This window comes from Artibeus jamaicensis, unplaced genomic scaffold, assembly GCF_021234435.1.
Source record: "Artibeus jamaicensis isolate MK-2021 breed Jamaican fruit bat unplaced genomic scaffold, CSHL_Jam_final contig_786, whole genome shotgun sequence".
Classification (NCBI taxonomy): Eukaryota; Metazoa; Chordata; class Mammalia; order Chiroptera; family Phyllostomidae; genus Artibeus; species Artibeus jamaicensis.
In genome coordinates, this window is record NW_026521971.1 from 3,212,813 (window position 1) to 3,283,126 (window position 70,314).

The 70,314-nt window shown below is 52.9% G+C and overlaps 2 protein-coding genes and 1 long non-coding RNA gene across 4 annotated transcripts in view; 1 reads left to right on the top strand and 2 right to left on the bottom strand.

Annotated features, from left to right (window-relative positions):
* The window catches only part of CUNH5orf15 (chromosome unknown C5orf15 homolog), a 17,420-nt gene extending 10,712 nt beyond the window's left edge, over positions 1–6,708 (bottom strand). The window contains exon 1 of the mRNA XM_037129914.2: positions 6,535–6,708. Coding sequence (XP_036985809.2) covers positions 6,535–6,673 — 139 coding nt within the window. The 5' untranslated portion in view covers positions 6,674–6,708. The remainder of the gene's footprint in view (positions 1–6,534) is intronic.
* A 2,808-nt stretch (positions 6,709–9,516) lies between these two features.
* Positions 9,517–33,659, bottom strand: VDAC1 (voltage dependent anion channel 1). 2 transcript variants are annotated; one of them, XM_037129874.2, is made up of 9 exons: positions 33,550–33,659; positions 23,606–23,675; positions 23,043–23,092; positions 21,981–22,133; positions 21,839–21,891; positions 16,522–16,749; positions 13,326–13,476; positions 11,584–11,641; positions 9,517–10,463 (listed from the first exon to the last, which is right to left on the bottom strand). In XM_037129874.2, exons 2-9 carry the CDS (start codon positions 23,670–23,672, stop codon positions 10,372–10,374), a joined length of 852 nt encoding a protein of 283 aa, XP_036985769.1. In that variant the 5' UTR covers positions 23,673–23,675; positions 33,550–33,659; the 3' UTR covers positions 9,517–10,371. The 2 variants fall into 2 exon arrangements, with proteins under 2 accessions (XP_036985769.1, XP_036985768.1); XM_037129873.2 differs by having other exon boundaries at positions 23,606–23,678.
* A 1,237-nt stretch (positions 33,660–34,896) lies between these two features.
* On the top strand, positions 34,897–36,667 carry LOC119037709 (uncharacterized). Its single transcript, XR_008392902.1, has 3 exons — positions 34,897–36,106; positions 36,200–36,339; positions 36,448–36,667. It is a non-coding gene; the product is annotated as an uncharacterized LOC119037709 (long non-coding RNA).
* Positions 36,668–70,314: the final 33,647 nt, after the last annotated feature.

Below are 70,314 nucleotides of genomic sequence, written 5' to 3' on the forward strand. Positions count from 1 at the left end.
GCTGGTGAAGCTGGGTGGAGGGCACACAGGTCCTCTGCACTATTTCTGGCAACTGCAAGTGAATCTACGGTCAAAATAAAAAGTTTCGTTTTATTTTTTAAATATTTTTTTACTTTTAGAGAGAGAGAGGAAGAGAAACATCAATGTGTGGTTGCCTCTCACTTGCCCCCTACTAGGGATCTGGCCTGCAACCCAGGCATGTGCCCTGACTGGGTATCAAACTAGCGACCCTTTGGTTCGCAGGCCCATGCTCAATCCACTGAGCTACTCTGGCCATGGCAAAAGTTTCATTTGAAAATGCATTTTTACTTCCCACTGAAAAAAAAAAACTTGTTCTACCTACTATCTCTCTCTCAGTTAACAGCAACTTCATTTTTCTATTCACACCAGAAACCTTGGCGTCATCACGTTCTTAACACCCCAAATCCAATCTGTGAACCTAACTTGGAAATACATGCACAATTTGCAGGCCTGCCACCCTCCAGTGCCGCTGCCTTGCCCCAGCCATCATCTCACCCACATACCAGGGCAGCCTTCTCAACAATCCACCTGCTTCCACAGTAAGCCCCACTGTCCGCTCTCCAGGACAGTCAGAGTCGTCCTGTAGTCCTGTAAAAACTAAGTTAGACGGCGTTCCTCCTCTGTTTATAACCCCCTGGGAACTCTCCAAGTGCCGGGTGTACAGCACAGGGCACAGTCAATGACACTGTAGTAATCAGGTATGGCACCGCCTAGGCGCTGGAACTGTCAGGAGAAGGCTCTGTAAAGTATATGACTGCCTGACCACTGTGCTGTACACCTGACACTAACACAAAGTAACATAGAATGTCGACTGTATTCGAAAAACATTAAACCCTCTGGGAGCTCCCCATTTCTCTCAAAAACGAAATGCCAAGTCCTCGTAACAGCCTACGAGACCCTGCCTGGCCAGGCCCCCTCGACTTCACTCCCATGTGTCCCTGAGAGCGTTCCTGACCCTCTCTCGCCGCACCACGGCCCAAGCTGCACCTTCACACCTACTGCGCCCTGGGAAAAGGCACTCCCAGAGTTTCCGGCCCAACAAAATCCACTCATTCTCCTAAGACATCCCCATTTTCACTCTGTGTGTTGTGGTAACTCCGATACATAGCACCAAGTGGGAGGAGAACTAGTTAGTGTTAGTACTGTCCAAAAATTGAAACTTAGAAGTAACAGACAGGAAGACAAACTAAAAATTCATCTAAAACATTTGATGCAAACTAGATCAATCTCCTGGACCTCCACTCCTTTAAAACAGAGAAGTGGATCCTGTCAGATAAGAAGAACAAAGTGATAACGCTGACTTTATGGATTTGATTGCTGAACTTCTAAAAATATATTACTTTAGACTTCTAAATGTTCCATTTCTACCCTTTCTTAGTAGGTATTACCTCTCTACTTAAAATTTAACATTTAAAAAATAAAAACTTCCTAAATTTAATTATCTTTAAAAAAAAAAAAAACCACCCACTGCCTTAAGCCCTGGCTGGTATGGCTCAGTGGAATGAGTGCCAGACTGTGAATCAAAGGGTCGTAAGTTCGATTCCCAGTCTAGGGTGCATGCCTGGGTTGTGGGCCAGGTTCCCAGTAGGGGACGTGCAAGAGGCAAGCACAGGTGGGTGTTTCTCTCCCTCCCTCTCCCTTCCCCTCTCGAAAAATAACTAAAATCTTAAAAAAAAAACAAAAAAAAAACCCACTGCCTTAACATAACTACAGCAATTTTTCCCAAATGAGAATGCAGGGAACCCTAAGAATTAATTCACACACTGGACTGGGAAACATTACCATAAAAATAAGAAATTAAACACTTTTTTTCAGATTCTTACTTATTACTTTATTGAGAAAATATAAATCCATGAACTATTAATACAAATAAAATATTTTGATGAAAATATTTTCCAAAACAATTACTAAAGAGTTGCATTGTTTTACATTTTTACAATTTAATATTTGACTTAACAGAACCCACCCAGAACATCATACCTACTTTTTAAAATACATATATTTTATTGATTATGCCATTACAGTTGTCCTATTTCCCCCCTTCATTCCCCTCCACCCTCCCCCACCATTCCCCCCCTTTAGTTTATGTCCACGGGTCTCAAAGTTCTTTAGAGTCTATATTTTCCATACTATTCTTGCCCTCCCCTATCTATTTTCTACCTACCGTCTATGCTACTTATTCTCTGTACCTTCTCCCCCTCCCACTCCCCTGTTGCTAACCCTCCATATGATCTCCATTTCTATGGTTCTGCTCCTGATCTAGCTGTCTGCTTAGTTTGCTTTTGTTTTAGGTGTGGTTGTTAATAACTGTGAGTTTGCTTTCCTTTCACTGTTCATCTTTTTTATCTTCTTTTTCTTAGGTAAGTCCCTTTAACATTTCATATAATAAGGGCTTGGTGATGATGAACTCCTTGAATTTGATCTTATCTGAGAAGCACTTTATCTGTCCTTCCATTCTAAATGAAAGCTTTGCTGGACAGAGCAATCTTGGTTATAGATCTTTGGATTTCATGACTTGGAATACTTCTTTCCAGCCCCTTCTTGCCTGTAAGGTTTCTTTTGAGAAATCTGCTGACAGTCTGATGGGAACTCCTTTGTAGGTGACTGTCCCCTTAGCTCTTGCTGCTTCTAGGATTCTCTCCTTCATTTTAATCTTGGCTAATGTAATGATGATGTGCCTTGGTGTGTTCCTCCTTGGGTCCAACTTCTTTGGGACTCTCTGAGCTTCCTGGATTTCCTGGAAGTCTATTTCCTTTGCCAGATTGGGGAAGTTCTCCTTTATTATTTGTTCAAATAAATTTTCCACTCATGGTTATTCCTCTTCCCCTTCTGGTACCCCTATAATTCGGATGTTGGAATGTTTAAAGATGTCCTGAAGGTTCCTAAGCCTCTCCTCATTTTTTTGAATTCTTGTTTCTTTATCCTTTTCTGTTTGGTCATTTTCTTCTTCCTTCTGGTCCACTCCCTTGATCTGAGTCCCAATTTCCTTTCCATCACTACTGGTTCCCTGTGCATTTCCCTTCATTTCAATTAGTTTAGCCTTCATTTGTTCCTCTAATTTGTGACTAAAATCAACCAGTTTTATGAGCATCCTGATCACCAGTGTTTTGAACTGTGCATCTGATAGGTTGGCTATTTCTTGGTCACTTAGAGTTATTGGCTCTAGAGCTTTGATTTCTTCTTGAGCCGTAATGATTTGGTCTGTTCACCCCTGTTATGTATGAGCGGCAGAGCCCTAGGTGTTCACCAGGGCGGGGCCACCCAGGTTGCTGGGTTGTGACACTGTATGTGGGGGCAGGGTCAAAGAGGGGCAATAGCGGGCCCCTCTGCTGCTTCCCACTGCTGGGGCCTGCGAGGTCCATCTCACTGCTCACTCCTTTGCCTGGTTTATCTGAGCACGAATGTGTGACCGCGTCAGCCTGCCGCCTTGTGCCCTCAGTGGGTCCACCCATCGAAACCCCACGCCAGTGACGCCGGTGATGGGCCAACCACTGCCCTCCTGTGCAACCCCGTTCTGCCAGTTGCTGGCTCTGCCCCTCTTACTGGTCTGGCTGAGTGGTTCGTTGTCAAACTTCCGTATAGTTCAATTTTCTGTGTTTTGGTTGCATGGTTTTTTTTTACTAAAATTTTGTTGTCTTTAAACTTGGTTGTGCAAGGAGGCACAGCGTTTCCACCTACACCTACACCTCAAAATTAAACACATTACGCATTAAATTAGGTGATCGCTTTGGAGCAAATATGTGGGCAAATGTAAAAAAGCAGACACTTTTGAAATGGCATGGCAAGATTTGGTCATAAGGTGACCATCCAGCGATCCAAAATAATGCTTTTATTAATTTTTTAGACCTTATAAAAACAAAAACATAAAACTTAAAAATTCTTGCAGATTGCCAAGAATATACAGAAGCACAGAAATTTTAAGAAACCTAATAAGGAATAAGTTTAAATAAATCTGAGGTTGTAACTTTCTAACTTCATGTGCTTACTGAAGTTTGGAATGGAACACAGTCAATCTAGCCTTTAATTTTCTGATTACAAGAGTAATACTTTGAGATCATAAGGCATGCTTATAAAAACACTCATATTAGCCAATGCTTTATAAATGCTACACTATATTGCAATTAAGTCACTTCCCTATTAAAAGCATATATGTTAGTTTAAAGTTATTTTCAGTAGAGAATGATGTGAACTATATATATCTATGTATGTATATACATGTGTGTGTGTATATATATATATATATATATGAATGACTGAAAAAGAAAAAGAATTCCTGAGATGCCCCACTCTAGTTGGGCAATATTTCTGGGGCTCTAACAAATAAAAAGCTATACAAGAGGACACCTTAATACTCCACACTCCCCCTCCCTTACCCTGCCCCAATCAAAGGATTTTCAACCATCTCTTAGGGGGGAAGTAACTTCTGAAACTACAGTTACTAGCCATATATTCCCCAAACCATATATCTTACACATTCCAGCAAGAAATGTAAATGTTTAAATGTCAGTTTTTTCTTAGATGATTAAATGACCCAAACAATGATACCTCTTAAGTGCTTTAGGAACACAACTACCTGCACCAGCCAGGGAAAGCCTCCTTATATTTTACTAATGAGGGAAGGGCCTCGGGAAAATGGACCACAGTCCTTCTCCACAAACTTGCAAACACTTCCAGGGTGGGGTGGGGGGAGGGGGCACTCGCCCCACCCTCGGCAACCACAGCACTTTCATAGGAGAATGTATGTCTAGACGGCCCCTGTTGGCAATAAGAAAATGATATCCCTTTCACTGTTTTCCATCCAAAAACTCCAAAAAGGGAGAAAAGCAGGACTGTGTCTTGGCCTGAAGGAAAAAAGGGACTACTAAATAAAATACTGCTTAACCACTGTAAGTTCTTATAAATAGATTTGTTCCCCCTAAGCCTCAGGCCCTGGTTTATAGATTTCCTCATTTCTCAGTGAAGCCCTTCAATGTCTTGATTCACAATGTAACATTTCTAAGCAAAGTGATACTTAACCATGCAGCATCATTTACAACACTCAAGATATGGAAACGACCCAAGTGCCCGTCAGTGGACCAATGACTAAGGAAGATCTTGGATATATAACTGTGGAATATTACTCAGCCATAAAAAAGTGGAATCTTGCCATTTGGGACAACAGGGGTGGACTTCGAGGGCATTACACAGAGAAAGATAAATACCATTCATTTATATGTGCAACCTTAAAAAAAAAAAACAATACAAGACAAACAAAAAGGGCCAAGCTCACAGACACAGAGAACAGAATGGCAGTTTATGAAGGGGTAGGGAGGAGCATTGGTAAGGACAGTCAGAAAACACAAACTTTCAGTTATAAAATAAGTCAGGGGATTTAATGTGCCACATGGTGACTACAGTTAACAATGCTGTATTGCATCTGTGAAAGTTATGTGAGAAAATCTTAATTAAAAGTTCTTATTATAAGAAAAACCTGTAACTATGTATGAGAACATATGGTAAGTAGACTTACTCCAGGGATCAGTATGCCGTGTATACAAATATCAAATTATTATGTATGTTGTACACCTGAAACTAATACAAAGCTCTATGTCAATGATACCTCAATTAAAAAATTATAAATATTTTAAAAAGGAAATACTTAAGTCCTATACAGCCATTAAAAATGAAGCAGGGTTGCCCCCAGCGGGGTGGCTCTGTTGGTTAGGCCACCGTCCCCATAATGACGATGAGGTCAGGGCACGTACGAGAATCAACCAATACAACTATAAATAAGTAAAACAACAAATTCATGTCTCTCTCTACTCCCCCACCCCAAATCAATAAATAAAAATTTTAGAGAAAGAAATGGAGCAAGACCGACTGGTTCACCCATGACACAGTGAAGGGGGACCACGTCTACAAGGAGTCTCCCTCAGCCTGGAATCCCCTCCTCCCCGCGAGCCCCTGCAGGCTGGCTCCTCACCGAACACCAGATCCAGAGCTCAGAGACGCTAGCATTCAAAGAATGCTTTTCCCCTCCACTACTGCTTTCCAAAGTACTGCGCTAGCTCCGCCCGGACACCGCTCCTGCCCACCGTAGTCGCGCCGTGCCCGAGTGCCCTCCCTTTGGGGCCCTTTGCCCGCACCGCAACCCCTAACCCCGGCCGCCTCCTCCGCACCTACCTCCCCCGCCTCCCCCTCTACGCCGTCCGACCACCCGCTCCTAGGGGCTCCGGAGACGCCCCCCAGCGCCACTCCGCGCCGCAGCCCCTTGGGAAGCCCGGGCCACACACCCCGCCCCCTGCACGCCGCGCTCGCCGCTCCTGGGTCCCTGCCCCTCTCCGCCCCTCTCCTCGGGCGTCTTAGAGCCCTGCGTCCTCGGACCCCTTCGGACAGCCACCCAGGGCCGATAGCGACCCTGCCCCGTCTAGCGGCGCCGTCCGCTCAGGACACTCGGAAGCGCCCCTTCCCCGGCTCTGCGTGTCCCGGTCCCCTGGGCTCCCCGCAGCCGCCCCGCCGCCGCGCCCCCTTTACCACTGGACACGGTGGCGGACGCGAGCAGGAGCGCCAGGACCAGCGGCCGCTCCAAGCCTCCAGGGACCTGGGTGCCCGGCCTGGGCGGCAGCTTTGCTCGCAAAGCCCCACTCATCCTCCTCACAGCGACAGCGGCCATAACGGACTCTGCCCGGAACCTGGGCTGTTGCTAGGCTCTACGTCATGACGTCAGGCATTGCGTCAGGTTTTACGGCCCTTGGCCCTTACGTTCGGGCGTGATGACGTCGCGTCCAGGAGCGGGGCTCCGGGAAGAGAAATACCGAGGAAAGGAGGTGGGAGTTGGGGCCGAGGGGATCCTCGCAGGTCGGCTGCGGTTAAGGATGTGCGGTGCTTGGTGTAAAGAGGGTCCGAGCGAGCCCGTCCCTGTCTCCCGCACTGCGGGACACCTCGCAGTCGACTAAAGTGCTTTCAAATGTCTTTGAGCGGAAGAGCTGACTGTTTAATCCCCCGATCCCTAAAGTCCTCGGGGAAACGAATGTTAACAATGGCGAAGGCCGGGTGGTGGGATTATAAGCAAATGTTTTATTTATTTTTTATCTTTACCCATAGTCTTCAGCAAATATTTAGCACTTCTCCATGTTTCGGCATACAGCAGTGAAGAAGACAAACCCCTACTTGTGTGGAGTTTACTTTCCTGGAAGGGACTCTGTGGTGTAAAATGAACACCACATACAGTAGAAAACGTGTTATGGAGGAAAAAGCCGGGAAGCTGGCTAGGAAACAGAGGTGCAAAGAGCTTCCACGTTTTCTGTAATTTCTATCACTTTTTAAATTTTTTAACTTTAGAAGTCCCCATATATGAAAATTCTAATTTAGAAACGTTCAGGGAGTTCCCCTGATTAAGGCCCCACAGCACAGTGTTTTGGTCTGTATGTTCTGTGAATGTTTCCTTAATAACCATCTGTAGGCTTCAAATAATAAAAGTTCCATTGGTTCAATTTGCAGGAAAATCAGCACGTCACAAAGTAAGACCTTTCCTGCACCGACAGCTTCGCCACTCCGGGCTCCACGAGCCCCTCGGAAGATTGCCGCCATCCCCCCCCCCCCCCCCCAGATGCAGCTGAGCAGCCTCTGAAGAGAGGCCTGTGTTCTCCTGGATTTGGTTTCCCTTACCATTCGTCTGGCCCAGGTGACAGCTCTGAAACACACAAACTCCACGTTGTGAAGAAAACTGAGAAGCCATTCATCTGTTCATTCCCCTCAGCCCACCACAAGCCTAGACGCTGAATGGTGCCCTTATTGCAAAGCTGCCGGGGTAGCTAGGGCCCCAGCGTCCCTCCCGTGAGCACAGAAACCACCACTCAGTTTAACGAATTAGCTTCTAAATTCTAGTTTCTGCTTGTTGGGAGACTCAGATTTAAACAGGCCTTTTTCTGTAATAAACACTCCTCTCCTTTGTCCCCAGATTGTTTCAATTCTCTTTCTGGTGAGCTATGGTGAACTTGGCATTTTACACGATATTCTGACATGCTGCATGGAACAGGCAGGTGTTCGTACTTGGCACCTGACTGGAGGTGCCCAGTACTCATTATGTGCGAAAATCTCTGGACGGATTCAACCAAGTTCACTTTGAAATAGCTGCACATCATCATGAACCTGATGAAGATAGTATGACAGATACTGAGGCCAGCAGGTCTAGGGTGGTCAGTTACACAAAATACTAGAAATAAATCTGATACCTATCTGGAATTGTCACTTCCAGATATCCATAAAAAGTCATTCTGCCTAAAAATGTGTCTTGAATAGAAAAAAAAAGGTTCCTATTTGTTGCAACTGGGTAATGTATATGCAGATACTATTCTACTTTGTGAATGTTTGAAATTAAATCTTCACCTGAGGATATGTTTATTGATTTTAAGAAGGGAGAAACATCTGTGAGAAACATTGATTGTTTCCCATATGCTCAAACCTGGGATCAAACCAACAACGTAGGTACGTACCCTGACCGAGAATCAAACCCACAACCTTTTCATGTACGGGATGCTCCGACCAAGCCACCCAGCCAGGCTTCACCGTGTTATTTTTTAAATCGTAACTATATGGCAGAATTCTAAAACCCCCAGTGATCCATGCCTTCATCTGACCTCCTGCCCTTGAGTGTGGGAGGGGCCTGTAAACACATCACTCCTCTGATTAGGATGCTGTAGGGCACCGGTGACTGAGAGACCCTCCTCAGGGGGCCTGACCTAATCAGGTGAGGCCTTGAAAGGGTCAGGGCAAGATATGGGGGTGTAATGTACAACACGGTGACTATAATTAATGAGGTTGAGTTGTATATTTGATCATTGCTAAGAATAGATCTTAAAAGTTCTTATTAGAAAAAATTGTAACTGTATATGGTGATAGATGTTAACTAGACTTATTGTGATTTTCACATATACATTGAATCATGTTGTATACCTAAAACTAATATAATGTGAGTTACACCTCAATAAAAATAAATAAAATAACCTTTACAGGGGGTGGGGCTATTCCTGAAGATTTGAAGTGTGAGAGGGATCTGACCATAAGTTTTTCTGTCCCTGCTTTGAAGATGGGGGGGGGACCGTGTGGCAAGTGTGCAGGTGACCTCCGTTTGATGAGAGTGGCCCCTTGCTGATGGCCAGCAAGGAAACAGGGACCACTATTCTACAACCAAAAGGAACCAAATTCTGCCACAACCTTGTGCGCCTGGAAGATGACCCCAAGCTCCAGATGAGAACACAGCCTGGCTGACATCCTAATTTCCACATCCTGAGAAACTTAACAGAGAGCCCAGCCACACCAAGCTTGGATTTCTGACCTGTAGACCTGTGAGATGAGTGTTGTTTTCAAGCCACTAAATTTGTGGTAGTTTGTTAGGCAACAATAGAAAACTAAAAATATCACACAGACACATACGCCCAGAGAACAAAGGGTCAAAGAAAAAGGCCGGATGCCCATTTACTTACACTTTTACTAACGAAGACAACAGAAGAAGGATGAGGTTTCAATATTTTATTCAAGTTTTATTTTAAGTGATGTTAATTACAGCATTTGAAAGGGGTGATCTAATTCCACACAATGGAAGACTCTACAATGTACCCATTAAACTGCTAAAAAATAAACTGAGTGGCGAGGATTCAACAGAAGTCTAACTTAGGTTCTGAGTGTTATTACCATGTGATTACAGTCATAGAGACTCTTCCCAGCTCGCAGCTGGAGCTCTTAGAAGCTATTTCATACTCTGGTGCATGGGCAAAAAAAACCACAACAGGAGAGGGAGTACGTCCTGAATGATTGGCTCCATCGCACCCACCTGCTCCACCCCGCAATGGCACAAAAGAAACCACCACCACACCCTGCAGACTACTTTTGGTGTAAAAGAGGTGACGGGCCAGGGTGGAAACAGGTCACGGGACCTGTCTAAGACAGTCCCCTGGGTGAGTTTGCACGCACCGTCGTACAGGGAGCCCCTCTCTCTCTCAGGGCAGGAAATCAAGGTTAATTCTCTGGAAGTCACGAGTTCACTCGTTGAAGCAATACAAATTTACAAAGTGCTTACAAACCATCGGCTCCCACTTGCAGCCGCTTCTAGATGAAAAAGAAACCTGACATCTCGAGAGGGGTTGCCAAGTCCCCCCAAGTCTACAGCTGAAGGACCTTGTGTGGAATCGGGTTTCTTCTGTTCTTCTGAAAGGGTAACGCCTTAAAGCTGAGTCATCTTCACACCTGGAGGTCTAACCTGATACTGAGCAATGCTTGCATCCCAGACAGACAACATTGAAAGGTACACTAAATTCTGAAGGTAGCTATGCTGCAAAATAGTTTAAAATGAAACGATTGTACAGTCTTCACTTATGCTTGAAATTCCAGTCCTAGACCAAGCTTGTGGCCACCTGCGTTGACATTCTTGCCATCCAGCAGTGCTGACAGCGTCAGTTTGATACCTGCGGGGGGGGGGGAATTAGGACGAGGAAAGGGGGAGGTATGAAGAAAAGAGAAGAAAAGTTAAGCACACTGGCAAAACCACGCCAAATCCAAAAACGGCTCCAGCTGTGTGACCAGGGGCAAAACCACGTGGCCCTTCAGGCCCTGACTCACTGCCATCTGACTACTTAATAGGAAGCCTAGAATGAGCTTACACGTCAATCAGCATTACTCCGCCGCCCACCCAAACCCACTCCAGGGACTCCGCATGCCTTTTCCCTTTTATCGTCTCCTGCCACCACACATCTCTCCACCAGAGGTAGTGCGCAGTGAGCTTCTTCAGCAATAGCCCCTTGAAATGAAACCCCAGTCGTAAATGAGACACCAACATCTTACACTCACATTTACAGTGCACACATGCACCCACACACAACTGATATTTTCCCTAGAATCACTTGAATCTGACATCATGTACTCTTAGATTTCCAGGGTTCAAAGGCCCAGCTTATCCAAAGTAACCCCAAGGTGGTATCAGCTCCTTGCAGCTCTAACACACCAGGGACTGTCCTGGCCGACTGCAGGGGAAACCTGCAAACCAGTTTCACCGTGAGGATGACTTACAGGCTAGTTTTAAGAACCTGCTGGACATTAGTTAGCAAGCATTATGCACACTGGGGGAAAGAAAAGAACTAAAAATGTAACAAGTTAGCTTTGATCTTCTCTCCTAATTACTGCTTCTCCTGCTCTCTGAATGTTTTATAATGGCTGCACACCTTTATAAACACTTCGTTATAAAACTTAAAGACACTCATTTACAATGTACTACATAGGCATTTTATAAGCAGTAACGTAAAGCAGCAAACAAGAACCACAATTTTTTTTAAGACAAAGAACTAGCCCTAACTGGTGTGGCTCAGTGGATTGAGGGCTGGCCTGCAAACCAAAGGGTCACTGGTTCAATTCCCAGGCAGGGCACAAGCCTGGGTTGTGGGCCAGGTCCCAGTAGGAGGATGCGCGAGAGGCAGCAAAACATTGATGTATCTCTCCCTCTTTCTCCCTCCCTCCCTCTTTGTCTAAAAACAAATAAGATCTTAAAAGAAAAAAGACAAAGAACTAATTTCACACACAGCCAACACATACCTGGCTTTAGTGTCTGAGTGTATCCGAGCCCGATCAGACTGGAGTTGTTCACTTTAGCCTGGAAAAGGAAAACAGACGGCATGAAAATGCTTAGAACGCCACACTTCCGTCGCTGAAATCAGTCAGACGTCTTAAATAAACCAACTCTGAACTTCAGAACCAAACTGTCTTTTTTCATGACTACTTTGTTTATGGGATTTAGTAAATTCACTATGAAACATACCAAATTTGGGAGACTGGTATCTGAAGGGAAAGTCAACACAAGTTTCAATTAAAACCAAGTTATCATTTACCTTTGATTCCTGAAGGCATGAATGCCCAGGTTCATTTATACTGAGTAGGTCTGTATTCGAGGTATAACGGGTAGGGGACACTTCCATTTATGGGCAGAGAGAGAAAAGGCTCTCTTGGATGGAAGATTTCTTTAAGACTTATTTGTTGGGGAGCAGGGAAAACACAGCAAAAGTGTAGACAGGGTTTTGAGGCTTTTTTTCAAAGGCAGAGAATACTATTAGAATTCTCTCTCGATGGAAAAAAGAAGCCAAAATCACACTGACGTGACAATTCAGCACTGACAAGCCCAAGTTTAACATGGACGTTGGAGCAAGAGAATGACCTAGCCAATCGCTTCCACTTTAGCACTCAGTGAATAAATTCAGTTGGGGAAAGCAGCTGAGTCCAAAATAATTTTGCCCTCATTCCTCTGCCTGAGTTGTAGGGACTGTGCCTCTCCCTGGCCCCATTCTGGCCCAATGAGGAGGCACTGGGAGCAGAGGACGCTCAGGCCACGAGGACACCATGCCCCGGTGAAAGTGGGGCTGCCAAGATGCGTGTTTTCCAGCTCAAATGCTCTTTTCAGACCTGATCGCTCCCACCAGCCAGAGCAGAGCAGGGGAAGGAAGGCCGGCGGTCAGTGCCCTGTCTCGCCGTTCCTTGTTGCCCATAGCATGCAAATAGCAAAACCCCTTTTCCTTCAGTTTTTAAAAAGGGAGCCCAAATGCAGTTTCTCTTTCAGGAGACTTAAAATGGGCTGTCTGTAAGTTACACAAACCAGCCCCAAACCCATCTTGCAACATGAGATTTCCTCATTCCACCCCGAATGGGGTGCAGCCGGCAGTTCCCTGTGACAAGGGACTGAGCTCGACAGAACTTAATGCAAAAACTGTGCAGCAGCCCAAGGGCCGGTGAGCAACGCAACAGGCACTGCAAACTAAGGGGCCAACTGCCAGGCCCCCAGGGCCTGCGTTCTTAATGTGCAGCGCAGAGGCTGGGTAAAAGACTGATAAATGGGGGGGACCGACACTTAGCACCTTAGCATTCCAGGGGGCCCCCTTCCCGGTCTGCAGCAGGAGCAGCAACTGCTTAGAGGCACTTTCCGGGGCCAGGCTGGGTCACGTCCAGGCCTCGGCGCTCACCAAATGTCTGCCCCTGGGCAAGTTACTCAACTTCTCTAAGCTTCCAGTTCCTCATTTGTGGTAACAGAAATGGAATGATTTGAAAAAGAAAAAAAAAAGGCACCTACTTCACATGGGCTGTGTAAGAAATACAGTAATCCACATATAATTGACTCCACACAGCGCCTGGCTCCCACAGAAAGTAGTATTACTCCTAAGAGTTTCCTTATTTCGACCTCTTTTCACAGTGAGAAAATATCTAGCCCAAACATGGAACCCCAGCCATCGGGAATGATTCCACCCCGGGTCAGTGGGGCCCAGGCGACGCCTGACTCTGCGGGTACCCACCGAGAAGCAGGCGTCGGGGTCGATCTGATACTTGGCTGCTATTCCAAAGCGAGTGTTACTGTTTCCTGCTGTCCAGGCGAGATTGACGGCTGTCTCCAACTTCTTGTTCACCTTCTGATAAATGGAGCCACCAAACTCTGTGCCGTCGTTTCTGCAAACAAGCACAGCACAGATGCCCAGCCGCCCAGGAAGGCAGGCAGGAGCAGGGCAGAGCTGCCCAAGACAGAGAGAGGGCAGGGAGGCTGTAAGGGGATGGACCTGATCACAAAACAGGAACAGACACCAGAGCTGGGGGGGTTCAGAGGAAAGGAAGACCGCAAGGCAGCTCCATCAACCACCCAGGCTGCACTGAACTTAAAGCTGGCTTCCAAAACATTCTTTAAAAATAGATGCAGCAACAGGTGACTGGGATTCTGGATTCAGAGTGATTGCTCTCTCCTGCAGCTAATGTTATTACTTTGGTAAATGCTCCTATCGTAAAAATGGTAAGGGAGGGGCAGCAAATGAGATAAGAACACAGCCAGAACCGGAAAGTAAGGCTGGAATGGTGATCCTCAGGTGGCATGGGACAGCCGTTAGTTAGCACCACCAGCTACAGCCACAGCCAAGCCAACCCCTTGGAGAGGAGAGGCCATGACCACAGAGCTTCACCTGCGATTCAAACTGGCCCACCCGTGCACACTGCTGGTCCACGCAGCAATGTCTACAGTCCTGGCAGGGTATGAAAAAGAGCTACTTACTATCTACAAAATGTTTCTGGTCTTTCCAAATGGAGTGAAACCCAGCTGGCCAGACTCCTTCCTCTCTTCCAAACACACCACTTCGACTCCAGCCTCAGGAGTAGTCCCTTCCCCTCCCTGACATGCTCAACACAAACACTGTCACAGTTCTGCCTCATCATTTTGGTGGTTTCCAGCGGAAATGGCACTGGGAACCGTGAAGGCAGAGCCCGTGTGCTTTGGAATCCAGAGCTCAGAACTCACTAACCCAAGAACAAATGCACTGCAAAGTCCGTCTCTTACCCATACAACCTCCATAAAGTAGATGCTCATTAAATACATTCTAGATTCCTACACTCTGCCCTGAAATGCAGCCAGACAGACATTGTACTCCCAGGAACTACAAGTGCCATCTGGCTCACAGGCAACCCTGACTTCTTCGGGAAGTCTGAACAGGCCACACAACAGCCGTTTGCCAAATACAGTAGATGCGAGGCCTGACTGGCGTGGTTCAGTCTGGTGGGGCATTGCCTCACAAAGTGAAAGTTTGCCAGTTCAATTCCTGGTCAGGGCCCAGGCCTGGGTTGTGGGTTCGGTCCCCAGTTGGGGCACGTACGAGAGGCAACGGATCGATGTTTCTCTCCCTCTCTTTCTCCCTACCCTTCCCCTCTCTCTAAAAATAAATAAATAAAATCTTTTGAAAAAGGAAAAAGGAAAAATTTTGAGTGGCTCAAATGGGGATGTTTTCTCGGGCTTAGGTGTGTTTTCTAAAAAGTCAGATTTTTCTACGTACTCTAAAACAACCAACGCAGCCTCCCTGTACTGGGGTCTGAAAACCATAAAGAGAGGGGACTCGTTCAAATTCCTCCCCCTGGAGCACAAAGAGCCTCAGTTAGGCATCTGGGCCCCGCAGGCAACCCGCAGGGCTGCGGGTTAGCTGCGTCAGCGTCAGCGTCAGCGGATCCCATGCCAGGTTCCGGAACAGGCCACGCCCATTTCTTAAGCATCAGGAAGCTCCGGTACAACGGGGAAAACAACAACCAACCTTCGTTCTCCCCCAACCGGCGCCAACTCCCAGCTCCAGACCAAGGAAGCATTGTCCGTCGCAGCCAAGACTCCAAATCAGAAAGCACTTCCAGCCTTGCGGTAGTTCCCCACGACTTTCGTATGTTACCTTTTCTAAACTGACATAACCTTTCTGCCCCCTTCTGGTGTACATTTCTATGAGTTCTAGCGCACATGCAGATTCCAGTGCCTCCCAGCACAACCAGGACGCAGGGCAGCCCCACCCCCCACGCTGCCCCGTGCCACTCCTTTGTAGTCACGACCTGCTCCACCCCCCAAACCACCGGGCTGCCCATCTCTATAGTTTTCCTACGACCTTTTCACATTAAAAGACTCAAAATTTAGACCCTGACCAGTGTGGCTCATGTGTAGGGCATCAGAAGGTCCAATTCCCGGTCAGAGTACGTGCCTGGGTTGCAGGTTCAATACCCAGTCAGGGCACATACTGGAGGCAACCAATTGATGTTTCTCTCTCACATCAATGATTCTCTCTCACATCAGTGATTCTCTCTCACATCAATGATTCTCTCTTTCTCCCTCCCTTTCCCTTGCTCTCAAAATAGATAAATAAAACCTTAAAAACAAAAGATTCAAATTTTACTAGTGATATGTATTTATAATACTATATTAATTATAGAAATTTCCTCCAAAAATGCATTAATAGAAATGTGATTCATTTAGACACTGATACCATTTATTTACTTGTCTTTAAGTTTCAAGAGTCGCTTCCTTAGTGCCCTCTAGTGGACAGAAAGAAGTTTGGTAAAGTTGTACCCCACCTGTGCCACAGGTTAGTTCCTGGGGCCTACCGGGATTTTATGGATGAAATTTTTGTTTCCCTTAATCTAAATCGGCACTCCAACTCTCCAGTTTGATTACAAGAGGCTCCCTCTAACCTAACCTATAACTGTCTCTTCCCTTCACTACACTGTCCAGGAATCAGTAAACTTTTAAGTGCTCCGCCATCCAGCGAGGACACTGCACTACACTGAGAAAGCCGTCTCCTAATTTGTGTCCCGTGCCTGGGTTCCAGCAAGCTGACCCTCATAGGCAACACACAGAGAAAGGGAGAGAGCTGCACCTCCACCCCCCATTTTGTCAAATAAAACCAAAAGGACCTCCAATGACCACATCGCTGCAGAGGGGGGACACTCCTCTGGGCCGACATCGCATGCTCGCTGTCACTGGTCAGTACCCCTGTGTGTACCAGGGACAGCATTTACCGTGCATAGAGCAGAAAGAACCTAAGTCACATCAGTAAACAGCTGGGTGGGTACAGGAAACAGAAGCCCTCCATCTGCTCATCTGATGCCGGCAAACTCACTTCCCAGTGATTCAAACTTGGGCTTAGAAAACAGCCATGAAGAGCAGTGCCCTGCTGTACACACTCACGCCCACACTCACACACTTACACATTAGTGTGGAGCTGGAATTCATCGGTCTTGTAGCCAACCGCAAAGTTGCTCTGGGTCACGCGAGACTTTGCAGTCTCGAAATTCATCTGGTAGCCGGCCAGCCAGCCCTCGTAGCCCAGCACCAGGGCACCGCGGACCGAGGGCCCGGCGATGTCGAAGTCCACGTCGCAGCCCAGGTTGATGTGCTCCCGCTTGTAGCCCGTCTTGATCTTAGCGTTCTTTTTCCTGAAGACAAAGAAACCAGGTTACAGTCAGAAGCTAACTCACCTGGAGACAACCATGCCAAGAAAGGCAAAATTTAAAAAAAAAAGAATTCCAGTTTCAGTAGGGAGGTGGGGGTCCCAGGTCTCCATCAGGCAGCTGCTGAGCCGCAATGGGAAGAGCACAACCAAACCCAGTCTGCAGAAACGCCACAAGACGGAGTGAGAACACAAGCTTGAAAAATAAGCACTAAGTCATTTCCTTTCACTCTCCTCTCCCTGCTCCGTGTAGTAGCCGACACAGGCATTTGTCAGGTAGAGCGCCACCAGGCAATTATGAAACAGACGCCTCTTCACGGTTCTCTCAGACTGTGGGGTAAAGATACATTTGTCTGCCCTGGCTGGTGTGGCTCAGTGGATTGAGCGCCAGCTTGCAAACCAAAGAGTTGCTGGTTCGATTCCCAGTCAGGACACATGCCTGGGTTGCAGGCCAGGTCCCCAGTGGAGGGCCGCATGAGAGACAACCACATATTGATGTTTCTCTTCCTCTCTTCCCCCCCTTCCACTCTCTCCAGAAATATATAAATAAAATAAAATCTTTAAAAAGAAACATACATTCCTCATGGAGGCACTTAAGGAGACAGTCAGTCATCTTCTTAGGCTGTGGCTTACTTACGTAAAAAAGAGGCAAATACTAGATCCTGTCTAAGTAAATACAACAGTGAGACAGTTTTTAATTCCACATTCCTGAGACCCCAGGCCAGGACGACCCCATCTACTGACCCCGGGGGGTTTGTGTGTCTGACCAGATCGGTGCCTGTGACTCAGGACCTGGCATCCCAGCATCCCTCGGGAAGGGATGTTGTGCACACACAGACACATCGCCACCGTGCCTCGCACCACCAGTCAACACTGGAGACACGATCGCACCTATCACACGGTACTCAGACTATCTGCACCCGAGAGTTTCTGTCCCTCGGCTGCAAAGTGGGCGCCTCCCACTCCGTCCTCAGCAGACTGCGCTCTCCGCACAGCCCTGCACGGCCCAGCCGGCGGGTCCTGAATTCCACTCCCTCCTAAAAGAAACCAGCGCTCCTCGGAGGAACGGTAGGTTCCAGGTGGGGGGCAGGAAAGGTGCAAGTCAAGCCTGAGGCACTACCAGAGCTGCAAGGCCTACGCACAAAGCCGGGGCAAAAGGACTGGGCAGCTCACCGGGAGAGCCTCCCGGGGGCTTCAGACATGGGGCCTTGTGAGTCTTTGTAAAAGTAACCCTGGCACCCTGGCTGTACATGTTGTTTACTTCAAAATAATCTGCGGGTGGGAGGGATTCATTGTGAATGTGTAAGTAAAGCATGATTGGCCACAGGTTGATAATTAGTAAAGCTGGTGACAGGAACATAATGAGGGTTAATATACTTTTCTGCATGCTTTTATATGTTTGAAATTTTCCACAATAAAAAACATGAAGGTTAAACGCCCCAGGTCCTCCATGAGACAAGAAGTTCAGAGGTCACAGCTGATGATAAAGCCAAGACCCTTCCCGAGCGACAGTGACACCTGCAACTTTTGTTCCAGTTGCTTCTGCACATTTTCACAAGCTTTGGAAGAAAAGCCCAAGGACCCAACCAAGTAACTCTCAATAAGACAAACTCGAACCTATCAGGGTCGGCCTGCTCTTTGGGGGAAGGAGCCTGGATTTTGGCCAAGCATGCGACTGGCACCAGCTGGGTGGGTGATTGATGAAAAGACAGCTGCTCAGAGCTGACGCTGAGAAAGCGAGGGAGACCCAGAGACGTAACCACCGGCCACGGCGTGACAACTGGCCTGAGTGCCCAGCGCACGGTGTCTCACTGGGTTCTGGCCAAGGACACAAGGTCCCAGCGAAAGGGCAGTGACCCCGGTTTCCCTCCAGGCTTCTGAGCTAAAGGAGCATTCCACTGCTCGCCACTCAGCGGTGGCGCTAATGTGACAAGCGCTTGAGAGAGGCGCCGACCGGTTTGTGGTTAACGAGGCGGCTTTATTATCTATGCTGGGTGCTCAGTGTGGGCGCTGGTCCCTAGAGGGAATCTGCAGCCCCACCCAGATGTGGTCTCCACTCTGCTCCTCAGGAAGCTGGGTGCCTTCCCCGGCTCCACCTCCAGGCCGCGCTGGACAGCCAGCTTTCATTTCCAGTCTCCACCCAGTAGAATGCGTGCACCTTGGTTTCAAAGCGCCATTCTCAGAGAAGAGAAACCACGGCTTTTTGGAGAATTGGCTGGTAGCAGGACTAGGGAAAAGTGAGAAGATGAGCCTGCAACACCCTCTGAAGAAGGCCCCCCCCAAAAAAAAAGATAGGGGCCTGTCAAAAATATACACAATGTCAGCTTGCAGCGCTCCCAACGGCCATGTCTGGGGGCAATATGAGTAAGAAAATAAACATCCATGAACCCATACTGATATATCAAGAAATAAGCGATAAAATAAATAAATGGAAAATAAAGAAAAGCTCATCCTCACAGCAGAATCCCAATTAATAAATGTGGAAGGAATGACGGGAACAGGAAACCATTTGCCCAGCAAAACTGTTGCAGGTAGACACTACCAACAGACACTTCGTGAGTCAAAGCATAAGAAACAGAATATTTACAAAGTCTCAAAGTATCTCCCCGCAAGATAATATGTAAATAATAAGTATCTCCCCACTTACTACTTACAAGGAAGAAAGCAGTGGATGTATAGAGACAGCTGGCAAGCTCCACTTTAATGAAACAGTGGAAGTTTATGTCACAATTAGTGAGGCACATCGCCCTACAAAACTCCTGATGTTATGAAGCACCACAATGGACGCAACACAGCCTCACTCCTATGGCTGGAAAACTGCATAGCATGACCTGCACTGGCTGGCGTGGCTCAGTGAATGGAGCACCAGTCTGCAAAGGGAAGGGTTGCCAGTTCGATTCCCAGTCAGGGCACATGCCTGGGGTGCAGGCCAGGACAGAAGTGGGGGCATGCACACACTAATGTTTCTACCCCTCAGTCTCTCCTTCCCTTCTCCTCTCTCTAAAAATAAATAGAACCTTTTTTTTAAAAAACTGCCTAACCTGAGTTTAGCCATGCGGAAACATCAGACAAATGCAAGTGGAAGAATTCTAGAAAAGAACTGGCCAGCCATCTTTCAATGTGTCAAGGTCACACCCTGACTGGTGTGGCCCAGTTGTTCGGGTGTCATCCCGCCAAGCGAACAGTCACCAGTTTGATCCCCCCTCAGGGCTCATGCCTGGGTTGCAGGTTAGTCCCAGGTCGGAGTGCATACGAGAAGCAACGGACAGATATTCTCTCTCACATAGATACCTCTCTCCCTCTCTTTCACACACTCTTCCCCTCTAAAAATAAATAAAATCTTTTAAAAGTCATGAAAGACAGAGAAAGACTGCTCCAGGTTATAGGAGACAAGGGACATGACAGTGAGTGCGCTGCGGCCCACCCCACCGGATCGTGGACTGGAAAGACCCCAGTGCGACAGCAGGCCGGTCAGCGCGTCAGGGCCCCAGGATGTCCTGGTTCGAGAGCCATGGACGACGTTCACACTCGGAGAAGCTGGGTGAAGGAGGTCCGAAAACTCTACACACCATTTGTGCCACATAGGTAAATACAGAATATTTCAACATAAAAAAAGTTAAATTAAACAAAAGCCTTTCCTCTCGTGTGTATAACTGCAGGACCCGGAAAGTCCTCTGCTACCTCCCAAAGGGAGTGTGGAATCCCTTACCAGTCCCAATGGGTGCCACCCAGGGCAGCGGGCAAAGTCCCAGGCGGCACAGTCAAGCACGTGGGCACATGCGCCAGCCCCAAGTCCTATCCAGAGGTCACCCAGAGCTTCCAGGATAACCTCTCCCATCACGCCAGGGTGCTAGGCAGGAAAGGGACGAGCAGGAAAGCAACACTGCTGCAGAACACGCCAGCAGACGGGAGAACAAGAGCAAACTCAGCTCCCGGCCACAGGCTTCAGATCATCCATAACCAAATTACACAAAGACTCTAACCTGCGGAGGCGGGAACCCTGTCTGCCCAGCCCCTTCTCGTCGCCCCTTGCCCAGTACAGGGTCTGAGTTCAGGGGATTCCCCTTCTAAAGGACACCTGTCAGGCAGGTGGGGGGAGTAAAGGGTAAAGGAAGCCAAATACACGGCAACAGAAGAAAATCTGACTTGCAGCAGGTGGGCACACAATGCCACATACAGGTCCTGTGTCACAGAAACGCACGCGGGAAGCCTGCATAACCTTAACCAATGCTACCCAATAGATTTAATTTAACACACACACACACCCTGGCTGGGCAGTTCCGGTGGTCGGAGCATCACCCTGACACACCAAGGCTGCGTGTGCAGTCCTGGCCAGGACACGTGCAAGAAGCAACCAATGACGCATGAACAGGTAGAACAACACACCCACATGTCTCTCTCTCTCTCTCCAAATCACTAAATTTAAAAAAATTCTTAAAGACACTTGTCAGAAGGGAAAAAAGAAAGAGGAAAATAATATAGAATGGCAAAAAGTGCATTTCATGTTGCCACTGAATTGTACACTTACAGATGGTGCAGAAGGCCGATTTCAGGGGTGCACTTGACCACAGTTGTAGGGAACTAAACTATGAAAGGAAGTCACACCCTTGAGCCTGCCATCGTGTGCAAAACCGCCTTCCGCAGGATTGGGAGACCACTGCCGCACGCAGAAGATGGCCAGAGTGGGCTCTTCTCTTCTAGAGCAATTGCAATCCCTCCTGAAAGCTCCGGGCACACCATCCTGCCTTGCTGGAGGTGCCCGGTAACCATCAAGCCTAACGGGTTTGTGGCTGGGGAGCCTGGGGCAAAAGGTGTGGCCTCCCTCAGGAGCCACTGAGCAGTGAAGCCCACACGTTCCCGGTGTCCCCAGGAAGCTGGGCCCACAGGGCCCTCCACACCTGAAATGTGGGGCTGGCACCGGAGACCAGCTAGCCGCTGCTTCCAAACGGCGCTGACCACCCTACAGCCTCACTCACGTGGAAGGGAGTGTAACTGACCCGAAACGGAGCGGCCCCCACGGCTGAGGCCTGGACAACACGGGCAGACAGCACAGGGAAAACAGACGAGACTCTTACCCAGTGTTCGGTGAGAAGGATGAGTCAAAGGTCAGCTTCAGTCCACGCGCAAGCTGAACAAAAAGAAAGCGGCCAGGAGGTTGAGTCACGGGGCAGGCCAGCGGGGTCAGCGGAAACACCGCCCCCGCGCGGGCGCGCGTACCTGGTCCTCCACGGTGATCTCCGTGCCCAGCGTGTTGTCCGTGTTCCACTTCTCCGTGAACGTCAGCCCGTACTCCGTCCACCTGTACTTGGTTTCCAGGCTGCCCGTCACTTTGGTGGTCTCGGTGTTGGCGGAGCCTGAGCTCGTGAATTCCTGGCAGGGAGGGAGGCAGTCACGGCCCGAACTGCAGCCCTTCGCCTCGCATCACCCGACCCTGCACTTTCCTTCACGCAACAGGTGGCGCCTGAATGCGTGGGGCAAACGCTAATTCTACAGCGCATTCAACTATTTCAGCAGAGGGCGCTAAAGGAATCTGAGAGTTCAAAGAGTCTCGTGGGGAATCCTTCATCAGGAGACAGCCTCCTTCCTCCTCCTCGCTCCCACAGGGGGCGCTGGCCCCCCGCTCCCCCCCACCCCACCCCCGCCAGCCTTGTACGCAGAAAAAATACGAGCTAGAGCTGTCACTGCAGTAATTCAACCCCAAACCTCCTGCCTTCCAATAATCACCACATGCACCATCTCAAAGGGCCTACTAAGATTTTTTAAATAATCACGTGGCATTGAATACAGACCAATTGTGAAACTAAGAAACAAAAGAAACCCTGGCCAGTGTGGCTCGGTTGGTGGGAGCGTCTTCCGGTAAACAGGAAGGTCACAGGTTTGATTCCCAGTCAGGGCACATACCTAGGTTGTGGGTTTGATCCATGTTTCTCTCTTGCATCAATGTTTCCTTCCCTCTCTCTCTCCCTCCCTTCTCCTCTCTCTAAAATTAATAATCATGTGCAGGGGAGGAAAAGGGAGGGGAGGGGAGGGGGGAAACACAAGGAAAAATAAAACTGACTCCTGCCCCGTATACTGGAGAGCATTAAGGGCTGCTGAACTGAGGACCTATTAGTGTGGTTCTCCCTGGGCCACCCACCCCGCAGAAGACAAAATAAATGTGACAACTACCAGCTGCCACAATCATGAAAGTCCCTTCATGGGACTCTGCCACACCAGACAGAGCAGTTCATTGCCAATCTGTAATAAACACCCGTGCTCCGGGAGGGTCAGACAACTTACCAGTCCATTCTCAGATTTTGTTTTCAACTCGAGTTTTATTAAGCCGAATCCTAAAGAAAGAAGGTGATCACTGTCAATGGGTGAACTAAGCGACTCCAGAGCGTCCCCTCTGCCTCCCTTCCGCACTCTCAGATGCCACAGGGCGTGGGGGGCACAGGGCGTGAAGCGGCTCCATGGCGGCCAGACCAGGCACCAGCCCCGCCTGGCCCCCACCTGTGCCACTGAGGGGGTCTGAGGAAAGGGTGCGGGCGGTGGGGGCAGGTGCCTGCAGATGGGCTCCCTGCAGAACTCCCACTCCACTGAGGCGGTATCCACGGAGCCACTGCCACCGCGGAGGGCGAACAGGGATGCTCGTTGACCTGCAGCCCCTCGCCAGCCAGCCCCCCTGGGTGCACGACCACGGCCACTCTCCCAGCCATGGGAAGCTTGTATTTTCCCCCTGATGTGAAAGTTCTGAGACCTGACCGACCTGGGGCGCCCAGCCTATGCTGGGCAAAACCCCAAACGAGCCAGTGGAGCCTGGGAGCTGGAGGCTGCTCCCCGCCCCACTCGGCCACACTCACCGTAGCCCTTGGTGAAGACGTCCCTGGCCGGTTTGCCGAGATCAATGTAGGTGGGCGGCACAGCCATCTTCTGCTGCGACAGAAGAACCACCAGAATGAATGCATCGGTAATTACAGACAGTAGTTTCCCACCCGTAAAAATTATCAGGTACAGCGATCAATAAAGCCCTCAGCACTGAGTCCCGGGCACCTGCCCTCTCGGGCGTGGGCAGAGCGGCCGTGCGGTCCCGGCCTCCTTCAGCGGCCAGAGCCTGAGACGCCGTACGCTTCTGTCGACTGCAGGTCGCCCGCCTTCAGACCACCCCCCCCTGCGCAGAGGCCAGCAGAGGCAGGAGTCAGTAAATAGTTGCTGAATGAACGACTTGTCAGACGCGTTCCCATGAGCCAGCTACTTTACTGAACGGCAGGAGGCTTGCCCATAAAAGATATCGTCTGACAGAACTTTGACTGCTAGCACATTAAGTGCACCGACTAGAGATCAGAGTTTTCCCTGGTGACCTATGTGCCCCGCGGTCTGATTTCGTTAATTCAACAAATATTTACGGTGTACCTCCTATGCGCCAGAATGGACCCAACTTTTTTTTTAAGATTTCATTTATTTACTTTTACAGAAAGGGAACGAGAAGGAGAGAAACATCAGTGTGTGACAGATACCTCAATCGGCTGCCTCTCACAAACCCCCAGCTGGGAACCTGGCCTGCAACCCAGGCATGTGCCCTGACGGGGAATCGAACCAGTGACTTTTCGGTTTGCAGGCTGGTGCTCAATCCACTGAGCCACACCAGCCAGGGCCTGGAATGGACCCAACTTTTCACTAAACTTTTGCATCTTAGGGGAACCCACTTTTACAGTATCATATTCCGCACAGGAACATAGTAAAGGATGACTAGGCAACTCTTCACATGAAAAGTAATGTAATCACACCCCTGCCCCCAAATTTAATTCAAACATTAACGAGCTCCAATGTGACTTTTTCCTTTAAAACCAGCTACTGGAGTACTACTTGGGATTGTTGCATATCACTAAGTCAGTCAACAAGCATTTATTAAGCGCTCGGTACTCAAGGAAGGCGAGCAATTCACACAGTCCTTGCCTCAGAGACCGCACAGCGCCCCTCGGAGGCTCTGCTAAGTCACACAGGCCCACGGGATTCAAAGCCTGAAGCCGGACAGCATCTTCCTCCGCACCTTCGCCATCTCCAGAGTCATTAGCCCGCAACTCAATTAACCAGTGTGGTTCCATCAATCTGCGCGATGCGGCACATCTAAAGGGCCAGACTGGCGCTGCACACGCCACACCGGAGGCCACAGCTACTCACACGAACAAACACCTGCACCGCATGCTCCTGGTGCAGGGAGCCCACGGAGAAGGGGTCCCCGGGACCGCGGGGGACCAACACCACAACCGGAAGCCCCGCTCCTGACCCAGACCAACTTCAGACACCTTGCAGGGGGCCCACTCAACCAATGAGCGCTTTGGAAAAGAAACACCTATAAACTTCCACAAACCCACACGATAAACCGTGGTCCGGGTCCTATCTTACTGTTTTCCAGGTGGAGCTGACTCCGACCCACGTGTGGGGCAGAGCACAGGGGCGGCGCTAAAGCCGCTGGCGCCGCCCTATTTTGTTGTTGCCATTCTCACCTGCAGTCAGTCGGGAAGCATAGGCCGCTCCTCCCACATGAGGGTCAGAGCGCAAAGAACTTGGGGGAAGATCCATTTTTAAGCTGCCCCCCCCCCGGCTCTTTCAAGTCTAGAGACTCCCCCTCCACCCCAAACCAAGCCTAGGGCATGCCCATCCCAAGGGCAGACCAGGAAACCACCCCCCCTATTAAATACCCCCAGCCTAAGGCATATGGCCCAGCATGGCCCCCTCCCAGGAGAAGCAACCAAACAAGCCCGATGGAAGGCTGAGCGAATGCAGCCCCAAGAAAACTGGCAGAACATGTCAGCAAGCCTCTCAGAATGTTCTCCACCCACGCCAGCACCAACAGGTATCTGGACTTCAGCACGGCCTCCTCCCCAGCTGTTCTCAGACTCAGCCCCGGGGTGAGGGGAGAGCATCCAGTGGCGTCACCTCTGAGCCAGCCAAGACCTCCCCGCAACCCAGAGGCCAGGGCCTTCCCAGCGCCCGCCCTGGCTCCGGCCGCTTCACAGATCGAGCAGCTGGCGCATCTGGAGAGGCCGGTCCCCCAGGGAAAAGGCAGATCACCTTACCGTTCCCCAGACGCCCTCCCTCATCACTAATCCCCAACACCGAGCAGGCAAAGCCACCTGCCAAAACGCGCTCCACGCTCAGCAAACACCACCCTGAGTACAGGCCGCCAAGGAGACTGCCGTCCAAGGACAAAGGAGGTGGGGTAGCAGAGGGCTCCCAGGTGAGGCCAGGCTCCCCTCGGGGTTGAGAGCTCCAGGTCAGCCCCAAACCCACCCCTGAGCCAGAGGGAGCACCCACCAAGGGGGCAGGAGGAGACCCCTTCACTAAGCACCCCCCCAACCCTTTGAGGGAAGGCCTGAGGCCGCTCTGCCTCTCTGAGCTCAGCATTTTTTTTTCAGATTTTATTTATCTTTAGAGGGGAAGGGAAGAAGGGAGGGAGAGAAACATCAATGTATGGTTGCCTCTTGTGCATCCCCTGCAGCCCAGGCATGTGCCCTGACTGGGAATTGAACCTCAGTTGTTTGGTTCGTTGGCCCGTGCTCAATCCACTGAGCCACACCAGCCAGGGCTGAGCTCAGCTTTTTACAACTGCAAACATCAGCCAGAAAATGCCCATTGCACACAGTTCTCAGCAGCACTTCAGGAAGAGTTCTACTATAGAAGGAACGATTCCATTCATGTTCTTCAGGCCAGTACTGGAGGGAAAGGAATTCCGCATTCTGCTCTCTCACTGAATTCCCCGCCTGCACCAACTGGGAGGTGGAACCCTAGCCCTGGGCCCTCCCTCTGTCCGCATCAGCTCACCACCTGTCCCTACAGGGTCCACCCCACGTGTCTGCAGAAGCTGGGCCTCCAGAGGTTGAGCATGAGTCAGGACGCACTGGCATGGGCAGAGCCGCCAACCCAAGACAGAGGGAAATCGGACGAATGCAGGGGGGAGGCCGGACCCCAGGTCTGGGCCTTGGGGATGGAGCACAGTCCCTGAGGGAAAGTGAGGGATGGGCAGGGCCAGTGGAGCAGACCTGCCTACGGTCACCAAGGACTCTGAGAAGGACCAGTAAGTAAATCACACCAGGAGACAGGAGTCCCTGGTCCTCTCCACTGCCTGCCAGCCTACCTACCCAACCTTTCCCTGGCTGACCTTGAACAATTATGCAAGCTCCTGTCCGGCTCAGGAGTGAAAATCCAGTCCACACTGGAAGCTCGGAGGGGAGAGATAGTATATCACCGGGCATGGACTGCGTCACACTTATATAACCTCGTCTGGGGGGGCATACCCACCTCAGCTGGGCGGCTGCATGTCAGTGACAGCTGCTCTGCTCCCAGCTCCCCCCTGGCTCCCACAAATGCACACCCACCCCCAAATCACACCTTGAACTCAATGCATCCCAGAGCTTATGGTGCATAAATTTATCCAAAACATGGAAAAAGTTATAGGTGCAAAGATGCCAAGGCCTGGCACATAGTAGTCATTCAACATAAATGTCTGTTTCATGAGTAAATGGCCAATGAACATCCAAGTGTTTTTAGAGTAAGAGGAAAAGGGAAGAAACTAAGTATCTGACAACAGGGACTAAACCAGTGACAATGTAACCAGGAAGCAGGAGCTCCGCCCAGCAGCACCACCAGAGACAGGGGACCCGAGACCCACAACAAGGGCCCCTCCCCCACCCGGGGGAAGGAGACCAAGTGCCCTCAGAGGGAGCACTGCCACTGGCCCCAGAACCACGCCTGGGCTCGTGGGCCGTGAGGAGCCACTTTAGGGGGACTGACATGCCTGAGTTTGAAAAATTCACTCGACCAACAGATCAGCAAAAATGCGAGTGGCAATATTGGCGATCGGGGTGGAAAGTGGTCACTCCAGCCACGCCACATGGGAGAACTGGGTACAGCGCAGCCCTTTTGCAGCCGATTTCTGGCAGTGCCCAAGCGGGCATGCACAAACCCCGAGGGCAATTCTGCAGCTGGGGGCTCACCCACCACAGCCCCGAAGGGGTTCCCGAGGAGGCTCGCAGCTGTGTTATTTTGGACACCAAACCCAGAAGCAGCCTAAATGTCCATCCCCAGGCAAATGAATGAATAAAACGTCCGGCACTCGCAAACGAAGAAGCAGCACACGGTGAGTAAGCCGAAGAGTGAGGTGAATTTAAACACAGTGGCATAGCAAGCTATCTGTGACAGAGGCAAAAAGCAAGTCACGAGAAACCGGCCGTCCCGTGCACCTAGAGGAAAGCCTGCGGATGAGGGGAAAGGGCGGAAGGGCCCGGGCCGATCTGCAAATGGGGCCGCCCAGGGGCTACTGCACCCAGCAAAGGGTGCACAGGGAAGGGGTGCAGTTAAAACAGGATTTTCATCTCTTATCCTACTTCACTATTTGTTTGTATATATTGATTTTTTTTAAGGACAGAAAAATTAAACATCCAAACATTGAGTCCAAACTAATCCATGTTGCCTTTGCCACAAGTCACATCCTAATCGGCTGCCGCAGCAGGAACCAGGAGGTGTCCACACTGGCTCCGAACCACAGTTCAAACCTCACTGAGAGGGCAGGGTTAACAGGAAAGGCCAGTGGAGGGCTCGCTCTGCTCCCAGGAGACCGACCACCTGCAGCTTTGGTCACCCAGCCCGGCGGGCAGGAGCAGGGCAGGGCTCCCGGGGCTTACTCAGCCGAGATGGAGATCGCCTGCGGCACCTGTTCAAAAGCCTCCTTCCCACCCTCTCAGCCTTTCGCTGCCTAACCGGCAGGGCCGCCGACAGGCGCAACTGAGAAGGGCACCCCCACTGCACAGAGCACCCCTCAGAACCCCCACTTGAAGTCTGCATGATCTTTTCTCTGCGGAGGGCCCAGGCAGCAGAGCTGTGGTGGCCTTCACAGAGCCAGCCACCAAGGCCACGCTGACACTGGGAGCAGGGTGGCCATGGTCCCCAAGCTCAGTCAGGAACAGCTGGGAGGAACAGCGTGGACACAGGTAACAACAACCAATGGGGTAAAGACCACATCTGCACGAGCAAGGGTGTCCCAGGAGGCCCTGGCCACAGCAGCCCCCAGCCCATCAAGGTGCCCAGCCACAGGCCAGCGACTGCTGGGGGAGGTGGGGGCCAGCAGCAGGTCCAGCTGGCGCTGGCCTTCCCAAGCCATGTCACATTGGACAAACCGCTTAAACCTTCTATCCCCAGGGTCTCATTTTACTCATCTGTAAAATGGACCTAACAACAGCACCTTTCTACCGGAGTTGCCACAAGGACTAAGCTAACGGACAGAGCACAAGGACTGCCAGGCACTGCGGCCCCTCAACAAGCAGTGGTAGTCACCACACCCCTTATTCCGGGTGGTCTGTTTGCCCCTCCACATGCGATTTCCTCCTCCATCCTGCTCCGTGCCTCCAGACCTGACCGCTGCAGACTGTTGCCAGTGGGCTATGGCTGGGTTTGGCCAACGGCAGCATCAGCACAAGATGGGCGTGAGGCCGGGGCGCAGCACCCCCAGGCTCCCTCCCTGCTGGACCTTGGATGGGCAGTGGCTACTTTCTATTGCCCAAGCCCCAGCTCCCGCCCCAGTTCCAAAGAATCCCTGGGGCCCCACCCTCTACCCACACCTTTGCAAATGACCCATTATGCTTCTTGATTTTTTATTGCCCCGTGTGTGTACCCAGCCCCTGCGAGGTCCTTGACCAACAAGGCAACCCTCACCATCACTGCCCCTAGATTCCCCTGGGAAGGGATGGCTGTGGGAAAGCTCGAGGCTCCGCTGTTTCTCTAACGCACGGATGCCAGGTGGTTCTGCCCAGGGCAGAACCGGGCCAGCCTGTAGTTGGAACACCAGACCAACCAGGGACTGATGCGCATGCACCTTCCCCCTCATTCTGGGGGCCAAGAAAAGCAACTTCCCCAGCAGGCCAGCGCGGCTGTGAGGGCCAATCAGCACCCTCAGGAGCACCCCCCCCCCACGCCGCACTCCACCCCACGCCTCCTCGCCAGGAAGAGGCAGCCCAGGAGAACAGCCCCGGGAGGCTGGCAAAGCCCATGTCCCAGGCTCTGGTAGCAGCAGGCCTGTGTTCCCAGCGCAGCTGCCCTCCCCTCCCCCTCCCACATCAGTCTCCGGCAGGGCGGCCCTGCAGGCGCTGCTTCTATTTTAATACGTGCTGGGAGCTGGGCCGCCACCAGCGCCGCCTTCCACAAGCCTGGAGAGAACGTAGCTGACTTGGGGGCAGGCTGCCCACCCACCCACCAAGAAGAGAAGGCCTGGGCTGGCAGGAAACATGCCAAGGGCTGGCTCCTAGGAGCACCCAGGGCTCCTTCATGACCTCAGGCACCTCATGTTCCCTGGAGCCTTACACCTGGCCCGACAAGCCGGGTTAAAGGGGACAGTGCCGGGGCGGGTGGACTCGGGAGCCCAGCAGCCCTGAGTTCCCATCCCACTCCACCACCCTCCAGACAGGTGCCTGAGGGCAAGTCACAGCCCACCCGCACCTCAGTTTTCCCTCGGCTCTAATATGGGGAAAGGGCACCCAACTCCACACGCTCGCGAGGGCTAGGTCAGATTAATACAAAGCACTTAATACAATGGCAGGTACCTGACAGGTGTGCAACAAGCACAGGTATTTTACTCAGGCTTTCATTTTATATGCTCCTCACCATAATTAGGGCTGCCCTGCAGGCTGCCCAAAGGTCACCCTGAACCACTGGGTCCAGAGTCCTCCCTGACCATAATGAGGCATTGTCCAGCTGAGTGCTGTCCAGCCAGGTCCTGGAAGAATGCCTCCCACCTCGTCCCAGGAGAGCGCACCCCCCTGACAGACACCCAGGGCCAGTGACCTGGCACCGGACAGGAGTGACCCTGCCGAACACTGTCCACAGACGGCCGGCCCACATGCAAGGGTGGGCGTGCTCACTCCCTTCACTGTGAAGGAATGACTTCCCGGAACAGCAAAAGGAAGTCGCCTCTGTCAGCCCCTCCCAAAGGCCCCCTGGAGGGCCCACGGCAGTGTGACAGCCTCAGCACTGGGGACACAGAGCTGGATGGCCCTGGCTGGCTCCCTCACTGCTCTGGGCTCTGGGCTCCTGACCTGGGAAACGGTCCCAGTGCAGCACCCTGGGGTGGAGGGGGAGTGGGGCAGGGAGACCCGTGACCGGGACCCCTACCCCCACCCTGGCCGAGGAGTCACATAGCATCAGTCAAGCCCTTGGGGGAGTGATGGGCAGGCCCTCAGTAACCAAGGAACAGGAAGAGTGTGAGAAACTGAGGAACAGGAAGAGTGACTTGGCTTGAACCGGACCCTGTGACTCACAGCAGAGCTGGGCTGTGCACTCAGTCTGCTCTCCAGGACTCTGCTGGAGCTGTTCTGGTCAAAGGGCCGAGATTCCCCTTCCTCCCCCCACCACCCCAGGGCAGGCAGGAAATCTGAGGCTGGGCTCAGGTCCAGCTGAACCTCTACTGCTCACCTTCCTTCGGTGGCCACCAGAGCAGGCTGGGGGGGTGGCGCCCAAGACCACAGACGTCTGAGCCCCAAGGCGCTGCCTTCAGGCTCAGCTGGCTCTCAGCCACACACATGCCTCCTTGTCGCTACCACCAGATGTCACACTGTGAGAAATGCCATCAAGGGCAAAGTGGACTTGGGTGCCTCAGTAGCATTTTACCGGAAAAGGTTGGGGTGAATGTAGCCCATGACCACCAGCTTGGAGGTCACTATCCACCACTGCCTAGTGTCCAGCGGGACCAGAGAGGCCCACAGGCTACTGCTTACTGTAAGTTCCCCAAGCCCCTATGTTCGTGTCTACAAACAGCCCCCGCCAACAGCCTAGATAAAACTAAGTAATGAACCAAGCGCAGCGCCCCCCCCCCCCCCGCCAGGGTCAAGCTCTTTATTCAGGTCAACAGCAGCAGAAGGCATCGGAGAGGGAAAGAAAGGCACAGGCCAAGGCCTTCAGGAGAATCCCACTCACCCAGCCCTGCAAGCCCAGAAACACCAGTTCCACAAGTTTCCCGCTGGACTTGAGAAGTCCCAGAACGAAGACAACTCGAAGACAAGAAGACAACGCGTTTAAAGTAGCAGCTTTTCAAGTAGGAAACAGTGCTGCCTCACTCAGTGCTCTGGGGCTGCGCGTGCTGTGGCAGCTCTTTGTGTGCACGGCTCTCAGCTGGGCCGGGCTATTTTCTGGGAGGTAGTGAGATGTGTGTGTCCGTCAACAAGGCTCCAGGATCCAGGGACTCTGGCCTGGGCCTGCAGCCACTATGTGGCCACTCAGTGATTCCACAAACGCTTCATGAGCACCTACTACGGGCCACACTCGGGAAGGGTAAACACTATCCTGTCAACGGGGTGAGCCAACTCTTAGATAAAAAACAAGTGTATTCACCCCACAGAGCCTTCCCAAGTACCTACTGTGTGCTGGGTGCCACCATCCCAGGCACTGAAAACAAAGCTAAAAGTGCTGAAGCCTTCAGGTGTGGGGAACCCAATCCAGGGCTGGGGTGGACAGGAGGGACAGCCCTGTGCAGGGCAGCAGGAGAAGGGGCCCACCTCCCAGCCTCCTGGGAGAGAAGGGGGGAGGGGATGGGCCTCAGGGGGAAGACGCCCAGGCTCAGCCCAGGTCTGCACCCACTTCCTGCTCCAGCCTGACCCTGTCTGTCTGTAAACTTAAAGGGTTTTTCACGAATATCCTGAAAAGTACTCAATACCTGGCACACAAATGTTTGATAATGTCTAATGTTTAAGTCCACAAGGGGCTACATTTCTTGGCCGTTTTCCAGAAAACCACGTGGAGCACAGGGGCCTACTGCGGGGAGGCCAGACGGCCCACAGACAGCCTCCAGGGTAAATGTCAGGCTTCTCCGGAGGCCTCCTCCTTGCCAGGCACCGTTCTGAAGGCTTCACGGTCAGCAATTCACATTAAACTTCCCAAAACCCAAGGAAGGAGAGCTGCAATCGCTCCCATTCTGCAGATGGGAGCACTGAGCCGCGGCGTCCTCACCGCTGTGTGACCTTGGACAAGTCCACCAGGGCCACGGGCCTCAAATCCAAAGGGCTCTGAACCAGTTTCATGAATGCCACGTTTGGTTCATGAACGAGGGACGGACACAAGAGTCCTTGCTTGCTCTTGGAGACAGAGAGGCTAAGGACGGAGAGGCCATGTCGCTCTTGCGAGGGCGCGGGTTGGGGGGGGGGCCTCCTTATCCGGTGCCTCACCTCCTGCCCTGGCCCCGCGCCCCTGCGGCCTAAGTCGACTCTGGGCCTCCAGTTCCGCCCTGATGGCTCTGGCACACTCGTCCAGTGCTGGGCGCCAGCTTCTCCAGGCGTGGATCCGACAGGGCGTGAGGGGCTGGGGGCGCCGGACCATGGTGGACCCATGAGCTCACCCTTCGGGGACAGCCTGGCCCGGACCCAGCCGGGGGTCTCTGCCCGGGGAGCGTGGGTGGCAGGCGGGTCCTTCCCGACCTGCACTGGCGGGATCGAGGGCCAGAGGGCGCCGCCGGAGAAGGTCACCCAGACCTGCAGCCGGCAGGGCCTCCACGCCACGGTCCGCGCCCTTCCACCAGCGAGACCCCGCAGGCTCTGGCCCCCGGCGCCTCCGGATGCCTGGCCTCCAGCTCCCCGACCCCGGCCCGCTCGCCACCCGCCCGCGCGGCCTGCTCTGCCCGCCGCTGACCAGGCAGGCCCGCGCCGGCCGCTCCGGCCCCCTCCTAGGCCTTCGCCTGTCCTTCTCCTCCCCTCCCCCCCCAGCTCCCCGGGGCCCGCGCACTGCCGGGAGCAAAGGCAGAGCCCCGGCCTGTCTCCGCTGCGCCTACCTCACAGACGGTGGCAGCGGGATCGGCGGCGGCTACGGCGGGGACTGCAGAGCAGGGAACCAGGGAGCAGCGGGCCGAGGGCGGAGCGGCAGGACGACGGCGGCGCGGACCCGCCCCGACTCTGCGCGCACGGCCGGTGAGCTCCGCCCCGGGGCCCGCCCCGACACCGCCCAGTCCCCTCCTGGTCCCCGTTCAGCTTTGGCACGGTGTGGCGTGCGCCCCGGCACGGGTGGCAGAGCCGAAGCGCACTTGTCTTGTGCGTGCGAGGGGACAAGCGTGCGGGCCGCCCGCGCCAGGCAGTCTGCCGGACATCCCGAGGGGCCGAAGCATGCGGGGCGGCGGGGTATTCGGGTTGGCTCCCCGGTGGCCGGGGGTACGTCTGCGGTAATGCAGGCGGCGGGGTCTGATGCACTTGCTGGACCCCGCGACTGAAGACACCCCCCCCCCGTCCCCGGAGCTGACGTGGCGGGTGGCCCTGGACCGGGGAGACCTAACTTGGGCGGCTGAGGAGACTGTCCCCTGAGTACCACCGGCAAAGCCCACGCGGGGTATGAAATCGGGCACCCAGATCGGCCGGAGGATCCGGGTCCAGGAGGCGCGGGGACGGAGGACTGGCCACCGCCCACTGCTCCTGCGCCCTCGACACCTGCGCTCGGCGTGGCCGACCCGGAGGAGCCGCGTGGCTCACCCAGCCCTGCGTTGGCCCGGGCGAAGCGCAGCGCCCCGGAAACTCCCCTGTGCGCCGAGTCTGCGCTCCAGACCAGCGGTTTTCCTGGCAGCGAAGCGGCGAGCAGCCATTCTTGGACGTCTGATGAGTAGGAAAAGCACAGTGCGTTTTGCAAGAACGTCTCCCTGGTCTCGCCACGCGCGGAGGTGCCGCGGGTTCCGGCCAGCGGGGGGCCGCTCGGGCCCTGCCCTCCCCACGCGGAGCCCGGTTAAACGGCCTGGACTGCCCCGGCTAGGCCAAGGTGGGTGGTCCCAATCACCGCTGACTATCAGTGGCATCCCGCGCGCTCCAAGAGGACCTTTCCAAGCCGACTTCAAGAACTAATGAACTCATGGCTGGATAAAGATTCTGCAAGGCTTGGGGCGTCTACAGCCCGGCAGAGGAGGCTCTGGTCTGCAGAGGAGGGACAAGAGCTCACAACCAGCTGTGGCACAGATTAAAGGAATAGGCAGCTAGGGCATGCAAAGATGCAGTCAGGGCAGGCTGCTGGAAAGAGGTGGCAGCTTAAATAGGACAGTAGCAACTGGTATTCCAGTAGGGGATGGGGCGTTGAAGAAGAAGGTAGCTTGGTGGGGGGTGGGGGGCAGGGGGCAGGCAGGGTTCCCTGTGGGAGCCTCAGGTGTGATTGGAAATGTGAGGAGAAACCCCTAAATCCCCGAGGTCCTCAGGAGTGAAGGGCCCATACTAGAACTCTCCCCAGGCCTGTGGGCTGCTGGGTGGGGGACTCTGGGCTTCCCAACCTGGCCATCCCCACTGGGCGCACAGAGGCCCCCTCCTGGAGAGGATCAGGCAGCGAAAGCTACGGAGTGACCACAAGTTTGGGAGGGCAGGACCTCGAGGAGGCAGGATGGGACCAGGTGGCTCTGAGGGACCATGGAGCTCCAGACACCTCTCCTGAGCTAGGAGCAGGTGTGGCACCCTGGGTCAGTGCACTTGAACCCAAGGTTCCCCTCCAGTACCTCCTGGCCAACTCCCCTTTCAGGACCCCAACATGGGGGGAGAGCCCCTGCCCGCCCTTACTTGGTCCCTTTTGAGGCTCCCCGAGGTGCCACTTCCAGATTAATCTCCTGAGCTCCTTCTGAGTCACTTATTGTCTGCGTGACTCTGGGCCACAGGCCTGGGCTCCAACTTCAGAGGGTGGTTGTGAGTTTAAGATGGGTCACACAAGAAGCAGGCGCTCAGGAAATGGCGAAGAAAGAAGAAATTATTGGGACACGGAAGCCCTCGGGCCACCTGTTGACCTCTCCCCTCCTCAGCCCTGAGCGGGGCGCTGAGCCCAGGCAAGCTCCCAGCAGGCTCGCCGGCCCCACCCCCACGCTGCAACCGCTCCTCCTCCGCAGGCGCCTGGGCTGGGCCAGAGCTCCCAACCGGAGGCCCGCCAGCGGGTTCTCTCTTTAAGTTTGAACTGAGAAAACCAGGTTGGGCCTAACAGTCTTTCTCTGGGGGAAAGGACCCTTCTCCCTCGGTGTGCAGACTCTGATGGAGCTGACTCCATCCTGGACGCTCTTGGGGGTGGCTCGGGTGGCTCAGCCTGACCAATCAGAGCACTGCCCTCCCCTGGCCCTAGAGATGGACCAATGAGACTGGATCGGACTTCCCCGGGCTTTTGAAACAAGGACGTTAAAAATGAACCCAACCCACAAAAGAGAGACAGATACCCGGTCTCGGGGCATCCTCTTCCGCATCTAGCCACGCCTCTGTGCCTTCCAGCTATCCGAGCTGAAAACGTACCTTTTGGCCTATTCCAGTCCTGACTAGGTTTTCTTCCAGATCCTGACTCATGCCGCCCCTTCCTTTGAGCAGAACAATAATATACAACATCCAGAGATGGTAAGGTTTTTCTATTATTTTTAGCGCAGGCATGGCTGAACAGCATAAGAATGTTTCGTTTTAGGGAAGTCCTTTCTTATATCTCACTTGCAGCCACGGGCCTGCTACCCGAGATATTTACTAAGATGGAAATCAGCGAAGCAACACCTTTCCGAGAAGCCGTGTCGAAACACTCTCCACCCTTTTCAGGTCCAGACGTACATCGACATGATTTCTTAATGTCATCTTCGCCTGTAAGTTAATTTTTAAAGAGAAAAATACCCTGCTTGAAATGAGCATCCGTGAACTGCAGTATAAAGCTGAATGGTCATACAACCCAACCTTTTTTACCCGTTTTCCAGCCTACGCTCTCGGTAGGAGGAGTCAAAATTGAGAATCTGCGGTCAAGAATCGCAAACCACCCTGGTCAGGGAGCTCAGCAGTTAGAGCACCACCCGATACACCCAGGTTGGGGGTTCGATCTCCGGCGAGAGGACATAGAAGAATCAACCGATGAATGAATAAATCGGTGGAACAACAAATTGATGTCTCTCTCTCACTCTCAAATCAATAAAATAAAAATAAGAATTCTCAGGCCATACTTTCCACTTCGTTCCCTGACAGTCAGTCCCCATTAGGGGAAGGACCTGGCCAGGCCTCCCGACTCCGAGGAGCCAGTTGATTACTACGACCAGTCGCATGCATTACTACCTACCAGTAGTAATCAGCCGGGAAACGGATAAGCTGATAAAAGAACTTTCTCCTGAATACCTCGAAACATGCAGTGTCTTAGATCTGAAACAGTTCCATGAAATTCCAGCATGAGATCCATGTTTTTAAAATTATAGACACATAAACACAGGCAGAAATATTGGAAAGTAATGCATTAGTGGAAAAGTATTGGTGAAGGTATAGGACCATACATGGTTTTTCTTATCTCTTTCTCTGTGTCCCAAATAATTTTTAAAGATTTTATTTATTTATTTTTAGAGAGAGAAAGAGAGGGAGAGAAACAACCACGTGTGGTTGCCTCTCATGCACCCCCTACTGGGGACCTGGCCTGCACCCCAGGCCTGTGCTCTGACTGGGAATCGAACCAGCGACCCTTTGGTTCACAGGCCAGCACTCAATCCACTGAGCCACACCAGTCAGGGCTAACTATGAAGGTCTTTATAAGAGAGAGTCAGAGTGATGGCAGGGAAGGCAGGAATGAAAGTGAGAGAGAGAGAGATCGGAAGGTGCTACCCCACCGGTTTGACCATGGAGGAGGAGGCTGTGGACCCTGCCAGGCAGGCAGCGTCTGGACGGTGGAGAAGGGCCCTCGCCTCAGAACCTCTGGAAGGCACCAGCCCCGTGTTAGCCCAGGAAGGCCGACTTTGCACTACTGACCTCCAGAACAGTAAATCATAAATGTAGGTCGGCCTAAGCCGCTACGTCCGTGGCAGTTTGTTACAACAGCCATAGGGAGCTAATGCCTCGGGGAGACATGCTGTGGACGCTTTGTCCGAGTGGCGCCCCAGCGCAGGCCGATTACCCAGAACAAACACCATGGACGGACGAGGGGGGGGCGGGCGGCGGCTTGAACAGCACATTTTCTCCTCACAGTCCTGGGGGCAGGAAGGCCGAGACCAGGGTCAGGTTCTTGGCGGGGACCCTCTTCCCGGTTGGCTCTTCACGCAGCAGATGTTGTGCATCCAGGCAGAGACACAGCCTTGGTGCTACGGGCTGGGGCTGTTCCATCCGCCACATAACAGAACAGGTCCCTGCACCCAAGGTGAGCTCTGGCCTCTGCCCTCGGCTTCTGGAACGTGATCTCTAAGCCCCCACAATGTCACATCAGGTGGGAGCATCTTTACTAAGTAAGGGTGAGGGCTGGCCGCACAGGATAACCTAACAATGCTATTTAGGGTGGGGTTTGAGTCACAGCAGCAGCTGGACTTCCGGAGGGACCAGAGGCTGCTGATGTCAGTCACAGGGAAAGATGACCACAGAGCCCAGCACGCCTCTGCACACGGAGGCTGGGGGTCTCCCCGGGCTGGCACTGCTCCAGGGACACTGCCATGCGCGGTGCCGGCGCCCACACTGCCCGTGACTCCACTGGGCGAGGACAGCCTCCTGTCCTCCGACCCTCCTGTCCCCGGCACCCCACCTCTCTTCTCCAGGCTGATCTGAACCCATAACCTTTCCCTGTGATCAACCATAGCCGTGACGACTACGGCCATGCTGAGCTCCTCAAATCCTAATGTAATCAAGGGTGGAGACCCCCAAACTTGCAGTTGGTGTCAGCAGGGAAGCAGCCTGGTGGACCGCACACCCTCTAGTGCGGCGCCGCCCCGAAGCCTCACCCACCCATACACACACACGCAGCCTTGCACAAGGAGGACTGTCTTCTCCTGATTCCCCCCGGCTGGCCGAGGCCCGCTGGCAGACTGGGACGCGGCTGCCCTGGCTGAGGCACCCTGCCCTCTGGGTCTTATTCCCCAAAGGCCCCTTCCAGGAGCTGGAGCGCAGTTGCCTCCTCCTCCCGGCAGGTGTGGGAAGGACTTCCTTTCTGATGTGGGTGGAGAGAGACAGGTGGACAGAAACCAATCAGCAGCCAGGCTGGCTTCAGAGCCCAAGAGTCCCTGCCATTTGGCCCCCCAAACCCCCAACCTGCCCAGGACCTACTTTGATCTTCGAAGGAGGAGAGACTGGGGCAGGAAGAGCTCACCCCCAGGGTCTGGCCCAGCTGCCCTGAAACTTGTGAGGCCCCTCCTTCCCCTGACACTCCCCTGAGTCCCCCCATGTCCCCTAGCCCCCAGGACGGGCCTGTAGAGTCACAGACTGGCAGGGCAGAGCAGCCCGAGGCAGAGAGGCCTCAAATGCCTCCCCGAGCCCAGGAGTTTCAGGTTAAAATCTAAACTTAGCAGCCCTGCAGCCTGGAGTTACAAAACAAGTTCTTCCATGACTCTTATGTAAGATGATTAGTCCCTTTGGCCCTCCCTCCCCCTCCCCAGTCCTCCTCACTCCGGGGTGCAGGGGGGTGGGGGATGTGGCTTCCCCTGAACTGTGCTGAAGGCCCCCCCCCCCACATCAGGGACCCTGACCGCCTCTTCTCTCCCTAAGCCCAAGCCTGAGCCTCACAATGCACACACAGTAGGTCTGCAGGAGGACCGGGCCCAGCTTTGCCTCCCCAGCCTGGTGCTGAAGCAAACCCTGCTCCCCCGCAGGGGGCTGCACCATTTGACCTCTCCCTGACCTTGAACATCAGGCTTCCCCCCAAATAAGAAAATGCACCTTATTCTCCAGGGATCTTGGAACAGGCTGGCCGTTTTCAAAGCCTGCTGGGGCCGTAAATAAGGAGAGCTGCCCAGCTCTTCAGAGACACAGGGGGCCAACGGACGTAGAAATGAGAAAGGACAGACGATGTTCCTCAGAACGGGGTGCACCCGCGAACGGGGTGCACGCGCTGGGGGCTGGAGGGCTGTGCGGGGGTGGGCCTTGCCATTCCAGGTTCCCCATTCACATTTCTGGGGTGGCGTCAGCGCCTGCGATTTTCACGAGCAGCCAGCTCAGCTGGGAAGAATGCTGTGACCTTTCAGAACCTCGCAGAAGAAACTCAGGGTGTGGCTGCTCCGAACACCAGCTCCCCGGGGCGGGGTGGGGAGTAGGGAACCCATTCAGGACATTTCTGTTCACACCCCTCTGCTCTCCTCGGAGACCCAGCATCTGTGAGCTGTGACGACCGAGGCTCTACAGGAAGGCGTGTCCACTTGCCCTCCATCCGCTCCCTCCTACTGAGAGACCGTCCACTTGCCCTGCACTCGCTGCAGGTCTCTGCTGTCCAGTCACTGCGCCTAGAAGAGAGGATGTAGCCCTGGCTGGTGTGGCCCAGCTGGTTGGAGGATCGTCCCGTGGACCCAATGGTTGTGGGATCAGTTCCTGGTTGGGGCACATGCCTAGGTTGCCAGTTCAATCCCAGGTCCGGGCGCACGCGGAAGGCAACAGATCGATGTTTCGCCACCCGCCACGCCCCCCACCACATCCCTCCTGACTCTCCCTCTGGAATCTTGGGCACGTCCTCAGGTGAGGGTTAGAAAGCGAAGCAGAAGTGGACGCGGGGCTGTAACGCAGCAGAGGGTGGAAATGGGCACCGGAGGGTAGACTTCGCTCAAATCACTGAGCAAATGAGCGTGTAATGAAGACCTTTGACAGATGTTACGGAAATGACTTCCACAGAAACATTCATTCATTCAACCCCTACGTACTGACCTCCTATCACGGGCCGGACACTCTCCTAGGTGTTGGGGACTCGGCAGTGGACTAAAGAGACGGCCCCTTCCCTCTTAGCGCTCACCGTATCCTGGGCAAGACTGACGGTTAACAGTGAACGTGGACGACGGTGCCAAGTGCTGGAGAGCGTCCTGAAGACAATGAGGGCAGGCGGAGGTGGAGAGGAACAGGATGGTCAGGGGATGCGTCTCCAAGGAGGTGACTTTTCAGCGGAAACAAATGATATAAATGAAGTGAATGAGTGGATTTTTTAAATATATTTTTTATTTGATTGATTATGCCATTACATTTGTTCTATTCCCCCCTCCATTCCCCTTCACCCTGCACACCCCTCCCCCACCATTCCCCCTTTAGTTCATGAACATGTGTCTCAAGTTCTTTAGATTCTGTATTTCCCATAGTATTCTTACCCTCCCCCTATCTATTTTCTATCTACTGTCTGTGCTACTTATTTTCTGTACCTTCTCCCCCCTTCTCCTCCTCCCACTCCCCTGTTGCTAACCCTCCACATGATCTTCATTTCTATGGTTCACTCCTGCTCTAGCTGTCCTTTTAGTTTGCTTTTGTTTTAGGTGTGGTTGTTAATAACTGTGAGTTTGCTTTCCTTTCACTGTTCATCTTTTTTATCTTCTTTTTCTTATGTAAGTTCCTTTAACATTTCATATAATAAGGGCTTGGTGATGATGAACTCCTTGAATCTGATCTTATCTGAGAAGCACTTTATCTGTCCTTCCATTCTAAATGAAAGCTTTGCTGGATAGAGCAATCTTGGATGTAGGTCATTGGTTTTCATGATTTGGAATACCTCTTTCCAGCCCCTTCTTGCCTGTAAGGTCTCTTTTGAGAAATCCACTGACAGTCTGATGGGAACTCCTTTGTGGGTGACTGTCCCCTTATCTCGTGCTGCTTCTAGGATTCTCTCCTTCATTTTAATCTTGGCTAATATAATGATGATGTGCCTTATTGTGTTCCTTCTTGGATCCAACTTCTTTGGGACTCTCTGAGCTTCCTGGATTTCCTGGAAGTCTATTTCCTTTGCCAGATTGGGGAAGTTCTCTTTTATTATTTATTCAAATAAGGCACTCGTGACTGTTCCTCTTCCCCTTCTGGTACCCCTATAATTCGGATGTTGGAACATTTAAAGATGTCCTGAAGGTTCCTAACTCTTTCCTCATTTTTTTGAATTCTTGTTTCTTTATCCTTTTCTGTTTGGTCATTTTTTCCTTCCTTCTGGTCTGCTCCCTTGATTTGAGTCCCAGTTTCCTCCATTACTATTGGTTTCCTGTGCATTACCATTCATTTCAATTAGTTTAGCCTTCATATGTTTCTCTAATTTGTGACTAAAATCAACCAGTTCTGTGAGCCTTCTGATCATCAGTGTTTTGAACTGTGCATCTGAAAGTTTGGCTATTTCTTCATTGCTTAGATTTATTGGCTCTGGGGCTCTGAGTTGATCTTGAGCCATGTTTTGATCTGTTTGTCCCTGTTACGTATGCGGAGCGGAGCCTTAGTCGTTCACCAGGGCGGGGCCACCCAGGTCGCTGGTTTGTGACACTGTATGTGAGGGCGGGGTCAGAGAGAGAGCAATGGCGGTCCTCTCTGCTCACCCAGTCTGCCTCATCGCTGGCCCCTGCCTGTTAATCTGAATGCAAATGTGCGAGCCCACCGCCCCGTGCCACTGGGGTCTGTGCGATCTGTCTCAATGCTCGCCTCTTCACTGGTTTATCTGCACTCAAATGTGCAACTCACTGCAGACATCCAGCCACACCTTTTCCCTGGGTCCGTCCTTAGCTAGCCCACACCTGGGATCCGTGCCCTCAGCTGCCTGTGCACCGCCTGGGTCGGGGGATCATTTTTGCCTGACCCGCTCCACTGCTGGCTTCGCCCCTCTCACCGGTTTAGCTGAGCGGTTCGTTATTTTCGGACTCCATATTGTTCGATTTTCTGTGTGGTTTGGTTGCGTTTATTGTTGTTAAAACTTTATTATTTTTAGATTTGGTTGTGCAAGGACGCAAAGTGTTTCCACCTACACCTTCATCTTGGTGGAAGTCTTGAGTGGATTTTTTTAAGACTTTTTTTTAAGAGAGAGGAAGGCAATGAGAGATAAATACATTGATTTGGGTCCTGAGCAGGACAAAACCCACATCCTAGGTATGTGCCCTGGCTAGGAATCAAACTGGCGACCTTTCAATGCAAAGGACAACACTCCAACCGACGGAGCCACACCAGCCAGGGCTGTGAGTGGATGTTTAGTGGAAGGCCTGACCTGAGGGAGGTGGGCATGTGGGTTGCCGGGGGTGGGGGGGGCAGCGTCTCCCAAGTGCCCCTTGCACCAGAGGTACTGACTCCCCTCCTGTCAGAACTGGGCTGGCCTGGGACTGGCTCTGACAGACAGAAGGACAGAACGTAGTGGGGGGGACCCTGGGGCGGGCTGCCTCCCCGCCCTCCCCCGACCCCAGCTGAGGTACTGCATCTGTGAGTGTAGCCGTCTAGGACATCCCAGCCCTGACCAGGCTGCCCGCTAAATGTGGCCACAAGTGCAAGCCCCAGACCCCACAGGGGAGAGAAGAACCACGTGGCAAGCAGCTGTACTGGCCCCAGCCTGGGAGGTGGTGGCCTGGACAGTGGTGAGGACGGGGAGAGGGGCCGGGAGGACTGAGTGAGGGATACAGCCCATGGGACTCGATAGTGGGGGTGGGGTTCCTGTCTGTGTAACTAGGGCTGGCACCGTCCCTCCTGAGCTGGGAGCACTGAGGAAGGAAAGGTGTCAGGAAAGACCGTGACTTTGGGTTTGGCCGCTGGACCTTCTGCCTCTGGTCCCTAAGCCCAGCCTGAGGGAGGGGTCACTTCTGGAAGCACCAGCAGTCGGGCCAAGGGGAGAGGCAGAGGAGCCAGAACCTGGGCGTCCCTGCAGCTCTCAGGGCCCCTGTCCTGGCGCCGAGCCTGACACCAGAGGGGTCTGAAGAAGAGGGAACGTGGTGTCCCCTCAGGAAAAGGGAAGAAGGGAGATAAACGAAGTTGGCTTTTTTTAAAACAAGTATGTCATTAAACATTTGACCAAAAGGAGGAGAAAATGTCCCATTCCCACGAACTCTCCTAGTTTCTGCACACACTGGCTGGCCTCACCTGGGGCTTCCCTGGCCCGGTTTTAGGGAGACAGCCTCACCTCCAGCCCACCTGCAGCGCACGGGCCAAGCAAGTCGCTTCCCTGTGGCCGTGGGTTGGTGGGACCATGGGTGCGCTCCCACCTTTTCACCAACAGGTGGCAGCACGCCGCGCCCATCGCCCTGGGGCTCTAGTAAGTTCTCCAGCGCGCATTTCCAGAGCGTGAGGCAGGCCTTGCTCTGGTCGTTTACACTCAGCTCGTGTTCCCGCAGAGATCTCAGGCCGCTAAGGTGCTGGACTGGTTATCTGATCCACCTCCAAGAGCAACACCCGCGGGACACTTGGCAACATCTGGAGATGTTTTTAATTGTCACAACAGAGAAGGATATGCTTCTGGCAAGTACTGGATAGAGGCCAGGGACGCTGCCGCACATCTGGCACAGGACCTCCCCCACGACCGAGAGTGATCCAGCCCCACAGGCCGACCGTGCCGAGGCTGAGAAACACCGATTCCGTCCGACTCTGTGAGGTCCGAGGTGTCCTCGGGTCGGGGGCCACGGGACTGCCTCCCCTCCCCCAGCAGGCATGGGTGGCTGCTACTGTCCGGTCCACCTGCGGCGCGCCCTCCTCGCCCCGCGGACCCCACCTCGTGAGGGCTCAGCGCGCAGTTCCTGAGCAGCGGGCGTGTCCGAGGCACTGTGCTTGCCCTGGAGAGACCCATGGGGACAAACGCTGACACGATCCCTCCTTTCTTCACAGAGCCCACAGGCAACAGGGAGAGGCAACCTATTAGCCTACGCGACAAACATTATGTGTGCACGAACCAGGCCTTATAATACCGAATAACACCGAGGGAGCCCACTTTAACCAAGAACACTGGGAAGCCCTGGCCAGGTAGCTCAGTTGGTTAGAGTGTTGTCCTGATATGCCAGGATTGTGTGTTCGATCCCCAGTCAGGGCACATACAAGAAGCGACCAATGAATGCATAAATAAATGGAACATCAGATTTATGTTTCTCTCTCTCTCTCTCAAATTAATCAATAAAAAATAACGATAACTAAAACATTGAATTAAAAACAGAAATCTAACAGAGCTCCCGAAATCACACTCAGCTCACCATTTTCCCAGCCCGGAGCCGCGCTGCCCTGTCCCCTGCTGTGAGCGCCCACTGAGGCAGGTGCAGAGGGACCCTGAGGGCCAGGCCACTGGGCAGCGGGCAAACCTGGCTGCCTCTCAGGGGTCATCAGGGAGCCCTGATAACATCCGATTTCTGGGGCCCGGTCAGGATCTCATGCAGGCGAGTGTGGGGGGTTGAGATATACCCACTAATTCCTTCCCAGTCCCCCCTTCGAAAGGCAAACCCCAGGCCCCTCTCTGGGACCCTGCACCACAGGATTTCGTGACTTGCGTCTAATGGAAACAGGCAGCAGAGGCGGAGCCAGGTGACCCCAGGCAGGTCGGGAAGCAGGGAGCCCTGCCCTGCTCAGGCTGGCAGGCCAGTCGCGAGGTGCTCCCGCAGGCCTGGAAGGGGCCTCGACGGGGGGGACTGAGTGCCCCTGCCCAGGACTGTTCTGTTCCCTTTGCCTGGGACAGTCCCCGTTCTCACAGTGGGAGTCCACGTGCCAGGAAACCTCTCGGTCCTGGGCCAACGGAGACACACGGCCACCCTCACAGGCAGCCCCAAGTTTCTGGCCGTGGAAAGGAGCCCCCGGCCGGCCAGCCAAGCCTTCAGCACCCCCAGCCCTGGGCACATCTCACCGTAACCTCGCAGAGGCTCTGAGCCCAATGACATGCTGGTCACCCCTGAACGCCTGACCTACAGAGCAGGTGGGAGATGGTGAGGACTGGTCGGTTTGAAGCCACCGCACTTGGGGGTGAGTGATCGTGCAGCGACGGGTAAGCAATGTACTCAAAAGCCTGAGTGTCGCCTCCCCGCCCCCTCCCCCCGGCCCGGGGCGACTCATCCCCTAAAGCAGCGCTTTCCAGTGGGACCTTCTGCGATGAGGGTGCGGCCGCATGGCTGTGCCGCCCAGTGTGACGGTCCCCAGCCAAGTGTGGCCACTGAGCATCAGAAATATGGCTGGTGTTACAGAGGAGCTGAATTTAGTTGATTTAATTCAATGAATTAAACTTCAAATTTAAGTAGCACACGTGTGTGATTCCATTCACATAGCATCTCAAAAGGATAAAATTATCGGGGTGGAAAAGAGTTTGGGGGTTACTAGGGGTCGGGGTGGTGGGGGAAGAGGGGTGGGCGGGGCGACAACACGGCCGCGTGGAGGTCTTCGGGGGACGGAACGGTCCCACATCCTGCTCACGTGGCAGTCACACGCATGCGCACACGTAAGAAAACGGCACGGCGCTTCCAGGACCTGCTGCTGCACTGTGGCAACGTGGATGTGTGTCATCTGCGGGGACACTAGGTAAAAGGTCCCTGCAACCTCTGTAATATTTTTAAAGTATGCTTATTGGTTTGAGAGAGAGACAGAGAAACATTGATTGGTTGCCTCCCATACATGCCCCGCCCGGGGACTGAACGTACAACCTAGGCTTGTGCCCTGACTGGGAATCGAACCACCAACCTTGTGTCGTATGGGGCAGTGTTCCAACCAGCTGAGCCACATGGGCAAGGGCTGTGGACTACTTTTGTAACTTCCTGTAAATCTATCGTCATATCAGATTAAAAGTTGACTCAGTAGGAAATAAGCACAAAGCACCAAAGAGCACATGGGGCATGAGGAATGTGCAGCCCCCCCCACCCCGCCCCCGCTACTTACTAATCCTGGATCAGCCCCCGGGCAGAGCTCCGAGGGACCGGGCACCACCAGCCCACCCAGGGCTCATAACAGGGCGGCTCGGACAAGCGGCTTCCGGGGCAGAACAGTTTCACCCGCGGTTCTGCGTCTGTGGTAGAATCGTGAAGCAGGCCCAGATTGGCAGGAACAAATCCTCTTCCCTAAGGACCCCAGCAGGAAAAGAGCTCCAGCCACCACTCCCGTTACTGTCACTTGTCACTTGTCATTGTGGGACAGACTGCGAGGACCTCACACTCACCCTGAGGCAGCCCCCGGAGGACCCCCTTGTGTGGGGATGGAGGCAGCTTTGGAAGCGGCTGCCACGCGCTGGCCAGTCCAGCTGCCGGAGACAGAAGCACACCCAGGCACAGGATTCGGGGCACTGAGGCATCTTAAAGGCCTCCTGGTTTTACCCTCGCCTCCTAGCTGGAAAAATAAAGAGCAGAATAAATCTTTAGGGATTTAATCAATTTGGTTTTTAAAAGCATGCATTGCCTGTGCTAACTAAATAAGTCACCACCACCCCCCACCACCAAGACGTCCAGGTCCGAATCCTTGGACTCTTGAATGTGGCCTCACGTGGCCAAAAGGACTTTACGGATTAAATTAAAGATCTTGAGATTATCCAGATGGGTCCTTAATGCAATGTCATTGTGATTACAACACTTGTAATCACAAGTGTCGTTTTTTTATTTTTTTAAAAGATTTTATTTATTTATTTTTAGAGAGAGGAGAAGGGAGGGAGAAAGAGAGGGAGAGAAACCTCCATGTGTGGTTGCTTCTTGCACACCCCGCCCCGGGGACCCAGGCCACAACCCAGGCACATGCCTGGACCAGGAATCAAACCAGCGACCCTTTGGTTCGCATGCCCCCGCTCAACCCACTGAGCTACACCAGCCAGGGCACAAGGGTTCTTACAGATAGGGAGGCAGAGGGCAACTCTGTACAGAAAAAGGAGATGTGACAGCCGAAGGGAAAGGGGACGTTGCTGGCTCTGACTGTGAAGGACCAGCTCGAGCCAAAGAATGTACGTCTAGATGCTGGCAAAGGCCAGGAGACAGAATTTCCCCCAGAGCCCTGGGGTGGGGGGGGAGGGCACAGTCCCACAGGGCCGTCCAGACGTCTGGCCTGAGGAATGTAAGACATAAACCTGTGCTGTTTTAAGCCTTTTAAGTCTTTGTGGTCATTTGTTACTGCAGTGTGAGTAAGTCAAAACATTACCTGACAAAACTGAACCTGCACTTTGGACCCGGCATCCCACTTGTAGGAATTTACTCTGAGGATCTACCTCCAACAATACCAGATACGCACACACAAAGTCATTCATTGCAGAACTGACTCTTGCAGTTCTGCAATTGCAGGACGTCCTTGCAGAACACCAGACGTCCTCGATGTCCTCGTGCAGGAGAGTGCTTGAACACACTATGGCATGACCATGTAATGAGCAGCATGCAGCTGTGTGTAAAATTGAGGGGACCACCCTAATCACTGTAGCTCAGTTGGTTCAGTGTCCTCCCACAGAGCAAAAGGTCGCCGGTTCGATTCCCAGTCAGGGCACATGCCTGGGTTGCAGACACAGTTCCCAGCTGGGCTGCGTATGAGAGGCAACCAATCAATATTTCTCTCTCACATTGATGTTTCTCTCCATCTCTTTTCCCCTCCCTTCCTCTATCTCTAAAAGGAAATACATAAAATATTTTTTAAAATGTAAAATGAGGAAACTGATACAAATAGATTCCCAAGAGATATTAAGATATGTTATATAAAAATGCAGAAGATTGTCTACTTTTCATGTAAAAAGAAGGAAATTTAAGAAAATACACATGTGGGCCCTGGCTGGTGTGGCTCGGTGGATTGAGCACCAGCCTGCAAACCAAAGGGTCACTGGTTCAATTCCCAGTCAGGGCACATGCCTGGGTTGTGGGCCAGGTCCCCAGTAGGGGGCACATGAGAGGAAACCACACAATGCTGTTTTCTCCCTTTCTCCCTCCCCCTCAATCTCAAAATAACTAAATAAAATCTTGAGGGAGGGAAAAAAGAAAATACACATGTATCCGCTCATTGTGCAAAAAGAAATTGCAGAAGGAGGAGCTATCCATCAACAAGCCGGGTTATCTACCAGGGATGTGGGAACAGGACAGTAAGGAGCGGGAGGGGGAGCAGGTGGGAGTAATGATGGGGGTCTCTTCTCTGAGTGGATCTTTTTGTGTAGTTCTGAGTCTTAAAACCATGGTAATATTTTACATATTCAAAAATTTAAATTAAACTCAGCTCAGATGTGAGGGAGCTCCAAATGCAATAAAAATTATGTAAGTGAATTTAACTGTATTAAAAACAAATAAAAGAGCTAGCCGCACCAAAGAAGTGGGGGAGAAAAGAACTAATTCAAGTAACTTTGAAAAACATTATTTTGATACACATGGTAAGACTAAGGAAAAACAAAAAACTCTAAGCATACATTTTAGTGAGTAAATCTGTTCTACAGAGGAGGCTGGGTTAGCAATTTGAAAACTACTCTATGTGTGGAGTGGATGAAATAGTGTCCCCAAAAAAGATCCGTCCACGTCCTAGCCCCCAGTCCCTACAAATGTGACCTTGTTTGGAGACAGGGTCTTTGCAGGTGCAATGAACTAAAGCTCTTGAGATGAGAGTGGGCCCTAAATCCAGTGACCGGTGTCCTCACAAGAGAAAGGTGAGGTCTGGCGCACAGGGATCCAGGGGGAGGAAGGGACAGTGGGTGGAGTCACGCAGGTTCCAGCTGCGGACCCACCACCGAGGGTTGCCCGGCAGCCACTAGGGGTCGGGCGAGAGGCGGGAAATAGATTCTGTGTGACCAGCCCCGCTGACGCCTCGATTTTGAAGTACTGGTCTCTGGAACTCTGAAAACATTAAATGCCCTTGTTTTAGCCACCTGGTTTGTGGTAACTTGTTACAGTAACCTTAAGAAATAATACAATGTATACATTGGGACTGCTGAGCAAGTAAGTAAATGTTTGTGGATAATGAGGGTCAGATTTCGTTACTTTTGAAGAAAGAAGTTACAAGTAAGTAAAAGGGGAAAGTTAAAATAAACATTGTAGCATTGAATTGGGACCAGAGGTATCAGTATACTAGTAAATTTAAGATTTTTTTAAGAGAGCGGAAGGATAGCCATCTATAGCCACATGTATTTCCCAGCTCTGTCCGCTAGAGGGCACAGAAGCAGTGAGGCTGCAGTAACAATGGAGCCGGTCTAGTATCCAGACCTTGATTTCTTAAGCACCATGCTCCAATAGAAAGAACCAGGGCGCCTGGGAGAAAGGGCAGGCCCTGGAGCTGAGGCAGGGAAAGTACAGGTGAGCCTGGTTCCAGATTTAGGATGGAGGGGAATGAAGGGGGGCGGGGGGAATGGGACAACTGTAATGGCATAATCAATAAAATATATTTAAAAAAAAAGAAATCACAGATTTTTCTGGAAGGTCAGTAGGAAGATAGGTGCCCACAGAAGCCAACCTGCGGGAGCTCTCAGTTGCCAAACATGGGACAATTTGAGCAGCAAAATAAATTATGAGCCATGGCTGGTGTGGCTCAGTGGATTGAATGCTGGCCTATGAACCAGAGGGTTGCTGGTTCGATCCCAGCCAGGGTACATGTCTGGGTTGCGGGCCAGGTCCCCAATAGGGGGTGTGAGAGAAACAACCACACATTGGCATTTCTCTCCCTCCCTTTCTCCTCCCTTCCCCTCTCTAAAAATAAATAAATAAAATCTTTTAAAAATCATGATATTAATAGGTTATAACTCAGAATAAAATAATGTCCATGCATCTAAGCTGATATAAATAACCTATTGAATAACTAAAGGGGGAGAAGGGACAAGTCTTCCTTTCAGTAGAATCCCAGTGAGCAAATGCATAGCTAGAAACACACCCTTTGCCAAGTGCACAGTGACCATCACAGGGCAAGAATCATCGACGGCTGCTAATAGTGAGCCAGAATGCAACGAGAAGCAGAATATCTGCACAGCCTCGGTGTATTTCCTCCCAGGATGGTTTTTGTTACAAAGAGAAAAAAAATGTAACTCCCCAATAGAGAAAGCTGGCAGACGGCACCTTAACCCAGTGGCCAAAGTGAACGTCCCTGTAATGAGACTTATAAACACACGTGCCTCCTGATGTCCCAGCCCGAGAAAAGGTCAGCATCGCCTCGGTGGTATTCCTGCCCGAGTGCATAACCTCAGTCTAACCGAGAAAAAATATCAAACACACACGAAGCGTCGGCCATTGACAAAATATCTGGCCAAGACTATTCGCGAGTGTCAAGGTCATGGAAGACTGGCGAATGGTCCCAGATGGGAAGGAACTACAGAGACGGGACAACCCAGTGCAAAGGATGGAGTCCCTGGATGGGAGCTTCGACCAGAAAAAAGGGCATTGGCGGGTCTGTTGAAGTCCTGTTAAGATCTGTAGATTAGTCATTTGTATTGTGTCTGTGTTAACTCCTTTTTGCATCTTTTTACTATGGTTATCAGTGACAGTGAGATTCGACTAAGCAGAGTGAAAGTGTAGTTGGACTCTTGGTAGTAATTTTTACAATTAAAATTACTTCAAAGTAAAGGAGTTTTTTAAACGAATACGTATCTGCGTGCCAGGGACTGTACCAGAGAATGAAGACGTCGTAGCCAGTGCTGGACATGCCTCTACCTTCAAAGCGTTACCGTGGGTGGGGCCCACCAACAGTAAAGCAAGAAGACAAATGCTTCAGGGATACATCTGAAATAGCAAAAAGTGCACTAGAGAACACAAAACAGAAAAAAGAATTAGCCCTGGCTGGTGTAGCTCAGTGGATTGAGCACTGGCCTGCAAACCAGAGGGATGAGGGTTCAATTCCCAGTCGGGGCACACATGCCTGGGTTGCAGGTCAGGTCAGGTACCCAGTGGGGGGCATGCAGAAAGCAGCTACACACTGATGTTTCTCTCCCTCTCTTTCTCCCTTCTCCTCTAATAAAATCTTTATTAAAAAAAAAAGAAAGAAAAAAGAATTAGGCAAGGGTCCTAGTTCAGGTAGGCAGGTCAGGAAAGGCCTCTCAAGGAACTCAGAGAGTGAATCATGTAAACGTCTGGGGTAAGAGTAGTCCAGGTAGAGCAAACAGCAAGTGCAAAGGCCCTGTGGTGGGAACAAAGTTTGCCGTGTTTGAGAAGCAGCAAAAAGCCCAGTGTGGCTGGAAAGAAAGCCGGTGGGGACAGGGTGGTGAGAGAGGAAAACAAGAGGAAGGCAGGGGTGGAGACCGCGGGGCTTTACCCGCCATGGTCAGGACCGGAGGCTTGTCCCAGCGGTGGTGAGGACCCCTCCCGCCCTCCCTGTCACCCCGCGTACACGCACACAGTGTGAATGTGTGTGGGACAGCGTTCAGGCAGATGCTGGGAGTTCAAAATAACTGCAGCGCTGTTTTGCAAACATGAAAAGATTTTTGAAAAGATGACTCAATTCTCCCCAGCCCTTTGTTGAACTGCTATAAAACCTTCGCTTGTAAGATGTTCTGGAATGTTCTTTGAGCTTTTGCCTGGTTCAGACACATTCTTCACCAATTAAGCCCTTTCGCCCTTTGTTAATTAGCCCCCGACAGTGAAAGTCGTTCTGCTCGGCGTCTAAGCCGCAAAGCCACCTCGGACACCAACACCTGGGGAGACGGCCCTCCCAAGGTAGTGAAGGTGTGTCTGCGGTGACTTCTGACTATTGCCACCGAGACAAGACACCAGTGGACAAATGCCTGGAAGAAACCCCGCGGACCCCGACGAAACGTCCACCGACACTGGTAGAGAGGCCCGAACGGACACAGTTCTGCATCTGCAGCGTTCTCCATGGACGTGCCGCCGCGCGCGGATCACCGCTGCAGCGGCAGCGCCCGCGGGAAGCGGCTTCAAAGAGCGCCGCCAAGGTCTCCTCCTCGTCCCGCCCCGCCCTTTCCTTGCTGGTTGGCAAAGGACAAGGGAGCAGCCTACTGGTGCTACAGTGATTCTGAACTCCGGAGAGCTCTAAAAACATTGATACTGTCCCCCCGCCCCCCCGCAGAAATGGTGATTTAATTGGTCAGATTTAATTGATTCTGGGGTCAGATGATCCCCAGACATCTATTTTGAAAAGCTCCTGGATGAGTCTACCAGTACAGCTCGGGCTGAGAACCTTCTGCAACCACAAGGAGGCCCGCATGCTATTAGAGACTCAGCCACCAGGTGGCGCCACAAACTGTCCAAAGAAATGCAATGGGCGGCCTGCCCACACCCCGCTGTCTCCAGGGAGGGGGCAGAGTCCTTGCACTTGGGCAGCAGTCATCAGCCTCTGGCCACTCCGGGTTTTGCTCACCCTAAGAGTGTGGGATGTTGTGCGTATCACAGGCGTGTCCCCCAGGTTTCCAGGCTGCTCCTGGTTGGAGCCTTGGTGGGCCTCAGTAGGCTGCAGGGGGTCCCAGAAGCGGCACCCGCCCCACCCCGCACCCCCACAACACACAGAGCAAACCCCCATGCACCTACGCCCTGGCCAACTGAGAAAACAAAAGGGCTGCCAGCACCCCCTCCCCGAGCCGGACCCCCAGGAACACGGAAAGAGGCCCCTCCTAGGGCCCAGGGGTGGGTTCCTCAGGTCCCTGGGCCCACAAGAAAGTTGCCTCCCCTTTTGGCAAACAGGGCAGCACTCACACCTTAAGTAAGAAGCCACCAGGTCCACATCTCCCTAAAACACCCTTGGGAGAAAAAGCCAGTTACTGGATGGCACCTACTCCCCAAAGAGAAAGACCGACGCCCCTGGGAAGTCCCCTCTCCCCGAAGAACCTTGACCTCTCCAGGGTTTAACCCGGTGGGCTACAGACCCCTCTCACCCGGTGTGAAAGTCTGCGTGCATTCTTTCCCCCCAGAGAGAGTCTAGTTTTCACTAGAAAGATTTAAAAATACAAATGATTAAGAACTGTCGAAACAGATGGACTTTAATGAAGAAATTTAAAATTGGGGGGGTCCGGTTACTGCCGGTCCCACTGCCACAGCGCTCCTGAGGGAGGCACACTTGCCAGACCCCCACCCTCCGTGGCTGGAGGACTTGGCCAGCCCGGGACCTCCCCCCAAACATCTCTGGTCACCTGTGGGCTCTGGGTGTGATGGAGCTCACCTTGCTCAGGAGATATCTTTTCTTGAAAGGAATCAAAAAAGAGATTGGCCCTAGCTGGCGTAGCTCAGTGGACTGAGCATGGGCTGCAAACCAAAGGGTTGCAGGTTCAATTCCCAGTATGGGCACACGCCTGGGTTGTGGACCAGGTCCCCAGTGGGGGCCCACATGAGAGGCAACCACATACTAATGTTTCTCTCTCTTTCTTTCTAACCCTACCCTCCCCCTCTCTAAAATAAATAAAATATTTTAAAAAGAGAAAAAAGAGATTCTGCTTCAGGTACCTGCATGCCCTGGGGGAGGGTGTCACAGGCCCCTGCGGGGCACACCCGTGGATCCTGGGCCCCAGGCACTGTGGGGTCACTACCTGACGAGAGGGAAGGTGAAGGAGGGAAGCTGGGGCTTGGGGAGACCAGGCCTGATGGTCAAAGCCCCTGCGAGGTGCTTTTCTCATGGACCTGGCGCTAGCTGCTCAGGGGGGCTGCAAGGGGCCCTGAATTCGGTGGTACCTCCCCAGCCCCCTGCCAGCAGGAAGGGCGCAGACAGGGTGGGACGGAGCCCATTGCCTCATTTTACCAGGGAGGAAAACGAAGCTCAGAGAGGGTCAGGCCTTGCCCGGCATCACACAGCAAGGGGCCGCAGGGCCTGCCTCAGACCCAGGCCTCCTGCCTTTCATGCAGGGCCATCCTCTGGCCCAGGAGACGTGCCCAGGTCCAAGCATCCCCGCCGCTGATGGAGGAGCTCCATGGGAACAGGGCCCACCCAGGGTGGGCTGCCGGCCTGCCCTCCGAGGGAGGGAGGCGCCACCCTGGCCACTGCCCACCCTCCCCAGACACCCTCACACTCCCCTGACCGGCCTGGCCACCCTCGAAGCTCCTGAGGTGACCCGTTTCCCTCACTTTCCTCTCAGCTTCAAAACAAACCAAAATGCAGACCAACATCCTTTGTTTGTTTTGGGGGATCAGAGAAAGGGGAAAGCAGCTCTGTGGGTTTGCTCTTGAAAACAAAACTGCTCTGAGCTGCCCGAGCAGAAACCAAACCAAAGGTGAATTCAGAGGCCAGAAACCCTCGTGGCAACACTGTCTCAGAATGAGTCAGGGGAGGGTGTGGTGCGCTCGGAAAGGAGGCCTCCCGCCGGCTCGGCGCTTGTAGCCTGGGGTCAGGCAGCCGCACGGGAGGCTCAGGCCACGACCACCCCGAACTCGCCCTGGCAGTGTGGGCTTGACGGAAAACATTCTACCTTAGCATGGGGGTGGGGGGCAGATGGGGCACAGCCACGGAAACCAAGCCCAGCAACTCTGGACCACACTGTCCCCACCTATCCTCTGACTTAGCACCCCTTAGCCCCCAGGCCCCGGCTGGGCACCCGGGACAAGGTGAACAGACCTGGGCCCTGCCCCTGGGAGCTTCTGGCCCTCAGGAACCCACCTCCCGAGGTGGGAACCCACCTAGCACGGTGCTGCTGTGAGCGCGGCCCGGGCTCCGCCTCGCCTGCCTGCCGCACTAACGCGCCACGATGGAACTGGGCTCTCCCGGCACGCCCCTCTGGGAAGGGGCACACAGTAGGGCAGAATTCTACCAGGGTGCTCCAGGTATCCATGAGCTCCCCTCTCACCAGCCAGGCTATGTGGTCCATGGGAGACGTGCTGGGTGGGGCCCCTGCGAGGCTTTTTCTAAGTTGGGGTGAGGGAGCACCTGAGGGCTGACCGTGGGGCCCGGCTGGTGCTGTGGGGCCCCATCAAAGGCCTCGGCAGACACCTATGAGCCAGGTGTGACAGATGGCAGAACAGTGGTCAGAGCCTCCAGGATGGACGGCGGGTGGGCTGGCCTGCAGCGCGACCCCATGGATATCGAACGTGCAGAGGTGGCCGGAGATGCTGCCGGATGAGAGAGGACCCCTCGCTGCTCCCCGCAGTTCGGCTTCCGCACATTCTCACCGGAGTCTCACAACCCTCCAGGCTGGAGAACAAGAGGCAGCTGGGGTTCAGGCGGGTGAAGCAATTTCTCAAGTTCACACAGCCAGCCAGCGCCAGGTCAGCAAGGCCAGACCCCTCCTAGGAATCGGCCCACCCAGGGCTGCTCCTTGGAAGTCACTGGGCACGCAGTGACTGGGCACTTCTCTGCTGGGAACACAGAAGAAGATTCTAGACTGTGGGACCGAGTGGCGGGAGGTGGCTGGACAGGGCTCCTCACCTCCCCTGCCTATTCTGACCAAGGACGGGTTGGCAGACTTTGGACGGAACACTCCCAGTTTCTTAAGCTGCCTTTTTTGTGTGTGTCTATTTATTTGGCAATGAGCCGAGTGCGGGACCCCTCTGATTCTCTCTTCCAATCCTCCTTGGAATCCACCCTGACAAGCAGGTGCCTCCATCAGCCCATTTCAGAGATGGGGCTGGCACCAAGGAGCCAGCCCAGGGTCACGCAGCTGGCAAGGGGCAGGCCAGACCCAGCCCGAGGTCCCGGCACCCACCCTCATCTCTGTTCCCACGGCACTTTCAGTGAGCACGTCCCCCTTTCCAGGACGACATCCTCGAAGTTGGGCCTCCCCACGAACCGGGGCCAGGTGCCATTCATGGCCTAGATGTCAGGGGCTCATCCCCCCTTGCGGGGGCAGACTCAGACACCTGCGCCAGCTCCTGTCACGCGCAGGTGCGTGTGCCCACCAACGGCAGCAGCATCTGGCGGCCACCGCCTACCAGTGGGGGATCGGCCCCCTCCTTCCTGCTGGGCCCACCCAGCACGGGGCCCCCCAGGGAAGCCCTGCTGCCCGTGGGCTCACAAGCTCTTCCCAGCCCCGGTGACACTGTCTTGCTGGGACAGCAGGGTCCTCTCTCCCTCCAGAACGGGGCCTGACAGCTCCGTGTGTCTGTGTGGTATGTGTGGTGTGCGCAGGGGCCTGCTGATGTGGGCGTCTGGGCACAGAAATGTGTGATGTGCTCAGCGTGTGTCCGTGAGTGTGTCATTCATTCACTCAACACACCCTGCCTGAGTGCCTGCTCCGGGGAAGCCACTGGGCCAGTGCAGGGAACACAGAAGAGGGTCCGGAGTCCTCCAGGGACCTGCCACCGTGCGAGGCATCCTCGCCACTGGTCGTTCTGGGAGGGGGGCCTGGGCAGAGGCTGAAACTCTGCACGGGGCCACGGGCAGCAAGCACAGGGGTCCAGCTACCCCAACACGGCCCACCCTGCGAAGCTGTTCCTCCAACCCCCTCACAGGATAACCCCCCAGGACCACGGGAGACAAGCTGCAGCTTCTTCCATGGAGGAGGAAGAACGGCCAGGGTTCAAGTTCCGCAAAGAGGCCCTGGCCAGGCAGCTCAGCTGGTGAGAGCATCGTCACCCAGACACGCCAGGGTGTGGGTTCAGTCCCCAGTCAGGGCACATACAAGGAGCAACCAATCCATGCATAAATAAGTGGAACAACAAATGTATCTCTCTCTCTCTCTTCTTTCTTCTCCCTCTTTAAACATCAATGATTCTTTTAAATTAAAAGAAAAGATTCCCAAAGAAAGTCCCCCAAAGCAGTCAAAGCGCGCCTACGCCCTGCTGGCCTTGCAGCACCAGCTGAGACCACACTGGGAGCAGGGCCGGCTGGCTGCCGGCCGCTTGTCGACCGCGGGGCAGCTGGGGCCCAGCACGGTCGCTTCCTGTTGCTGCTGTCACTGGTGACCACAGACGTGGAGACAAAACCCCACATGTTCATTACCTTACAGTCCCCGAGGTCGAAAGCCCTACAGCAAGGTGTCAGCTGGGCCGCACTTCTGCAGGCTCAAGGGGGAATCATTTCCTCGTCTCTTCCAGCCTCTAGAAGCTTCTGGCATTCCTTAGCTCATGACCTCCCCCTCCCCCTTCAACGCCAGGAGGGCAGCACCTTCGAGTCTCCCTCGGACCTCTGCTTTGGTGGTCCCAGCGCTCCTGCCTGACCCCTGCCTGCCCTTCGGCCCCACCCGGGGGATCCAGGCAGCCGCCCTCCCCCGGGGGCTGACTCATCACACCTGGGAGGCTCCCGCCAGGGCAGGGAGCGTGCCCACAGGCTCCAAGAATGGGGCGGAGTCAGTGCAGGAGGAGGAATATTTTTCTGCCTAACACACCCAGCAATGGAAGGACCAGCCCGAGGTCTAAAGGGATTCAGGTGTCCCAAGTCTGGGTCCCTTTGGGCAACACCTCAGGACAGAGGAGAAGGAGGCCTCCCCCAAACTGCAGTGGGTCTCCTAAAACACGCTGCACACAGTGTGGCCACAGCACCTGGTGTGCATTCTAGCCCAGCCACTACCACGCGTCCCTGGGCCTCAGTCTTCGATCTGTGAAGTGGGGGTGACGTGAAGAGCCACCATGTGCCTGATCTGGGAACAAAAAGAGCCTGTGTTGTTGGCCGCACCCTTAGAGCATGGCAGGGACCTTGGCCCTCCCCCACACACACACTACTCCTTCAGAAAGGAGGGAAGTGAGGGCCTTGGGTGGGGGAAAGGGCTGACTGGTGCCCCTGACCCTGGGAGACCTTCTCCTGCCCCCCCGGGCTGCTTTCCTGGACCCCCCCCCCCCTGCAGAGAATGAAGCCGTTGGCACCTAAGTGGGTCCTAGAAAAGGAACGAAGGGACCTTTTTGTCTGAAAAGCCACCTGCTGGCGCAGGAAGAAGCCTGGTTGAAAAACGGGGACAGGGGCAGGGAGTGTTTTGGGACTGCAGACACACAGGCAGGGGCTCCAGGGGGTCCCTGGGGGTGGGGTCCCCACAGGGAAGCCACAGAGACTCGGTAAAAGCCCCCAGAGCTTGGAGGGAGGGTGGAGGGCAGAGGTCCTGCCAGAGCCTCTCCAAACCGGAGGCTGGGATAGGGCGGGGGCTGAGTCAGCCTCAAGAACCGGTCCTCTAGGGGAGAGAAATGATGGTCTCTTGTCCCTTTCCAGGCCGGGGGAGGAGGGTCGCCATTCACCCCCGTAGGAAGGAACCCTGTAGGGCCCTGGCCCCTCATGGAGGGGGCTGTCTGCTCACAGTCCCAGGCCGGGAGGTACTTCCGCGCTCCCGCTGCTGCAGGCCCAGCCATGCGGCAGCCCTAGGGTCTCTCCTCCGCTTTCCTAGCTCCTGTCTGAGTCTGCACACCCCTCTGTGCAGTGTGGACGCAGCCGAGGCTCGTCATCTGCACATGCCTTGTGCAGGGGGGCGGGGGCAGGGGGGCTGAAGGGGAAGGGGGACCCGGGCAGGGCTATCTCCAAAACTCTCAGCCACTGCTCCTTTCCACGACGTCCGCATCGCAGCACACGTGGGAGCATAAAAGGCTAATCGACGCACACCATCACCTTTCTCTCACTTCATAGATGTGCAGAAGCTTGATGACTACGCATAAAAGAAATTCACACTCATCACAGAAAATCGGGGCCTAAGGACCGACCACCCCCCATGGCCTCACTGTCTCTACTCAGGCAGTCACAGCTAGCAGCCTGGTCTAGTTCCTTCCAGTCTTCTTCACCCCGGAGAGCTTTGTGTCGTTACTACTTATTTATTTCTGTGTTTTTACAGCTCTTTGCTTTGAACCCGTCTGAGCTCAGCCGGCACGCATGCCTTCTGCTTTTTCACTTGGCACTAATGTATGTGCTGCTGCAGCTCTGGCACTCAGAGCAGCGCTGGGCACACATAGATGCCAGGAAAGACTGTTGTGCTGCCCTGGCCGCGTAGCTCATTTGGTTAGAACATCATCCCCATGCACCGAGGTTGCAGGTTCAATCTCCAGGCAGGGCACGTACAAGAAGCAACAAACAATTGCAAGAAGCCAATATCGCTCTATCTCTCCCTCTCCTCCTCTCTGTCTCTAAAATTCAATAAATAGAAAATTTTAAAATGCTGCTGTGTTAGTGAATGAATGGTGTACATGACTTTTCTATAGCATGCAAAGTAATGACCATCAGAATATGTATGTGACGTGAGGGATTTGTGCCGAGGACTTTATATGTGTTGTCCCATGTGATACAGTGACCCCGGGAGAGAGGTGCCGTGATCACCCCGTGTTCGCAGATGTAGAAACTGAGGTTTGGAGCGAGAGCACGCCCCACGGCTGTGCCGGTGGCGCTGGGGGCCCGGACCCGGCTCTGACCCAGGTCTGGCTGACCACAGGCCCATCCGTCACTGCCTCCCGGTGAATGTTTTTTAGAAACCGCATTTAAAATGACTTCATAATATTCTTTTAAAGGGACTTATCCATTTCTCAAGCACTACAAACTTAGGTTATTTTCTGGGTCTTTTTTCACTGTCATATATAATTCTGCAATACACAGCTTTATGCATAACCAAAGTCCATGGTCAAGGGCGTTCATCAGTAAAAACTCCCCAGAAGCTGAATTACTGGTTCAGAGGGTGCAAGTTATTTCTAAAGCTCTTGAGTCCTGTTCTCACTCTGTGTTTTACACACCACCTTCTGTCTCACCATGTTGTCCGCGAATTCCAGCTTCGAAACACCTTCCCTTTGCAGGGGCAGTAACTTCCCAGCAGTTATCCAGTCTGCTTTTCAACTATTCAACCTGTTGGCTCTTCAGTGCACCCTTTGCGGGCCCCCATTTACACTTCCAAGCCTCCCCGGAAACCACCCCCCCATCTCCCGTGGGCAGGGGCGGAGACAGAAGAAAATGTGGAATGGGGAGAGTGTGAGGGAGGGGCCGCTGGTTTCCTCATTTCAGGGCAGCTGTTGCCCCTTCTCCTCAAGCCTGACTCTCTCTCATGTTCTTCCACCGAGTCTCGGAAGCTTCTAAAACACCCCAGTTGACTTGGCGTTGAGATAGAGCTGTCCTGATGGCTTAAAAAACTCCTTGAGAGGTTCAAAGAATGTGCGTATTCTTTAAATAAAATACGAGAAACATGTCAAATTGGAAGTGAGGGTGTTGCCATATGTATTGATTTTTGGTAACTTGGCTTCGGGCAAGAGGGTGATGGAGTCGGGGCAGGGATGAGGGCCACGACCCCAGTGCACAGAGACCTACCACTCCCCAGCAGTCACCGGGGCGTCTGGCGGGTCTGGGCACTGGCCTCTGGGTGGTTCTCAAAGGCGTGTGTGCCCCCGGCTGCTGCCGGAGCAGGCTCTGTGATGTGCAGGAGGAGGCCAGGTGGTCAAGGGGGCCAGGGAGGCTGAAGTCAGCCTCGTCCCCCAGCCAGGAGCGTGGAGCATGGAGCGGCTGCCTGAGCTGTCCAACAGAGAAGGAGCGCTGGACCAGGAACCAGGGGGCGGGCCCTGACCCCAGCTCTGCCGTGGCTCTGTGTATGGGAACTGAACCTCCCTCCCTGGCCTCAGTGTCCCGTCTGCATGATAAGGGAGGGAGCAGCTAGCCAGTCCTGACGCCCTGTGCAGCTCTGATGCTGAGTCTCTTTTGCAAATCTACACACATTTCTTATCCAAAGGCCCCTACTCTGTTCACAGGTACACAGCACCCACCCTGGGCTCGGCTCAGGCCAGAGAGCAGACGCCCTAGGTGCTTCCACAGTTAGCAGCAACCTCTCCCAGCGGAAAGACTGATTCGGCGGAGTAACTCGCATTTTGGTTCAGCATCGCAGCCCTTGCTTTGTCCGGTTCATCCGGCTTCGTTTTGTGGGCTTGCCGATTTGCAGGAGCCTTGCGGAGCAAGTCAGCTGGGCCCTTCCACCTCTCGTTCACGCTCCTGCAAACCCAGCGGAAACCGTGCTGACCATCAACACCATCGGCTTTACAGAGCGCGGCCCAGTGCCGTTCTGGTGCTTGCCGCTGGCACGCTGACTCATTCAGCCCTGACTTCCCAGCTCCGATGAGGCCGCTGTCCCCAATTCTGTGAGCTTAGGAGACAGAGGCCCCGGACCCCACAGCATGTAACGGAGGGGTTACGAGTTTGAATTCAGACCCCTCCGACTCCAAACCCAGGCCCTCATATCGGTCCCACCCCTCCTGCTGGTGAGGAAACTGCACACCGGGAGGGCCTTCCACTTGCCCGTCACCTACACATCAGCCAGAAGACGACTTTCAGCTCCTTTCAGGAAGGCCCTGACCCTAGTCACGAGGCCCCTCAGAACCTCGCCCGAAGCCTGGGAGGGTCTGCGTTTCGTCCACTTCCTGCGCATCAACGGGCCCAGTGCCCATCCCCCCACCGTTCTCTAGGGCCCTCTCGTGAGCCCTGTGCTCCGGCGGGGGGGGGGGCCTGGCACCGTCCTGGAGGAAGAAGTGCACAGGGCGGCCTGCGTCAGGGAGTCAGTCCCAGGCAGCTGGGCTGGGAGGAAGCCAGGCAGGGGTGGAGGTGGGGGTGCAGGTGAGAGGAGGGTCCCAGGGCAGGCCGCTGGCTCTCCGTCCTGCCCGCCTCAGGCCACGTTCTCAGGGCAGGAGCGGCAGCCAGGCCACCCCGCACAGTACGGGAAGGGTCTGCCCTTCCACCCTCACTTTGCTGGGCAATTTGGGCAGGTCTCTCAGTGTCTCTGTGCCACTGCAGGCCCCTTGCCCACAAGCCGTGGCAGATGTCCAACCAAAAAGGCTGCCCCTCCCAAGTCAGCCAGTCAGACACAGGGCTTCCCCTTCCTTTATCTTTATGGCGGATTCCTCTTGGGCTGGCATTTACTCACAGGCATTAAAAACGCAAAGAACGAAGCACAACAAAGTTGCGAACTTCCTGTGGGCTGCCGAGCCGGGGGGAGGAAACAATCGGGCCCTTTGTTGCCAGGGTGGCTGTTTGTCACTGACAATGGCATTCTTAGGGAATTATGATATTAAAGACTTAATCACCATTTGATACACGCAGTAAAACATTTCATTTACGGCATTCTGGAAAGGGCCGTCTTCGTCTGTTACAGGAATTTGCTGAGTGTCTTTTAATTAAGTCGGCCCTGAGTGAGCTGCCTCCTCCCCGGTGCGGCCATCCCCCGAAGTACTAATTAGTCTGTTTTTAATGCTTCATTTACCGCCAGCACCGTGGCGAGGGTGGGGCTGCCCGCTGGAACTGGACGGGGTCTTGCAGGCCGGCCCTCTGCCACACGGCTTGGCACTCTCCATCCAGCGGGCCCAGAAATGGAGCCTCTTCACTTCCCTCCCCGGTCAGGCTCCTCAGCTGCCGGCTGAGAACTGGCCACAGACTTGAAATGGACTGGGCCACTCACTGTCCCTTCTCTGATTAAGCCAAGGAAGACACTGACCCCCTTTAGGAAGAGGACGGAGCTGCCTGGGGTGGCGGTGGCTACCCAGAGCTCGAGGTGTCAAGCCGAGGACATCGGGCAGCGGGTAGGAAAGGGGCCGGGGGAGCTCAGAGGTCCCTCCCCACCCAGCGTCCCTCCGATGGTTCCTACATTATTCATTTTGGTTGCTCACAGAACATTTCGCTGGGCCCCTCTCTGTGCATAGAAATGCAGGGTGCAGAGGGGCGGGGTCCTGCCTGGGCTGTGCCCAAGGGGCGGGGGGAGCTGCATGGGACGGGGCGGGGGCGTCACCAAGGTGAAGTGGCCACATTCAGAGGAGACAGGCAGGGGGTTCTGGGAGCACGAATGGGGCAGAGACATCCCCAGGGAAGTCCGGGAGGAACGGAGGAGGGTGGGCAGGGGGAGTTGTTAGGAATGGGGGTGGGACGCAGCTGTGTTCCCACCGGGAGAGCGGGCCTGAGGGAAGGCGGGAGAAGCCGTGCCCACGTGTCCCATCTCATCCGGGGGTGCGCAACCTTTTGGCGTCTCTGGGCCACACTGGAAAGAGAAGAGTCGTCTTGGGCCACACATTAAATACGTTGTGACAGGTAATCACAAAAAAAAGTCTTATAATGTTCTCAGTAAATTTACGACTTTGTGTTGGGCCACACTCAGCGCCGTCCTGGGCTGCACACGGCCCGTGGGCCACGGGTTGGGCACTCCTGAGACACACATGCGTCGGGTCCCCTGTGGGTGAGGACAATGGCCTGTTCTGTCATTGAGTGTTTTTCTCTTTTTTATTCGAAGTGAATGAACACCTGCCCTGGCCAGATGGCTCACCTGGTTGCAGCGTCGCCCCTGACACCAAAAGGCTGTGGGTCTGATTCCCCGTCCAGGGCCTGTGGCGTTTCTCTCTCACTCCCTCCACCTCCTTCCTTCCTCTCTCTCTAAAATCAATACACATAAAAAAGAAAACAAAGGAAGTGCACACTTTTAAAAGCATCACATGACCTAGGAATAGATTGAAAAGTAAGTCTCCCATCGTCTCGATTATCAGCCGCTCCCAGAGAAAATCCCCCCTAACGCCCTTCCAAACCTTCTCCTATGTGTGGACATCCGCCCCCCCCACCCCCACTGTATTTGTTTAACACGGTCACATTCACCACACGGTCCTGCGACTCGCTTTTACTCTGCGATTCGCCACGAACATCCTTTCACGCAGGCCCGGTTCGCACACGCCTGCCTCAGTCCTGCGAGTGGCCCGGGCATCGAGCAGAGGCAGGGTCATTTGCACGTCACCCTCCCGAGGGGCGCCGGGGTGCTGCCACTTTTTCCCAGGGTCTCAAACAGAGCTGCCGTGAACATGATCGAACATAATTTTTTTGTTATATACACTTACAGAAATCCGTGACATCGTAAAATATTTTTGTATGACTGTGTACATTTCCCTACACAAGATGACCTCAGAAATGTACTGCTGGCTCACAACAAAGTATAAAACCAGCGTCTGTGTTTTGCAGGCTGACGGATACGGCCCGGCCCTGCAGAAACGGCGGCCCGAGCTCCCCACCTCGCAAGGGCACCCGCTCCCCACGTGGGCTTCGGCCCCGGGGGTCATCAGTCCTTCCATTCGTTGGCCAACCTGACAAGCAGAAGAAAATCAAAAGGCACTCACTCCTCGTCATTTTCACTTCTGTCCTTGTTTGCAAGAAAATAATGAAAAAAGCTGAGCAAGTGGAGGGAGGGTCCTGGTCAGCAGCCTGGCTGTCCCTGGGGGACCTGGGACCCCAACTCTGAAGACCTCCTGTGAGACCTTGGGCAGAGCCCCGTGGCACCAGCCTCAGTTACGTGAGGTGTGCTGCAGTCAGGGCCGATGGGAGCAGAGTCCCAGCGAGGGAAGAAGGGACCCAGGCAACGCCGGCCGGCCCCCAAAGGCCTCTCAGAAAGCCTCTCTCCAGCTGCCCCACCAGGCGGGCTCTAGGGCTCCCCACCAGCGCTGCCCAGCAGCCAGAGGTGGGCTTCACCTGCCCCAGAGCCTTGGAGGCGCTGGGCGCCTGGCACCCCTCGGCAGCGCAGGCAAGCCCAAATGACTCAGTGCTGCCCGTGAGTCACAAATTACAGGCCTTCCTTCCAGCAGGCTTTGCCAGCCTGCGAGCAGCAGCAGACACTGGCAGGCAGCTTCGGAGCCCTAGGCTGGGGGCGATGGGGAAAGAAAGGCCTGGACAGGAGCGGCCGCCTGGGCGCTCTTACAGCTTCCCGCCCTGCCAGCCAGCCAGCAGAGGCTCCCAGGCCAGAGAGCCAAGGCCTGATCTCAGAGGTGCAAACCCAGGAGGGAGGCCTGGACGTGCTCCAACCCAGGTCTCCCCAGGCTCCAGACCAAGACCAAACAGAAAGTGGCTGGCGTCAAGAGTCTAGTGGAGTTTCAAGCCCTGCATCTTCCAACTGAAACTACGAGAGAGGCCCACGCCTAGCGCCTGCCGTGTACTCTGGGTGCTGGACCCCGAGGAGCACACCGCTGCCCACCTTGGTGTCTCCCCACCCAGGGCCCAGAGCAGCCTTGCATGCCGACACCTCGGGCCTTTTGAGCATCGACAGGCCCCCGAGATCTTTTAGGTGTTTCGGCAAGGCAGCAAGGGCTTCTGGGGTTTTCAGAAGCGAGGTGATTCTTTGTTGCTATGGTGATGGAGCCAGACACTCCTGCCCCCCCACCCGACCCCATCTTACTGAAGCCTTCTGAGTTCACACAGCTTGCCAGTAGGTTTCCTTGAATTTTTTATGTAAACAGTCATGTCATCTGCACCTCGAATTGCAATTTTTTTTTCATTGCAATTTTCATTCTTTTCATTTCTCTTTCTTGTAGTTTCTTTCCTAAAACATGCAGCACAGTGTCAGATGGCCTCACCAGTAGCCGGAAGACCTCCGTCATGTCTGATTTTAAAGAAAATGCCTCAGCATTTCACCACCAAGCAGACGGGCTGCTGCTGGTGTTTCATAGATGTTTTTTATTATCAGGTTCAGGAAGTTTCCTTCCATTCGGAGGTGCTCAAGAATTTTTGTAATGTATGATGTTAAAATGGTTATCAGATTCTTTTTCTTTGCATCTATTGATACGGCAACTTTGCTCTGTTAACCTGGTAAATATTTTGAGTGTTCTGGCTTCACGCTGTCCCTGTACTCCTGCTGGATCAATTATATATATTATTTTCAGTTTGCTAATATTTCACCTAGGACTTTTGCCTCTTCATAAGTAAGATTGGCCTATAATTTTCTTTTTTAAAATTATTTATTTATTTATTTGAAGAGAAAGGGAAGGGAGGGAGAAGGAGAGGGAGAGAAACATCAGTGTGTGGTTGCCTCTCATGTGCCCCTTACTGGGGACCTGGCCCGCACCCCAGGCATGTGCCCTGACTAGGAGTTGAACTGGCAACCTTTTGGTTGTTCAACCATCAAGTGTGGATTCAACTGCACTCAATCCACTGAGACACACCAGCCAGGGCTAATTTTCTCTTTTCATATTGTCCTTGATTCACTTGCATATCAAGCTTATGTTAACCTCATAAAATTAATTTGAAAATGTTCTTTCTTTATCGAATTTCTGTAACAGTTTAAATAAAAGAAGGATATCTGTTCCTTGAATAATTTGGCAAAAATCACCGAAAATACAACTTGGCCAGTTTTTCAGTATGTTGAAGAGTTGTTGCTTTTAAAAAGTAAATAAATAAACCTTTAATTTTGGAATAAGTGTGATTTACAGAAACGTTTTCCGAAGATGGAACGAGGGCTCCCCATCCTTCTCACATGGCTCCTCCTGATGTAAGAGTTATAGAACCCTGGCACCTTCGTCAAAACGAGAAACTCAGATCAGTACATCACCAGACTCTGTGTGGGTTTCACCAATTTTCCCACGATGTCCTTTTTCAGCGCCCAATGTGGAATAATAGCTGCACGGTATGTTGAGGGCGGGTTGATTTTTATGTTTGCTTAACAGCTGTGGCCCACTGGCGGCGCAGTGGCCCGGGAGCGTCCCTCCCTGCATCCTTACCCTGCGTGCTGCCTCCCACGTGGGCTTGCTTGGGCCAAGGCTTGTTGCTGTTTGAAAGAGACATCGGAAAACATGACACACGCACAGGCTTGAAAATACCCGTGCGCTGGGGCTGGTCCCACTCTGCCGCTCGCTTCTGCTCACGGAGAAGCCCAGAGTGAGTGCCTGGTGGAGGCTGGGACTCGGCTGGTGGGACCCGCTGGAGACCCGTTCGGTGAGGATGGCCAGCTGACCCGCTGACCCACTGACCTGCAGAATCTCGAGCCACTAAAGCAGTTGTTGCGTCTGTCAGGCACTGGGATTTAGGGTGACTTTGTTACTCAGCAATAGGTAACTAGTAGAGAGGAGAGGACACTTTTCTGCGTTTCTATACATTTCTAAACATGTACATGTTTCTCATGTTTCCAGAAAATCATCCATTTCTTTTGAAATTTCAAATCCATTGGCATAAAGCTGTTTGTAGTATTCACACGTAATATTTTTTAAATCTCTGTAAAGTATTTTTATTACATTTTAACACTTTAAACTTAATCCAGTGACTAAATTAATTTAGTAAACTAATCTAGTATTCACTTGTTTGTTTTCTCTCTCCCTCTCTTTTTTCCCTTTTTCTTTGGTGCGTCCATCTTGCCAGAGGTCTGTCTTGATTTTTTCAAAGTGTTCCTTGAATTTTATTTTATGTCTATTTGTAGTTCTTCTTCACTACTTCCCGTTATTCTTTTTTTAACGTTTTAGTTGAATACTCAGCTCATGAATTTTTAGATCTTTTTAAATGTATTTTTAAAAGATGTAAATTTGTCCTCCAACCATTGCTCTGGCTGATTCCCACAAATTTCCTGAGGCGATGTTTCGATGTCTTCCACTTCCAAGTGTTTTGTAATTTCCTTTATGGGGTCTCCTATTTTTCTGTGCATTCATTAGACAGAATTCCAAATGTAATGGGGTGATTTTCACTACCTCTTAGACTTTGACTTCTCCTTTTATTTAATTAGGATTAGAGACTATGGTCAGTATGATAGCTAACCTTTGATATTTGTTAGAATTTGCTTTATGAGCGACTTCGGGGGTCATCAAGCTTTTTCTGTAAAGGGTCAAGTAGTCATTTTCTTTTACTCTGTAGGCCACGCCTCTTTGCTGTAACTGTTCGACTCCAGCAGTGCAACTGTGGACCCTGCGTGACAGGCGAGGGTGGCTGTGTTTATTCCGGTTTGGTTTTCTCTTATCCTGCCCTGAAATCACTGTCTTTTAACTGGCAAGTCTAATCCATTTACTTGTATTGTGATTTACAACATATTTATATTGATACCTACTAAATAAGTTAGTATATTGGTCCAGATGCTTTTGCAAAGATACCAAATTAAAAGTGGCTTAAGCGAGATGGAAATTTTTGAGTCGCACATAAAAGTTCTCACTCAGATGCTGGCGCTGCACACGGTTCCTCCCCAGGACCAGCCCCCTTGGCCTCAGCGCGCTGGCGTCCTAGCTGGCACCTGACTGCCTGCAGGTACAAGGCAGCTGATCTGTAGCTCGTGCTGTTACACTGAAATTCCAGCCAATCAGAAGAAGCCGAGGAGAGGTAGGAGGGAACTCCCCTTCCTTCTGATGCAACCCAGAAGCTGTGATACTGCTTCTGTTCACAAATCGTTGGCTGCACCAATCTGTGAGGAAGTGCGAGAGAGGCGGCCTTTAAATCTGCATGGCTAAAAATTCCACTACCTGGTGGGAAAGGGACCCGGACACCAATGGTCAGGTGGAGATTCTGGCCACGTATGCCACTCCGGTTTGTGTTTTCTGCTTATAATGTCTTTCCTTGGCCCCGCCCCCATCTTTTCCTGCTGTTGATTGGTTTGATCAAATTGTCTATCTCAACTTACCCTACCAAGTTAGAAGTTACATATTTTCGCCCTGGCTGGTGGGGCTCAGCTGGCTGGACATCACCCTGCAAAGTGAAAGGTCGCCAGTTTGATCCCCTAGAGGCAACTGAACAATGTTTCTCTCCCTCTGTCTCTCCTTCCTTTCCCCTCTCTCTAGAATCAATAAAAGAACAAAATAAAAGTTATACATTTTGTTTCTTATACTTTCAGTAGTCTTTACGTTTTTTCTACATATGTAACTGTTTTAATAAAATTTAAGTATAAAACATGAACCCTACCCCAGAGGCAGATCCAGTTGTATGGGATCAGAAGCTTACTCAGTTTGGGAGTCTCTTTAAGAAAAAAGTTGAGGCCTGCAGCTGACACTTCCTTCGCTTTTTCATAAATTAACTTGCTTTCTGCCCTACTTTCTTCCAAAACAACAAAAGCATCATAGAATGTTTTACTCAAACAATCCCGTTTCACCTGACCTATTATGGCTGCCCAGTACTTTTTCTTTTTTGTTAAACCCTCCACAATCAGTTGCCACTGTTATTATTGCTGCTTGCTACTTTTTATATACAAGGTCTATTTAGACTTCCCCACAGGTATACTTTTTGTTTCACAGCATTGCTTCGTCCATTCCACTACTTCCTCCAAGGCAGAGTCCCCTTCTTCCCGAGGAATCTGTGCAGCAGAGGCTGCAATGAGGACCCCTGCGGGAAGCCCTTTCTCAGCCCTTCACTGTCTGCCTGCAGCTTCTTCTAGAACAACTCGTGGTTCAGAGGGGAACTGCGGAACGACAATCCCCTTACCTGCGTGGCGAAGGCGGCATTCTCACCGCCTTGGTGGCTGACGAGAGGCTGTTTAATGATCATTTCTTTGTAGGTAATTTTTCTTTTTTCTGTGGTTTCTTTTAGGATTTTCTCACTGTCTTTGGTGTTGTGAAGTTTCAGTACAGCAACGGCAAGATAAGGAGTGTTTGATACTTTTTCTGCTCAGAAATCGTGATGCCTAAAAATGTATGGATCTGCCAGCTCTGGAAAAGCTCTGGAAAATTAGGAGCATTGAGCATCGCTTCTTTCCCATTCGCGCTGTTGCCTGCTCCTGAAATCCCATATTAGAGGCTCTTGATCTGTTTATTCCAGCCCTCAGTGTTTTGGTCTCCTTTTCTCGTTTATTTTCAATCTCTTAAAAATCTCAGTGTTGAGTCGGTGCATTCATCTGCAGTGAATTTAGAACAACAACGAAAACGTTTCTCTGGGAGGTGATTTTTGTGAGTTTTAGTAAAAGCAAGTTTTACTTAGTAACAGAACCTTTCAGGGGGACGGGCAGCAAAACTCCAGACTCCAGCCCACACAGCCTCCACCCCCCAAATTTTACTGGGCTTTCAAAGGAAAACGAAGATGAATGCTGAAGAAATCAGAAGCATAGAATGACTTAGAGTAATAAACTGCCAGGTTAGAAGCAAGAACATCAAAAGATCCCCACAGCTAACTAGAGAAAAGGGACATTTTTTTTACTGTTCTCTAGTCAGTCCGGTAAAGGCGGAGGGGCAGTTCACGACGGTGACGTTTCAGCTGGGCTCAAGCTTCTCTGAAAATGTTCCAAGGCGGCGGGCCCCCCTCAGTATTTCTGTCCCAGTGTCCTCGTCCTAATCATTCAGGACTGTCCTTAACCACGTGAGGGACCAGCCATGAGTGGATCGATGGGGGGTGGAGAGGGGAGGGTGACCACTCGGCGGGGGAGGGACCCTCCCACAGTTAGGTAATCACACCTTCTAGAAAGAAAGCTGAATGTCTGACAGGCCCGAGTGGAAGCTCCCCTGCCCCCGACCCAGGTCTCCTGAGTGGCCCCAGAAAGTGAAAAACAGCAGACCCAGGACCTGCCGGGGACCAGACCATGGTCCGGGGGTCCCATCCCC

Coding starts and splice junctions, on each gene's coding strand:
- VDAC1 (XM_037129874.2), bottom strand. CDS start 23,672: ATGGCTGTGCCGCCCACCTACATTGATCTCGGCAAACCGGCCAGGGAC. Junction 22,134..23,042: donor CAAAATCTGAGAATGGACTG/GTAAGTTGTCTG, acceptor CCTCCCTGCCAG/GAATTCACGAGCTCAGGCTC. Junction 13,477..16,521: donor TTCCAGCTCCACACTAATGT/GTAAGTGTGTGA, acceptor GCTTGTTTGCAG/AAACGACGGCACAGAGTTTG.